The following is a 71,200-nucleotide window of genomic DNA, read 5'->3' as shown; positions in this document are numbered from 1 at the left end:
AGCTGGGGTAGATGGTGCTGACTTTGGGTTTGGCAATCTCTCTGCAGCTCCGGTAGCTGATGTGCTAGAGTTGTTTTGCTTGGGACTGAAGCTTGCACTCTTGACAAACTTCTTTGACACTGGAGGAGCAGGTCCAGTTGAAGAAGCAGGCTCATTTGGGCTTGTTTTGGGGGATGTGAAATTATTGGCCTTGCCTCGATATCTTGATGACTGGGATGTATTGATAAAGTTAGTATTCAGTTTTTCAAGGCTTGGCCTCCTTGACCCAGTAGATTTGCGACCTATAAGTGACCGGCCTTTAGGAACAGCCTCTTGCCAGCCTTCATCTGAGTTGTCATCTTGTGCCAGATCATCATGTGTAGCAAATATTATTGATTGCTCAAGTAGATGGGAATCATATTTCTCATTCCTAGGTTCTCCTAATTGTGCTTCAGACTTGTTCTCTTTATCACTTAAATTCTCTGCAACAGGATGACTTGGTAACAAATTTTCATCCTTCTGGTACTCATCAGAGACTGCCTCCCCGTTCTGACCTGGTTTGCCTTTAACCTGTATTCCAAAAGAGATATCAGTCGGATAATTTCTCCAGAAAGGAAAAAAAAAAAAAAAGAGAGAGAGAGAACATAAGAGCCTCTTTTGAAACTATCAGCTGGTTAGGAGTGTATGACCTTCAAACGAGCTTTCCTTTGGGCCTCTCTAGCTTTCATATCAGCATCTGGTGTTATATAATCCAAAAGATCTGATACACTGATCAAAGAAGAAGAAAAGATTGCATGTAATTGTTGATATCACAAGAGAAAATCTACAAAACTATACCTTATGAATCATCTACATGCAACCCTGATTAACCAATGTCAGGGTATAACAACAATGACATGATAAAAACAAGAGGATAAGTCTTCCACAAGCACGACTATGTGTTAAAAATGTCATGATTCAATGACTTTTTTTTATATAAAAGGACAGGAATCTCATTAAACAGGCAACCGGCCCAGTTTGACACAACAACCCCTCAATTTGATTAAACTATGCTTCTGTGATTCATGTACCTTGACAAATGGAGCGCCTAAAAGTCAAAAATATCACATTATAACAAAGATACAATACACAAGTTGCATCTATTATTACCTTAAATGACCTTTGCTGGAGATTGAAGCATCTGGCTTTGGAGTACCATTCCGTGCAGCTTCTTGCTGCTCCAAAGCTTTGGACTCAAAATACTCAAGCCATGCAGCCGCATCCTAGAATAATTGGTATATAAATTAAAACAAAATAAGCATCATCTCATTATATATATACTAAGTATCAGCACATGCTATGCATGTGGTGATGTAAGTTACTGCAAAGAAATAAGCTGTGGGAACCAAGTGTGCGAGTAATGTTTAATTGCTATACAACCTCAATTTTTTAACTTCTTATCTAATGTTAAACGGATAACTGGTTGACAAATAGTGTGGTCTTAAAAATCATACAGATATCTAAACGGATAACTGGTTGACAAATAGTGTGGTCTTAAAAATCATACAGATATCTACAAGTACATAAAAAATAAGGTTCACCAAACAATGAGACTGAGATTACTAAAGCCAATATTACCTGTGTGCGTAGATCCTCTGACCCGAGTTTCGCCTGCAGAATTTGCAAGGTAGTTTGTTCGTGCTGAACACTTAACGAGTATGCCTCCATCAAAGAAAGTGCGATAGCTATGGCATGATAGCTAGCAGCAGTCTAAAGTAAAAACATATGGGTTAAAACATGTACAAAAGCCATCAATACAAATTACTCATGGTGCATATTTGTAAACACAAACAAATGCAAGCAAAGATGTTCATGCACGAAGGACAAGCAGAGTGCCAAACTGCCAATCAATCTCTTGGGTAATGGTTGGTTGAGGAAATTACAGAAGATCAGTTGACGAACAAATGAGAGGTTTCAGATATCTCCAATAGACCAATATATATATATATATATATATATATATATATATATATATATATATATATTTTTTTTTTTTTTTTTTTTTGTTGTTGTTGTTGTGGGGGGGGGGGGTTGGTTGGTTCAAGAAAGATACAGGGTCCCCTCATATCTCTGAGATGTCCCCAATAACCACCAATATCCCTGATTTAATATCCACTCATTTTGGGCCAATCATATTTCTGAAATATCAGAGTACCAGAGCAAAATTACAGATATTCTTGAATATCTGCAGAACTTTTGATGAATTGAGAAGGGAGGAGTTGATGCAAATATAGCCTAATCAATTCTTAACTTCCCTAATTCCTCCAAATCAAAGTCTAGTTAACTTAAATGTCCACTAAACAAAGCTAATTATCATTTGGATGAACAGTGATGAACACACCTTTGGCCTTTCCATCACATTGACCAACACTCACATACTAAACCAGCAAACCAATCATTCAAAAGCATAAAACTTATACCAGCTATCTATGCTTTTTCATGCCACTTTAGTAGTACGAGGGAAAAAAAGCATAATAAATATCATGTTCACTACCATGATTCATTCTATTTATCGATATTAAGACTTGGTATGACTATAGTATGTTAGTAGACGAACGCATCTAATTTTGATTTCATGGGAATGTTTTCTGGATTTGAATGGACTTATCATCTATTGTATGCATCCCAATGACCCAATGTTGACTTTATCTTTAAACTTACGCATAAACTAAGTAGAGACAGAGAGGGATAGAGAGATATCCTGAGGTTTCCATCTATGCAAACATGAAGTACAATTTTTAGAAGCTATTAACAACAGACGACCAATGAATCAGCATGAGGGTAGCAGTCTGATCACGGTTTGAAAAAGAAAAAAAAAATTCCCCATCAAAATAAAATATAACATCAGAACAACAGAATATAGGAGTTAAGTTATTCACAGTATAAATTACTCAGTCTGATGAAGATCCAGACACTATAATTATTTGATGTTGATTGTTACTTCCAATTATATTTGGGCAATTGTGGCCTAATACCCTAGAAACTTTCTAGAATTACCTACCTACATGAACCAACTTGTGTGTGTGTGTGTGTGTGTGGAGAGAGAGAGAGAGAGAGAGAGAGAGAGACCTGTATATGATCAGCTCCAAGTAGCCTTTGATTGCACTTGAGAGCTTCATGGAGGTACCTAAGAGCAACATGGACGTTCCCCAAACCTTCTTCCATCATTGCTACATTGATATAGGTGGCAGCCGTGTTTGGATGAGACGGCCCACATGTTAGGTGCAATAGATACAGCGCACGATTGACGTACCTAGAATGCATTACAAGAAAGTAAGCTATAAATCTTCAGTCATTGCCTCGTTAAATCTGCTTCCTTAAATGCAGGTCCAAAAGTGGCCTCATTTATTCTATCAAGAGTGAGAGAGAGGGCTTCTCTTTGTTTCTTATTGATCCAAGCTAATTTGCCAACTATCAGAGGGCAATAAAAATTAGTTTGAATGCATAATGACATCGTAGTTCTTTCCGTGGCGGTGAAACATCTAACAGTACTAGAGTTCAAGTCTCTCTATCTGCACATTGTTGTTATTGTCTCTATTAAATGCATAGTATTAGTAACCTTGAAGAAAAGTATCTAGTACGTTGTATAAACCCTCATTTTATGTGACTGTAAAATATTGCCTTGTCCTTTTTTCCGGTGAAATTAATGTTTTCTGCAGTCTAACTCGATTTCTGATTTTTACCTTTTCCCCTTATAGGGGACTAAACCTGAAACTTAGAGAAAACAAAACCTGATATGAAGTTCATAAGAAGTATCTATTGCTTGTACCAAAAAAGAATAATGAATTTTTCATTGCCATATTGCAGGCCACATTATTGATTTCTTAGACTAAACCAGGTCCTACAGTGATCAAATGGACTACATTGTATGTCATTATCTTGATCATGATTGAAGGAGTATAAGCTTACTCATGCTGGGTTACGTAGGATTTTGTAGTAATTATGTTATCAATATCCCCTTGACTGGTTGAAGTGTACAGCTTAACTGTTTCATGATGTACTAAACTCACCATTTGGGCCAGCCCAGGTGTGCTTCAGTCAAAACTGGCAAAGTAAAACTACATCTAACCCCAACAGTTACAAAAATTCAAATTTTTATCCCATTTTGTGTAACAAATCTCAGCATATATTTGTACTTTCACTGATTGTTGTCCGAATAAAAACCTTTTAATTGACTCCATATATTCAAAATTTAACACCATCGTGATGTCAACCAAATATTATAATGTAATTTTCCTGAAATTTTCTAATTTTCTTTTAGTTCATCTGGTTTTTCAAGGTCTTTAACATGATTATGTGATTAACGGAACCAGGTAGTCACCAGGTATTGTAACTAAAAATTGAGTCATGTACAAAGTAAAATGAGCAAATTAACTCATGTATCAACTATATATACACACAAAACACACACACACACAGATATATATATATATATATATATATATATATATATATATATATATATATAGGGAGAGAGAGAGAGAGAGAGAAGCATACTTCAAGGCCAACTCTGTATGTTGAAGTCGGTAGTAGAACACAGCTAAATCCCCGTAACTTTTCATTGTATCAGGATGATCAAGTCCAAGCTCTCTCTCATTAATATCCAATGCTTTTTGCTGATAGATGGTTGCCTGTATACAGTAAACAAGTATAGGTTATGTGAAATGATGGTAGCACAAATCACAAGTCAAAGTCAATCCGGATGGCAACTTTTGTCTAAATTCATGAAAGGGTATTCAATTCATGCACTTCGTAGAAGGAGCCATCGGGACACTGCACATAGTAGGGTTGATTAAATGTACTCAAAACGAGTCATAAAAAATTCTAAAACTTGAGACAGATCTATTTTGTATTCAATGAGTATCTAGTAACTTCTTTTCAAAAGAAGAAGGTTTTGACATTTGAAACTTGAAAGAATATTAAAGCATATACCTGATTAAAATCCCCAGTGTGATACAGTACTACAGCGAGAAGACTATATGCTCCAGCAGTCATTCGATGATAAGGCCCACATACTGATACAAGTTTTGACAACGCCTACCAAATTTATGTGAAAGTTGGATCAATTAATAATCATGATATGATTTTTTGTTTTGTTTTGGCTAATAAAAAAAATATCTAAGAAACATAAGAGATTGCATACCTTAGTGCCATAATTAACAGCATCCTCCAGTTTACCTTTATCCAAGGAAGTCTTGGAAGATTCCAGAAGTGTACGTCCATCAGCAGATGAACATGCAACATGCTGTCAATAGAAAGTATCGACAGCTTAATAACAAATTACAATCTAAGGGACTGTTGTCCACTTTCAAACTTTCTGAAGTGATATTATATATAGCGTAGATATATTTACCTTGTACACAGGGACCATGCTTACTATATCTGATTTCCTAAAAGGAGACGAAGTGTCCATATCATAGTCCCTTGGCACAAGCTCAAGGCCAACCTGATAAAGCATAACTTTGGTTTAAACATTGAATAGGTAGTGAATTCAGTTAAGAATAAGACATCAAGTAGTACTACTATAAAGGGTCTACTCATCATATATAAAGAAGAAAACTTGGGTTTTGGTAAACTTACAAAAAAAAAAAAAAAACCAAAATTTGCCCCACCTCAACTATGTTAGCTAATATATAAACTCAAATATATGAAGGGCAAAACAGTAAACAGCATATCAAAAAATAAAATAAAACTATATGAAGGCTCCTCACCAACTTGCCCACTTGTTCTTTTATATTTTTTTAACGTTTATTTTATTTCATTTATATTCTAACATTATATATGTCTAGTTTCAATGATAATATATTAAACTGGAGAGGCAAATGATGCGGACAAACTAAAAGGCAAGAGCATCACTCGCATGTGCATAGCATGTGCAGGAAGGCTAGTATTACCTTATGGCACAATCCACGAAGAATGGCAAACTTTCTTAAGTCCTCAACGCTTTCATGTTTCCATTGCCATCCAAACCTCTTCAAAAGGAATGTTTCCACCCACTTCCATTTTAACGTATCCTCACAAGTAATGTCTCCATCCACATTTTCAGGTGATCGGGTTCCTAGCAGAATATTTAGACATGCTGCTATGGATGCAGCCAAGTCTGCGACATTATCAACTGCTGCTACAACAGCTTGCAGTATGTGTTTGTATGCTCGCACAACCATCTCATGGATACAGAGTGATTGTACATGAGGGAGCTTATCTGCAAGTTCAACCTAGTATAACAGAGGAAATGTAGAAAATTAAGAATGTGCTTGTATACAATTTCAACCCATCTGCATATCATCTTTAAAACTCAAATACGAATGGAAAAAGAATGTAGGAGGCTAAAGTGGTGTATCAACACAGTTCGATTGTCACAAATGGCTAAAGCGGAGGAGAAATGTCTGACCGAAGAATATCAATATAAACAAGTATCTGGTATTTGACTACAAGATTCTATCATCTGGTCTGATCAGATGCTTGCTTTTTCCCTTGTGCTTGTTTTAGTGATATTATTGATATGGTTTTATCCCTTTCATCGTATCGGAGGTTAAAAAACACATCCTTTCTTCACTTTAAAGAACGGTTAATTACTTAGATACTTCCAAATTATCAAAATAGGATCAGTAGAAACAATAAAAAAACGTAGAAGATGATGAAAAAAAAATTAAAAGAGAAATTACCACGCGTCCCAGGGAACACATTTGCAAACCCCTTGTATGCATAAAATCTGTCAATGTCCTTCCATCAACTGGTGAAAGTTCAAGGGAGCCAAAATCTGCCACCTAAGACAACAACCAAAGATAGTAAGAGGATGATATGTGAAGCAAAAGAAGAGAATACAAAATGTGAGGACAGGGAGCATAGACCTTCTGCAATTAGGAACTAACCAGTTTTGGAAGTGCAGTATCAGCGTAATACTTGTGTGCCATTTCAATCAACTCATCAGGTGACTGCCAATATAAACAGTCAGTCAAATATGCAAGATGAAGGCTACATCAGATCAGGCAACACAGGAAATTCAAATTGCACTCGAACATTAAAATGTGATGACATGAGCTAGCTACCCAGGTCTAAACAACTGTATAAGTAAAACTGAGATATGACTATCAATAAGCAGCTGAGAAACCTTAAGGTGGAGACCGGTATCTGATTCTTTGAGCCGCGAATAGGATGCATCAGGAAGTAGCCTTCTCCAATTTATTTCCTTTTCGGCATCTCGCTTTTCTAACTCCTCCTGACTGGTGGTGACTGAATTCTTATTAAGATCAAGGTTGTTACCCCCAAGAACTTCCTTGCCCTGTTCAGTTTTACTGCTCCTGATATCCATTTTCTTCTTTATTTCCTTTAGCAGTCCACCTTGCTTTCCGAGGCCCTTAACAGCCGGTTCTATCTTAGCTTCTTCATTTTTCTTAGGCTCATTTTTCGCTGAAACCTGATTTTGCAAATGTTGCACCCAACATGCTCCTAGCTCCCATCTGATCGACTTGGTGTGATTAGATGGCCCACCCTGCAACCTTAATAAACTTTCTTCGAGTACTTTCCTTACTAAGGACCTAGCAGAACGTAAATTTTCAAAATCTGTACTCTGGCTTCGTTGAACCGTAGTTGATGACTGAAGGAGGGATGACTGTTGCAATAGCATTCTCAGGCTGAAATGTAAATTTTACAGGGGAAATGTATCGGTATTAGTACTTTGTGGTTTATTGTGCACAAAGAAAGGCTGCCCCACCCCACCGAAAAGAAAAGAGCAGGAAACAAAGAAGAAAAAATTGGGTCGGCATACCAGATACATGAACTGACCTGTTAACATTCAAGGCATTTGCACCTCCTTCAGGCTGGTCCTCAATTTCAATGTCCTGAGGAACAGGTTTCCCCACCCAATTCACCTCAGCTAAAACTTTCACAACAGCAGTAAATCCACAATGCCTAACAACCACAACACCTAGTGTAGAAGTATCCTGCAGGACAAAAAAAAATGATTTCAGATGTTTAGTAACCACTCCGAGATCTTATAGAACTATAGAATGACTATCATTAATTCAGTAAACTCACATGAACAGTTGCACTCTCATCAGCTGTTATGCCTTTCAGTAGGTTTCTCTGAGCAACTTCTTCTTGTGGCATTCCTAGAACTCGACTACCATCATTCTTGCAATCCACCTTTACACTTGCATCAGGTGCATCTCTAACGATCTTAATGATTAAATCTCCAATTTTTTCCTCATGATGAAGTGAAAGAGTGGAATCATTTAGGCAAGACTGATGAGTGTCAATTAGGCTCTTAATAGCTGCAACAGCTTTAAGAACTGAGACGTCGACAAATAAACTGTGAAGCAGAAAGGCCTTTCGATCTCGAACTTGCCTCTCCTCTGCTGTTGCACAAGGCATTGCTGCAAGAATGGCAAACTCTTTCGCCCATGGCCTGTTATCGTGTTTACCGTCTCTTCCCTGCCCACCCCCATTTCCTCCCCAATTTTCATCTTCTAGAGGAAGTGGCGGGAAAACAGACGGGTTCTCAGCAACAACCGGAGGGACAACCCATGTGTTTGCCCGAAAACCATAAGGAAGGTTCCCAAACTGAAATAATCAACAAAAACGCTTTTGGTAAAACTGCCTTGCCTTAATTCATACTAAAGTCTTACTAAATAAGGTGAAAAGTAAAACACCTACTTTATTGTGCTCGGTGAAAGCCTTCATGACAGCATTGTATGCCTGCATGATTGCAATGCAAGCAAAACTTAAAACTTAAAACTTACAGCCAACAGTTAACAGCAGCAAATGAGCTCTAATTCAAAACAAAAATGTGAAAACATACAGCATCGAATGGCCGGCTTATCTGTTGAAGCAAAGCAACCAAAGAGTGAGTAATAAGAGGACGTTTTCCAGCAGGGTAGAACCCTTTTCTGGATGCTACTATAGTCGTCGGCTTCCCACTACAAACCCGAACCTGCAATCACCAATTTAACCCCAAATGCCTATTATGCTCAGCTCAATTTAACTCATAATTCAATAGTTTTAGTTCAAATTTCAAACGAAAACATCAAAAATCACTTGCATCAATTTGAAACAGGTCCTCCTCTGCCTTGTCCTCAAGGAACGGACGGCTAGATCTTCTAACGTCTGCAACACCACCGCAAAATCACCACCGTTAAAATGCCTCAAACAATGAGCACAATGGAACTAGAGAGAGAGAGAGAGAGATGGTTACTTACAGTGGAGTGGAGGAGTGAGGTGAGACAAGGAGAAGAAGTCGTAAAACTGGCCGAGCCTCGGCGGAGGATACATTGCCGACTCGCCGCCTTTCTCGCCGGCGATCGGAATCGGACTCGAAACTTTGGTCTTCGGAACGGCATTGTGCTCGTCGCCCTCGTCTAAACCGGACTCTTTAGAACTCGACCGAACCGTCTCCGGAACCGAGGCGGAACCGGGGGTTCTGGGTGAAGAAGACGACGACCCAAACGACGTCGTGCAGGCGACGATGTCAACCAGTCTTCGAATGTGAGCCACGGCTTGCTCTTCCGTGTAGTCCTCTGTAGAGGAAAAAATATATATATAAAATCAAAACCGAAAAAGAAAAAGAAAAAGGTGGAATGATCGGGTACCTTCGACGATGGTGAGGTGGCAGGGTTTGAGAGAGAGGATGTCCACAGTATCTTTCAGTCTGGGTCCTCGCACCTGATTGCGACTCAGAATAAAAGATTATAAGGTAGTGGAAGTACACTCATGAAATGATGTTGGGATCGGGTGAGGGGCCCACGTGGAAAAAGAACGAAGCGCATACCTCGTGTGATAGGGAGAAATTGGTCAAATGACATGTATCTACGTGGACCCCCAACAGCTTTCTCACATCTAAGATCCTGTCCGTAGAGATACCCTATATAGCATATTAGCATTTTACCAAATCAGTAAATAAAATTTATCTCCAATTACTAGGGGTTGCAGAAATACAGACGGTAAAATTTTTTGCCTCTGTTGAAAATTTAGTTAAATCTGAAGCCACTTTTTTTTTTTTTTTTTTTTGAGAATAAACCTGAAGCCACATATTGCGCATTTTATATCATCGGCCATTTATATTGTACATTGACATTAAAATCACATGTGAATGTTTTGTAACCAAAAAAAAAAAAAAATTCACATGTGAATGGTTAATGGTATGTTCAAAAGAATTATATGTCTTCTATGTAACTAATTGCACGTGCTCATGTAAATACAAATTAGATGTGGATTCTATTTTGGTATAATTTCATAAAATGGAGTGAAATTCACATTTCTCATTTTATAATTCACACTATATGTTTATTTTTTGGCTTAATAGCCAATTTGTTACTCTAGGTTTCACCTTGATGTCAATTTGCTTCCCTAAGTTTTATTTCAGTCAATTTGCTGCCCTAAGTTTTCACAATTAGCCAATTTGCTACTGTAAGTATTATTTCTGCCAATTTGCTACCTTATGTTTTCAAAATTAGCCAACTTACTACATTTTCGTCATATTAATTTGTTCATTTCTTCGTCCACACATGGATTAATTTTAAAAATTTCAGGTGGCAAATGGCTAATTTTGAAAATTTAGGAAAGTAAATTGGTTAATCTTGAAAGCTTAGAGCAGCAAATTTGATGAAAGGGTAGCAAATTGACTAAAATAAAATGTAGGATAGCAAATTGGTTAATTTTAAAAACTTAGGGTAGCAAATTGGCTGAAATTAAGGTAGCAAATTGACACTAAGGCCAAACTTAGGGTAGCAATTTGACAATTATGCCTTACATTTTTAGTAACTTAAATTTGTAACAAAAGAGACCAAAAGGGAAAGAATGAGTGTAGATTGTAAAATGGGGAGTGTGGATTTCACTCCCATTTCACAAAAGAGACCAAAATTGTGAATATTGAGTTAATTTAATAAAACTATAACATAAAATCATATCAGTCTAATGATATTTCTTCACATATGTAGATGAGATCTTAAGTTCAACTCCCCTTATAAATATTTGAAAAAAATAAGGACCAATTCACGGTATTATTCATATATAACACAATTATTCAAAGTTAAAAAATAAAATAAAAAATAAAAAAGACATATCAGTGATATTGTTATCACTCTAGATTTGTTCTTTAGAACATTTTCGTTGGTAGGAGATTTCAAACTTTTAATTTTTTTTTTTTTAGGTACAAGTTAAAACTTTAAATTTAGAAGCAGAAGAACAAACTAGAAAATTAAGCTATTTCAAGAGGAATGCATTGATAATAGCTGAAGAGAGATTGCTGATGTGTTAATGCATATGGAATCTATTTCAAGATGGTAGAGGAATGCAATGATAATGCATTGATAAGGCTTAGCCACATAAATGTTAAGAGTGAATTATAGCATGCTGGATTGAGGATATCTTTTGTTGGCACAACATTGTATCCCAATGTGCCTCAAAATTTTAATAATGTGGCGGCAGTGGTTGGTACTTATAGCACAATGGGGTAATATGAAATTTTAAATATAAATAAACATTTATAGATAGTATTGCAGGGCTTATTATTTTATTAACCATGACTAAATTTTTTTTTTTTTTTTTTTTTATGTTTATGACTCTCAAGTATTAAGAAAATTCTTTAAAGTTTAATTATTCAAGAAGAATGAAAATGTCAGTACATAAAAAAAAAAGTAAAAAGAAAAAAATGTTAACAATAATATCATTATATTCAAAAAATAAAAACTTAACATCATCACTACAATAATATTTGTTGTCTTTCAACGAAGTGGAAATGAGTCTAAAGAGAAATTTATTTTATTTTGAGTATACAATAACTAGTAGACGACTATACAACTGAAATTCAGTACATGAGAAAAAATTTATGTTAATATACCAATTGATTATGACCATAAAGAGATTTGTAAAATCACCAAATATGTTTACATTTGTATCAACAACTGAGATTATATATGTGTATCTCTATCATTAGATTAGCACATAACATAGATTTTCTACAAAAACCTACTCAATTCATACCTTGAGGGTCACTTGCGAGTCATCTGGTGTTTCAATGGTAATCTCGATTACGGTAGGCAAAACTGTAATCATTAATTGATGGAAGTTAAGTAAACATAAATAAAGATGAGGCTAAACTGTAATCATTAATTGATGGAAGTTAAGTAAACATAAATAAAGATGAGGCTAACTAATTTACAAGGAAGTAAACGAAGAAACTTACACTTGAAGAAATAAATACTATAACCAGTGTAATGCTCATATAGTCATGTGTATGGCTATCTAATTTTACCTGAATTTCCTTTTTCTTTCTTGTCAAAATTTGACCTCAATTATCGACTAATTAACATCGCATTGTTCATTTACTTTTTGCTTTTTTGTTTTCTTTCAAAAGATAAGGAGGAGATAATATAAACAATATCTCTTCAACTTATCATTGTCCTTCAAATCATCAAATGGCCACCAATATTACGAAGTGATGTTAGACCAAAACTGAGCAAACAAAGAGAAATGAAAAACAGAGTAGCAAACCATGTAGTACATAATTCAAATGAAGAGAAGAGAAGACAATCAAAGAAATGGAAAAACAGAGTAGCAAAACCATGTATATAATTCAAATGAAGAGAAGAGAAGAAATCAAAAAAATGAAAAATAAGAATGAGATGAATATATATATATGGAATATATTACAGGAGTAGTAGTTTGAGAGATGAAAATGAATGAATGAACGAACCTTTCTCTTCTTTCTTCTTCTTGTCTCCCTTGGATTTGTGTGGCTTGGCTTTCCCTGTTTTGGGAGCCATTGTGCACCAAAGCTATTGAGCTGGTTTTATAGGCTCTAAGCTAAGCTCTCTCTTCCTTGGAACTAATTCTAACTGTCTTTATTGAACGATGATACTTATGACTTCCAAAATTGAATGTATCGAATAAACAACTACTTCTCTTCCACAACTTGAAAAAATCTCCGTCCGCCACACTACTCGTCTTAAACTAATTAAAACACTTCAAGATGACAGAGCTAGAGACAGAAACCCAGGAGCTAAATTAAGCAGAAGAATATACAAATGCCAATGGTTGGAACCAGCAAGCTATCTTTTCCATGTTTTTTTTCTTTTTTTCTTTATTAAACTAACGAAGGATTTGGATTTGGATTTGGGTTAGAGAGAGTGGGATTCGAGGAGATGGGAAATGAAGCGGGATTTCAGTTTTACATGGCAGAATTGATAGGAGGAGTGAGTTGAAGTAGGGAAGCTTGGTATTGGGATATTAATTCCTGAGCACAAGTGATAGAGAGCTGGGGACAGACATAGAGAGAGAGAGTGTGTGTGAGAATGAATGAGTGAGAGAAAGAAAGAGATATAATAAGTTTGTTTTGGAGAGGGAGATTTGGAGGTGGATAGGATAAGGTAAGCCAAGCAATGCAATGCCTTATACACACGCTCAAACACAAAAGAGAGAATGTAAGGCTAGCGATTCCGGGCCTCTCATTTTTTTCAGCCCCTTGCTAGCGTAGCTTCCTCGATTAAGATTTTTACACCTCATCTGCTTCCTCACCTCCATCTCTTACTGTTAGTCTTTTCGTTTGATTTCTAGTACGTTACGTCGTCGAAAAGAATAATAGAAGCAAATTCAAAGGCCCAAGCTTCCCTAGGTTTGACGATTCCTCGGGATTAAATTTCACAGATGCACTATAGATATTTACGCAGCTAGAATTGGATTGTACTTTCATTCTGGTTTATCATAGATATTTACACAGCTAGAATTGGATTTTACTTTTTTCACTAGGAATATGCTTTTTGATTTTCTGCAACACTAGTGTGAAACATGTTAAACAGCGACAAGTGTGGTCCGTGGCCCATCATTGTACCAATACTGCTCTAACTTAACCACCCGGTAGGTGTTGGGTTTTAACACAAAATGTCTTAGAACATTGGGTGAGAGTCATCCATTTATAAGTTATATTTTCTTTTGTCACTTTTTTAATGTGGGATATTTCCTCTTCAACAAAATAAGATCGAAACTGGGACAGAGCAGGGAATGTGAAGTAGGCTGTGCTAAGGAAACTTCTATAATAAATATTTGTATGTTATACACACATTTACACATGTGACAACAAATTTGTTGTCATTATGGTAACATAAGTCATATTTTGTGTAATCTTAGTCATATTAATGGTAAGGAAAAATTTTAAGAACTATACATGACATATATGTCGTTCTAAAGTTCGGCGTATTTGGTTTTAAATAATTAACTTCGGTACATGAAGTTGCAATCCTGACCCACTTTTAATACATGGCATCAATAACACCGATAAACATATGCAATTATTCAATTTTCAAATGGTAATTTTGAGTTTTCATCTCTCTCTCTCTCTCTCTCTCTCTCTCTCTCTCTCTCTCTCTCTCTCTCTCTCTCTCTCTCTCTCTCTCTCTCTCTCTCTCTCTCTCTCTCTCAGATACGGACACCCAAATCTGGGTACCCTTCTCCTTCTTCTTCCTCCTTCTTCTCCTTCCTTCTTCTTCTACCCTTCTCCTTCCTTCTTCTACCCTTCTCCTTCTTCTTCCTTCTTCTCCTTCTTTCTTCTTCCTTCTTCCTCCCTCCCCGATTTGATTTGGACACCCAAATCTGATTTTCTTCTCCTCCTCCTTATTCTTCTTCCTTCTTCTTCTTCTTCTTCTTCTTCTTCTTCTTCTTCTTCCCTCTCTGATATCAAGTTTTGATTTGGACACCCAAATCTAATTTTCTTCTCCTCCTCCTTCTTCTTTTTCTTTCTCCCTCCCTCCCCAATATCAAGGTTTGATTTGGACACCCAAATCTGGTTTTCTTATCCTCCTCCTTCTTCTTCCTTCTCCTTCCTCTTCTTCTGCATTTTTTTTTTGTTAATCTATGAAAAGACGGATTTTCCTTTACAAATTTGACCAAAATCACACTGACTAACGGGGGCCGTAACGGCATACACCGATTTTGGGTCGGGATTGCAACTTCATGTATCGAAGTTAATTCTTTGAAACCAAATACACCAAACTTTGGAACGGCCTATATGTCATGTACCGAAGTTACAAGGTTTTGAACAAATTCATTGTCAATATTGTAATTTTGGTTTAATTATATGTAAATAGTGTAAAACAATGTGGTAATTTTGTTCTCAATTTTGTAATTTTATTTACTATAAATTGTAATTTTTGTTCAAGTAGATATAAAATGAGTGTATGATAAACATCATAGTACCATAACTTGTCCTGCTAAGCTAAACTTATCTTAGTAAATAATTTTCATTTAAGAGAAATTGGTCAAATCTCGATTATCTTATTTGTTTCTTGTGAGATCTTAGAAAATTAGTTTCCCTATTTTTGAAAGGAAAAATAATTTCAAGCTATTTTTATTTGAATTTCTATTATTTTTAATTTCTTTATAGCTTTCAAAAATTATTTAAAGTTTTTAGTTTATCAAATTTTATCTTTTGAACCTGTAAGATTAAACGTCGTTATGAGTTCGTAAGAATTTTCAGAGGATTTTTTTGGACACGGGTTATTTTTAATGATTTTTGGAAGTTGGTATTATCTAAAAGTTTGATTAAAAATAAAATTATGAGGCGGCTTGATCTGGACTGTTGATTTCAAACACCACTAGATCTGGACCGTTGATTTCGATTATTAATCAACCCGAGGATATCAAAACCCTCAGACTCGACCCGGTGTTTGACCAGTTTTCTTCCGACGGTGACCTGACATTTTCTCCATCATCCGGTCACCTCCAGGAGGAGCACCTGCACTATTCGACTCGTCTAGGTGGCGTGATACGGAGCCTGGTCATCTCTTCACTGAACAGCCATCGACAACGATAGGAGGAAGCCCTATTTTCGATTATAGGGTTTGCCGACGGATTTTCGATTCCGGCCAATTTGCGGCGTCTCACAGATGGAAAAAGCTTCCTCTCGACCTTGCCGACCTATCCATGGTGTTGGTTTGTCCAGATGATAAGGCAAGAGAAAGAATCGAAGTCGGGAGCTTCGGTACCTCCGGCGGGTTTTCTAAGTTTTCCGGCGACTCAAATAGTGAACAGCGATAAGTAAGGTATCAGAATTGATCTCCTCATCGAGGTCTACCTCTCTATATACTTGAATTTCAGTTTGGTTGAGATTTGAAGAAAGTGAGGTTTGAGCAGTGGTTGGCCACCGTGAAATTATTGTTCGCTGTAGCGGTTTGCTATTCTTTGGTCAATTTCCTACCATAATTCAATCATCTGAACTTAAATTGATATTTAGTTATGCTTCAATTATAGAACTTGTGAATTTTGGATTTTTAGTTGGGCACAACCATTGTGTTCATGGTGGAATGTGGTGGCATTTGTCTGCTTTAACTATTTTCTAATAGCCTTGATCATGCTTGCGTTTTTCGTAGCTTAATTGAAATTGATGATTCGTTGCAAGGTTTATGATTAAACGTAAAGGTAGATTCAGAATTGATTTGAGAATGCATAGAGGAATTAAGTAACGAACGTTTGGGTGTCTAGAGTAATTCTGGAGGTTTGAATCGAATGAAGTTATGAATTGATTTAGTTTTTGAAGACGGAACATTCAGAGTTTGGATTGGTGTTTGGAGCAGATTTGGGATACAATGATAGAATTGATCGAACCTATGTGATATTAATTTGGGAAAGTATTGAAGAATTGGGAATGAAGATTTGGGTGTCTAGAGTACGGGGAAGAAAGGATTGGATGCTAGCAAGTATAAGAGGTTAAGTTTTAGTAAAGAGAGAGTGAGAGTATCGTACCCAAGGGATTGAGTAACTCTACCCTAGCTAGATCACCGTGAAAAGAAACCTAGAAAAAGCATGTAAGTCTACCTTTTTACAAGTTCACAACCTTAGCTCTTTGGAAGCTAGAGATCATAAGGATGGTATTAACAATTATGGTAGCGAACGGCTTGATTGATTTTAATTTTTACGCAAACAAATTAAAGTACACAAAAATAAAGTAAGCAAATAAAAATAGAGACTTTAATGTAAGAGAGAGATAGAGGCTTAGACATCACACCTAGCCTTGCTCAACACACAATGTAACCCAAAATTAATGTAACAACATGCTTTGATAAATTTCCCCTTAGTGCTTTGATGAAGCTACCAAGAAACCAACTACGTACTCATGCAATTTAACAATCTCTTCCAAAGCAAAGCTAAATTACACAACCTTTATACCATTCAAATCTTCCGGATCATAAATGGCCTATGGTGCCATGAGCCTAAATTCTTCCGGAACCTAAACTCACAATATCATGCTTTAATTTTTAGGTAAGAAATTCAAGCAACTTAGTTCTTCCCTTAGGAATAAGCTAAGCCACTACCTATTTAGCTACACATGCTCAGGGAATCAAGAGTTTATCAAGTTCATGTATGTGGTGACCCGAGAGGGGGTCCCACAGCGCCGCGACTCCGAGCCAATGAGGAATCAACATGTCACGAATGGCATCTCGATAGCTCATCAACCCGAAACCGCAAGGCCTTTTGAGTTTAGGTTGTTGGTTTACAAAACACTTTCTTGGACAAATCATTCTAGCAACCTAACAACACATTTTCAAAAGCGGAATTCGAAATGGGCTAAGAGTTTTGGGCTTGCGATCGGAGCCCAATTTGGAAAATAAAATTGATCTCTAAGTAACGACAAGTATGGGAGACGCGCCCCAGGGTTACGGGTCTCCCGGAATTTTTGTAAACGAGTAGGAAATAAATAAAAAGTAAATAAACTAGCTACTACAAAATCCGATTAAGGACCAAAACCTTCTTTTGATAAAACTAAAGAGAAATGCGCCAAACCGAGCCATATGCCTCATTCGTACGCTCCCCGACCACATGCTCGAAACCTGCACACTATAGTAGGGGTGAGCTTTCGTCCTCGCATGCCCAGTAGGGGCCGACCCAACCATGCTAGGTTTGAAAAATAATATACTTGAAAATATTACTACATAATATTGTGCACGTTTATCGAAAAATGCTTTAAGAAAAGTGGCAACCACAAACATTTGTTTTCTTTCATAAAACATGTGCAGTATGCTTCACACACTTGGAGCTCCGAGATACTTACCTGCCGGCTAAAGTAAAATAAATCAGTGACCGACCTGGTTCGTCCTGAGTATGAGAACCGGCCAACTACTCTGTAGTACTTCCGACTACAAGTAGCAAAAGTGTCCATTTCCTGGCTCTGAGTCTCCTATGACTGGTTCATTGTCTATACTTATCTTTCCTCGACAAACATAGGAGCACAGCCCCCTCCGGAGGTTCACGGTTATCGACACCGTGGGATCCCTAGGAATCTACGCATCTAGGTCCCATTCACTTTCAGGTCACAAGTACACACATACAAGGGTACAGTATCTCAACATGCAAGTCTAGCCTCGGTTTTCACAATTTGCAATTATCAGTTCTGAAAACACATGTATCACGAGGCATCGACTAATGAACAACCAAAAACGTACTTGCAGGCAACATAATATTATACTAGAGCATTCCACATATAACGAAAAGCCTCTAACAAGGAAGGGACAGCTCACCCTACCTGGATATGGAGTGCTCGTCCACATTCGGGTTCGTTTTCGACTTTCGATCATTTGTCCAAATCCAAGTGCACACGCTCGAATCCTTTGACAAAAACTAAATCCGATAAGTACTCAATTCATAACTCATTTTCTTAATTTTTTTTTATGAGTTACCAATTTAACTTGAATCGATATTTAATGGTAACCATTCCCGAACAATTCACTTAACGTAGTTACAACAAAGAAAGGAAACCAAGCTTTCTCTGTATGTCTAACATAAACAACTTTCATAGAACGTCACCATGAATGACACGCCAACGATGTCATCACTGACGTTAACCTCGTAGTCATCAACGATCTTGGCTGTCAAACCTCATGCACACTTATTCGTAGCTTAGCGGATACTGTTTACTCCATGAACAAACAATTGTGACAGCTCGTCCAAATGACGTTGAACCAAGCACACAATTCAGTAGACGTGATGTCACACAGTAAAATCAAAATTACTAGGTATCTACTACATGTCATGAGACACCAATCAATAGGTCGCTTGGCATTAACCGAACAAACCGTCCAAGGCTCAAGGCGTCAAGTTGTAACAATACCTTTCGAATAGGTTCAACGAAATTCTAAGATCGCCGATCGAAATTGGCTCCTCGGAATTTGTAAAGTTCGTAGCATTTCCATTAACGGTCTCGACCTTGAACTATCATTTTCACCCTACGAACTCGTTTGATGTCAAAACTCAGAAATTAAATCATAAGCGCTCCTTCAATTTTTTTGGTCAAGCCAAAACAGTTGAATCGGTTACAAGCACCTTATTTTCTTGTGTCCTCGTCCGACAACAAGAAAAAGTAATTTCTATATATTTTCCACTAACGTAATCCTTTGCTTTCGAAGTGGGTGTCCTGAGTAAATTCGAAGGTGAACTAACATTCTTCCAACCACCAGTTTTACATAAAAAGGATAACCAAAGATAAAAGAAAACCACAACGAGATTATCATTTCAAGTTTCCCAGAAGTTGGAAAATAATTTCGAATGAGTTGACGACTAAAATTTTGGGATATGCAATTTCAACCAAATCCCTAGGTTCAAATCTAGAAATGCTGACTGAGACCGTCGTCAAAATTTCAGAAATTTAAAAGCAGTAGAGGTCGGATAAAACTAAATTTCGAGTAGTTGCGGAGACAAAATAGTAAAATTCTTGGAATTTCAATTTTTGCTTGAAAACAGACTAGGGAAATTTTCAACTTTCCTAATTTTTGAACAAGACTTGTTGCCAAGAACCTTTTGGTAGGTAAAGAAATAATTTCAAAGGCTTTTCACTGGAACAGGAAAATAGTTTGAGTTTGTTTTCAAAGTCTAGGCTGGAGAATTTTTTATTTTTTTTTTATTATTTTTTTTTTTAATTTTATTTGAAGAACCCAAAATGTTCGAGCTTTGTAAAACAGAACACTTTAGTAACGAAAACCCGATTGTTTAAGGTGTAGTCTCTTGACTTATGAGGAAAACATTTTGAGTAATGCAAGAGACGAAAATCAACTTTTGTAGTAAGAGGCAAGAATGTAAAATGGTTAAAGTAAACTCCTGGTGTGGAAGAAATGTTACGAATACTTTGTCTCAAAGGTGAACGCATGGGGTAAATGCATAATTTGTCCCCTCGATTTTCAAACTTTTACTCGTATTCGTGTTTTACCTTGTTATGATAGCGAAGCCACAACATGTACTTCTACATGGCACACTGATCGCCTTTCTCCACACCCCTGTGGGATAAGGCATTAAATCAACTTTCGAATTTTCAAATACTCCTTGAAGTAAAGAAAACTGGCTGCTAAAGTTATAATACTTTAAGGATCTTTTCTTGACCACTCTTAGAAACGTTGCTAGTGATCCTACTAAATACCAGTATAAGGTCGTGACCTTATGAACTCAAAGCATACTAACATTTCCAAGTACGTTGCTGGTTCCGCAATCATTTATTTTCCCAACAATTTCTCTGATTATAGGGAACATAATTTCTCAACTCTATGCAGACCAATGGCAACTCAAGAATAGTTTATGTGACTCCACTGGTCTTTCCTCAATTTCTTGTGCTTCCCCACAAAGTAATCTTGTCAGCACAACAATACAACATTAGATTCTCCCGAAGCAACAAAGCTTCATATCGTTTCACCAATTAACAACAAGATTGGGGAGATGCCAAGCTCAAGCAATAATCAATTTCATGTTTGTGTAGCCCTTACAAGTTTCCCTATCAATCCACCACTTGGGAAACACTTGAGTGGTGTCTACCTTACTCGAAAATCACACCTTCTTTCCGTAGAGCATCGATGGGGAACCGCTGCAGTCGGGCCATCACTCGGAAGAAAGAAGAGGAAATCGAGCGAAAATACGAACACCACTGATCCAAATGATTATATAGGGGTCATGATCTCACTTTTTCCTCAATTTTTCACTTTGCTCCATACAACACTCTATTTTTTTTTTTTCAATACGTGCAACAATATATGTAGTACAACAACTTTAATCCATCAATAAAATTTACGTTATAACACTAGCATGGGGGTACACAAATATTCCTTTGAACTTCATCTTTAACCTACTTTTCCGAGTACCAACTCACCCAATATAACCTCGTTAACTCCTTAATGCTCAATCCCCTAATAATTTACCCAACACTTTATCCAATTTCATACTTACTACCTTTGGAGCGTTTGTGGTCGAGTGGCATCATGACGGCTTTGGCAATTTAAAATTTAAACCAAACTTTAAAGCACCATAAGGAAACAAACAAAATTCTTTTTCAAGGAACCTCAAATGTATCATTACTTTTAAAATCCACTGGAAATTCTTTGAACGACTCGGAAGTAGCTTCAATGAAAAATATTTGCAAGTGAAATAAGGCAATAGGATATCCTCCGGGAAGAATAAAATAAAGGAAGGACGTCGAAAACATATTTTTTTTTTTTTACCAACATACTTTAAAATGTCCAAGAAATTCGAGCGTTTTGCCCAACCAAATTCGACACTTAAAAAAATTATGAGAAGGGTTGCTAGTTTTGCAAAAACGATTTCGAAAGTATTTCGGAACCTAGAGCTCTGATACCACTTTACTGTGGTGACCCGAGAGGGGGTCCCACAGCGCCGCGACTCCGAGCCAATGAGGAATCAACATGTCACGAATGGCATCTCGATAGCTCATCAACCCGAAACCGCAAGGCCTTTTGAGTTTAGGTTGTTGGTTTACAAAACACTTTCTTGGACAAATCATTCTAGCAACCTAACAACACATTTTCAAAAGCGGAATTCGAAATGGGCTAAGAGTTTTGGGCTTGCGATCGGAGCCCAATTTGGAAAATAAAATTGATCTCTAAGTAACGACAAGTATGGGAGACGCGCCCCAGGGTTACGGGTCTCCCGGAATTTTTGTAAACGAGTAGGAAATAAATAAAAAGTAAATAAACTAGCTACTACAAAATCCGATTAAGGACCAAAACCTTCTTTTGATAAAACTAAAGAGAAATGCGCCAAACCGAGCCATATGCCTCATTCGTACGCTCCCCGACCACATGCTCGAAACCTGCACACTATAGTAGGGGTGAGCTTTCGTCCTCGCATGCCCAGTAGGGGCCGACCCAACCATGCTAGGTTTGAAAAATAATATACTTGAAAATATTACTACATAATATTGTGCACGTTTATCGAAAAATGCTTTAAGAAAAGTGGCAACCACAAACATTTGTTTTCTTTCATAAAACATGTGCAGTATGCTTCACACACTTGGAGCTCCGAGATACTTACCTGCCGGCTAAAGTAAAATAAATCAGTGACCGACCTGGTTCGTCCTGAGTATGAGAACCGGCCAACTACTCTGTAGTACTTCCGACTACAAGTAGCAAAAGTGTCCATTTCCTGGCTCTGAGTCTCCTATGACTGGTTCATTGTCTATACTTATCTTTCCTCGACAAACATAGGAGCACAGCCCCCTCCGGAGGTTCACGGTTATCGACACCGTGGGATCCCTAGGAATCTACGCATCTAGGTCCCATTCACTTTCAGGTCACAAGTACACACATACAAGGGTACAGTATCTCAACATGCAAGTCTAGCCTCGGTTTTCACAATTTGCAATTATCAGTTCTGAAAACACATGTATCACGAGGCATCGACTAATGAACAACCAAAAACGTACTTGCAGGCAACATAATATTATACTAGAGCATTCCACATATAACGAAAAGCCTCTAACAAGGAAGGGACAGCTCACCCTACCTGGATATGGAGTGCTCGTCCACATTCGGGTTCGTTTTCGACTTTCGATCATTTGTCCAAATCCAAGTGCACACGCTCGAATCCTTTGACAAAAACTAAATCCGATAAGTACTCAATTCATAACTCATTTTCTTAATTTTTTTTTATGAGTTACCAATTTAACTTGAATCGATATTTAATGGTAACCATTCCCGAACAATTCACTTAACGTAGTAAACTCATTCGGGAGATGGTGATCACACTTCTTTACATGTTAAAATTTCGGTCAACCATTTTGACCTCAATTTATTTAGCTTCTAAACCTTAAGCAATTAAATAATAATTACCATTCCCGAATGATTTCACCTTTCAAACTCCTTTCGGGATATGGTGATTATACTTATTCTCTTAATATATTCCAAGTCAACCGGTTTGACCTTTCTTACTTAATCGTTAAATAATAGCAAATAAATAGTAATTACCATTCCCGAATGATTTCATTCTTACGATAACTTCGGGATATGGAAACACTAGAATACTCCGATTTTTAACCTTATTTCATGAACATTAATCCAATATCCTAATTTGGCTCAAACAAATAAAATCCGCCATTTTCATTACCCAACTCCACTCAACATTTTCTTTCACAACAACGATTTAACTTGCAATTTATAACTTCTTTAAAGAGCTCACTGATTTAGTCATTCACCTTATAACAATGACATTTTCAACATAACTGATCACTCAAATACCATAACCAAATCTATATCACGCATTCTCAATAAAACCATATTTCACATACTTCGTAAAACCATAGCTTCGATCAGTACAATCAGTTCGTGTCCAAACAGATCCAAAAATACAGTCCCTTACCATTCTTCTTTTCCAGACTAGCAGTCGATTTAACATGGCTGTACTTCACCACCATCAACCATTCGAACCTTTAGCAGAAAAACAATACAATCAACATTCAATATCCGACTAATTTCGCAACCAAGACAGAGTTCGGGAATCCTTACCAATCTCCAATATTAGTTGGGCTGAACCAACAGTTTCTCCCTCCTCCAAAATCTCCAAAATGCAGATTCCACAATCCTCACAGGTTTCAAATTAAGGAATAGAGTTAGGGTTTTCAATCTAGATCAAACCAGAAGCCCATACTAACAAGAAGGGATAAAAATCCAGCTTACCAGACGAAGGGGAGTAAGCTGGTAGCCCTCACGGTGGCGCTGGGTGGCTCACACGCTGTCGCCGGCGCGTGTAACGCGTGTGGTGGCTGGTCAGAGTCAGAAGTTGGGACTAAGGGGTTAAGGCGATTCGTGCAACCCTAAGCTTTTTCGAGGTGGTGGCTTCGTTCAATCGTGGTCGGAGGTGGTATCCCTGGTTTTGCAGAAGTCCAGATCGCCGGCGAGGGTGCGTACGGTGTTCTCCAGCTTCGGGTCAGCGACGAGGCTTTGGGGTGATGCTTAACAGCCTACCCCGAGCTCGTAGGTGGCGGCGGTGTGTTGGAATGATGGCCGGAAATCGACGAGGCTCGAGGAACAGTGGCATCGCGGTCATGGGTCGGCGAGTGTAGAGGCTGCCGGCGATGCATGTTGGTGCTGAGGCTCGGGCTTGGGTCGGATTTGGATGTAGGTTCGATTGGTGGTGGCGGTGACCTGAGGTGGTGGCCGGAAATGGTGGTTTTCGGCACCGGCAGTGGGAAGACGAGAAAGAGAGAGGTCGGGGAGAGAGAGAGCAACGCGGCTGGGAGGGGAGAGAGAGAGCAACGCGGCTGGGAGAGGAGAGAGGAGAGTTGTGAGGTCTTTAGGGTTTTCTAACCCTTTTACTCTTAGTTCGTGTGAAAAGTCCATCATACCCTCGCGTCAAATTACCAATTTATCCTAGCTGTTTGCTTTAAGGTTTTTGGGCTCGTAACTTCTATTTTATTCGTTTTTCGTCTGAAACTTCCTAAGTTATTTCTCGACTTCGTCCGAGGCCCAAAACTCGATTTCGTTAAAATTAAAAATTCAAATCTTCACTACAACTCAATTCGCCTTCCTTTCAAATTTGCTTCGACGATCTTTTGCTTCAATGAACTTTAGTAACCTTCTAGGCCCAAAATGAAGAACTCTGGCCCAAACTTAAATCGTAAGGCCCAAATCGAAGTCTTGACACCGAATTGATCTCCAGGGTCAATTTCTTCACTTAAATCACCTGGCGAAAAATCTTATTGGCGAAGAAATTACCTTCAAAAATTAAACAAAATTTTCGGGGGCCCACAATGTATCCGATTCATTAATTTCCTAAAACATGCTTCTATGTAATAAATCTATAAACACACTTAAGATACATGAAAGTATAGTAGCCAATAGATTCAAAACATGCATAAACATTAAAGAACATAGGAATTACATTGTTTTGTGCACAAGTTTGGCAAGGGCTAAGACCTAGCCCCAAATTCAACTACTCATAACTCATATTTACATAACTACAAGCCATAAACATCATAAATAACAAATAAAAGAGAGCAAAGAGTGGAGAACAAGTGATCCACGGGTTTGACTCTTTTTGGAGTCAAACCAAAAGCACAAGATGTCTCCCTTGCCTCCTAGATGCTATATGAGAAGAAAAATGCTTCAAAGTATAGGGATTTCGGTTTCTAGAACCCAAATCACTATACTAATCCACAAAGACTCAAGAACAAGAGTTAAATGTGTGAGAAACAAGAGAAGTGATTGATCAAAGTGTGTAGAAACTTCGGTCGGATTCTCCTTCCTTGCCTAGCTTGGATTCTCCTAGCTAGAGAAGGAAAATGTGCTAAAGTTGATTTTTTAGGGCATTTCCAAGTTCATCCATCATTTCCTAGCATGATAAGAAAAACATAATAAATATATATATTTAAACACAAAGGTTAAGTAAAAGTGCAAGATTAGGGGAATAATTACTACGTAATTATGGACCTAACAGTTGCTTATGTTTATGAGACTCGAAAAGGATTACAGAAGACAAGAACGAGATGTAATTTCTCTTTATTTGAGTATTTTTATTTCAGATATTTCATTTTCGATGATTTCTGAAAAAGGTATTTTGTGTTGTTTTTAATTTCGATTTTGAAATTCTATGCTCACACCTCAAATTCAGTGATAGGTACCAAATCTCACCTCCACCTGGTTCAGGGCATCACATTTCTTTACATTGTTTATGTATACAAAAACTAAAAATATAGCACCATAATTCTAAAATCGACAAATGCCTATTATATATATATCCTAGAATCCTTTAAAATAGAAAAAAAATTACCCGTAAGTATTATTTTCTCCGTAAATTTTCCCTAAAAGTTTTTCCCTATTACTACTTTTCTTTACGAGTGTAATGTAAGCCCAATTTGTGCCCCACAAGTATGATATTATTATTTCATGTGTTTTATAATTTCTTTAAGGGACCATTTTACCCTCACAAGGGTTGAGATTTTCTTTTTTGGCCGAGGTTTTTTTAAGTTTTCTTGAGGACTATAATACCTTTTAAGCAGTTGAGAGATTTTATTTTTCGTTATTTGTTAACAAAACAAAGGTACTTTAGAATAGGGCCAATAACATATAATGCCATTTACCTCATATGGAGGCATCCAAAAGAAAAAAAAAAACCTTGCAGCACCCTTTCTCTCGTTCTCACCTAGGGTTAGGGTTTCAACAAGCTTTCTTCAGTAGACTTCTCTGATTATGTCCATTGATGCAATGGCAGTAAAACTTGCTTCCTCCCTTGCCATAGCAGAGGGGAAGAGGCTTGTGGATTTGCTACCATCTCAAGGGAAGGGGTTGAGACAACTGGAGGTTTTCATAGTAGGGAAATTGCTCATTGCACAAGAATACAAGTAACGATTTTCTAAGGGGATGTTTCGCAACGCCTGTAAGATAAATAGTAAGTATAAGATTAAGAAGGCCGATGGAGATCGAGTTCTCTTTTAGTTCTCCGATCTAGCTTATCGCTCTTGGGTTTGGAAAGGCGCTCCATGGAGTATAAAGCACCATTAGCATTGACTGAGTACAACGGGGTCAGCCTTGTGGAGAACGTCCAGTTTAGGGTTTCTTCATATTGGATTACTCTGCAAGGAATACCACCGGCTTTTAGGTCGAACATGATCATGAGGTTGATTGGAAGCACTTTGGGTGAGTTCAAGGAGATGTATAGGTCGGCGTTTCGTTCTGGGGTGCTACGAATTCGGGTTTAAATCGAACTAGTGTGCCCTTTGCTTTTTAAGCGTCAATTCTGGGTTGAGGATAACGTTGAGTTCCTGATCATATTCAAATATGATAGGCTTTATGGTCATTGTGCAACTTGTGGCTTAGTGAGAATGGTGACGCATGCTGGCCTGGATGCTTGGGACTGATGTTGGAGGTGGTACGTCCTGTACCTAGATTTACTAGTCATTTGGATGGTCAACGATCAAAATTCTTACTTTTACTATTATTTCGAACATTGAGGGGGAATTCCAAAGTTGACTTTTTCTTTAGTTTACTAAGAAGCTTCCTTTAAAAAAAATGTAGAGCACGGTAAACTGAGTCCGTGGACATGCAACACGTTAAAATCGGAATTCATGTGAGTAAGTTATGGTCTACAAAACTTGGATTTTTATGTTGGAGTTTTCAAAGACTTTCATAAGCGCGGTATGGTATTTTCTCAATCGTATTTATATAAAGTAGAACCCCATAGCCCTAAGGGGGGGGGGACCCTTTCTTCTTCAGGCTGTACCCAAAAGGGAGATGTGACCTGGTTTTGAATTGGCCCCAGTCGAAACCCGACTGATCCATTGTCCTCCAGCCACCCGAGACATTGCCACGTACTGGTCAGGAATTGACCTCTAGCATTTTCTCTATTGATCCACGTCCTTCCCTAGCTAAACAAAAATTCAAGCGAGTATCAAGGCAGTGAAATCTATTCGGATGCATGAAAAATGACCTTATCGGAACACTCTACTCAGGGCACCTTTGGTGGTGATTCCAATTGGGCTTTGTAGCCTTTTTACAGATGATAAAAATCCCCAAGCCTCTTACATCGAATCATCATGAGTAGAGAGTTAGATCGATGTAAAGTTTTCGGCCAATCCCAGCCAAGTCGACCTTTGGCACAGGTATGAAAGTTGATCTTTGGGTTATGATGTTCATTTTGGTATAAGCCTTACATCCTAATTTGATAGTCTGATAGGTGGCGCGTGGGCCCCACGCTCCACCACTTTTGGTCTTCTATTTTATTCCATTGTGTAGAGCAGGATATTACGAGCATGTGGATACAGTTTGTTAGAAATACGTCGAAATTTGGGATCGATAGCAATTTCCTATGTTTTAGAAATTCAATACAAATTTATGTTAATCTAACCGTTAGATTGCTGCGATTTTTCATTTGGTTGTTACAATTATTAAGTTGACAAAACACTTGAAGTTTAAGCTGATTCTGATGCGATTTCATATCTTCAGGATTTTTGATAAATGATTAAATTAGGGTTTCGAGGTTTCGTTTGAATTTGTAATTAGCTAACTATTATCATATTCTGATGAGAGTGTCGGATTTGAATGTTGATTATGGTTTGCAATTTCTTTAGATGTGATCTCATATTTAGTTGGTGATTTTTTATTAATATTTCAAATATGTTTATTTGTAATATATGATTTTCGACGATTATTACAGATTTAAACTTGACGATGATTTGGGTTATATGCTTGGGATTGAATTTGGATTATGATTTAAGGATTTTTGGTCATTGTGTGATTATGGATAATATAATTATTGGTTGGGGCATTTTATGTCTGTGAATTTGATAATGATTCGATGGTTGTGTTATGTTGTTCGAGACACTAAGAGAGAGGGAATGGACTAGTGGTCTTAATTCATGGCACCAGAAGAGAGGGGATGAACTGATGGCCATTATTGTTATTCTAGTGGCCAATGTTGTTGATTTGACACCAAGAGAGAGGGGATGATCTGGTAGCGGATATTGTTGCTGTTATTGCGGCAGCAGGAGTGAGGGGATGAGCTAGTGGTTGTCATGGTTGTTGATTTGAGTTATGTATATTGTGATTGTATGATTTGAATACGATTTGAACTATATGAATTGATAAATGCCTTAGGATGATGAGAATTATGTTCGTGAAATTATTGTTTGATACATGTTAGTTAATATTTTACTGAAATATTTGATTGGTAGAATTGTTGGAATATTGTTTTAAATTATTTGTGGAGCTAGTTGTGTTCATGGGGAACAGGCAAGCTCCAGGAGTTTGAGGTTGGATTCATGCTATTAGAAGGGTATAGTTGTTTTGCAGGTTTGTGTAGTCAATTTTTGGGGGGTTTTTTTACTTCAACAGTGTCTGAACTCTTCGAGGACTTTTAAAATGATACCTGAACTTTCAAAGTGATCAAAATGATACCTGGACTCTAATTTTCTTGTCAACGGAATACCTACGTCAGAATTCCGTTACGGGTCCGTTAATTTTATCACGTGAGTCGCACGTGTGTCAGTAAAACAGAGCAAAATGACTTATTTGCCCTCAATTTGTTTTGTTTGGTCTGACCAAGACTTTCTATGGAGCATGCTTTGACATAGAAATCCACTACCCAGATCGTTGAACAACATCGGATTATACCCAGATTGAGTTGCCAAAATCCACTACCCAGATCGAAGTCTTGACTCTCGATCAATTTCAGATTTTCAGATCACAAATCCTCTCTCTCTCTCTCCAAGCTGGATATGTTGGGAAGCAAAGAATGAAGCTTTATATCTTTATGATTATGACACGAAGGCAACGAAAAATGGCAACAAGAATCAAATAAATTATAACCCAATTTCCTTCTCTCGCTCTATTCCCAGAAAATCTGCGCAATTTCCTACATTTTGGGTTTTATACAATGCTATACAACATGAAGCAACCCCCAACCTCCACAGCCCAGTAATGGCAGCACCCTCGGATTTTATCTCCTTAAAACCGGGCGGCGAAGAGAGTTCCTGCCCACTCATCGAATCGTCCGGTGACGGAGCACTGTCCGGCGTCTCAGCCCAGCCGGAAACTGGCGTCCCGGGCCTGGATGTGACTGCCGGGGTGCTCCCAAAAATCTCTTTGGGCAACAAAACCTTGGAAACTCCGAAAATGGCCACCGGCTTTTGATCGAACACCGTCTGGGTCACCGAGGCCTCGATGATTCCGGTGTTGATTGAAGTCTCCAATCGAAGTCTTACAATTGATCTGTTTCCTCAATCTAGGGGTGGATTCGGTACTAAACCGATCCATTTGATGATGGAATATGTTGTTAGAAGATCTGATGTTGATTTGATGGGGATTGGGGAGGAAAAAAAAAAGAAAAAAAGATGAAGCTGAATTGCAGAACTGCAGAATTAAACGCAGCAGAAGAAGAAGAAGAAGAAGAAGAAAGGTTGAAGACCAGGAGAGAGATTTTGTTTTGTGTTTAATCTATCACCTAAGAATAGTATAAATATAAAGTTTGTAGAGGCTATAACACCGGCAGCTCGTGCTCCAGTGGTGGGGAGTAGGGCTGTTGTGAAAAAGGTTGGGTGTTCGAATCCCATGTGTTGGAAGGTTTTATATATTTTGTTTAATTATTCGGTATCGCCTAAAAAGAGTATAAATATAAAGTTTGGAGGTATTATATCGAGGTCAGTTCGTGCTCGAGTGGTGCGGTGTTAAGGAGTTGTGAGAGAGGTTGGGGGTTCGAATGAGTCTTCCAAGGTTTATATATTTTGTATATTCGGTATCTCTTAAAAAGACTATAAATATAAAGTTTGGAAGCATTATATCGTGGACAGTTCGTGCTCCAGTGGTGGGGAGTTGAGTTGTTGTGAGTGAGGTTGGGGGGGGGGTTCGAATCTCATGCCCTCCAAAGTGGGAATTGAGTTTTTGATCGATTTTAGGGGAAATTGGGATAAAAAGTCTGTTTTGCCCTCACTTTTTTGATCACGTGCGCCTCACATGCCTCCAGATAACGGACCCGTAACGGAATTCTGACGTAGGTATTCCGTTGACAAGAAAATTAGAGTCCAGGTATCATTTTGATCACTTTGAAAGTTCAGGTATCATTTTAAAAGTCCTCGAAGAGTTCAGACACTGTTGAAGTAAAAAACCCATTTTTGGGGGAAGTTCTGCCAAATTCTTGGTAGAATTTCTTCTAAAGTGGGTCTCATAGGGCCACTTCAGATTTCAAGGTGAAATCTGAGGCAGGTCCTGTGAGGATGAGACAATGTCTGCATGCGGAGCACATAGGTTCGCCTTGATTGATGATGGGTAGTGGACCAGGGTTAACAACAACTAGGATTTTGGTCAATGCCAAACCCTAGTCTTCAAGGCTCAACTACCTCGTTCTATTCCCAATCAATTCTATTCTTCCTCTCCAATCTACTACAGAAACTAAGGAGGTGTCTTACAATCTGGGAGCTAGCTGAAAAAATTAGTGTAATCAAGCCTGTGACATGTAAACACAATAAGAGAGATGATGATGATATTACTATTTCTTCAATAAAATTGAGAATGAGTTTGGCTGTGGGGAAGACAAATCTGGATGTAGAAAATATGGGGTTAGTGCCTGCAAATTCTGATGATAGTGTACAAGCAAAGAGAAATAGAGGCAAGCTAGTGGGTAATGTTAACAAACTACTCCATGGTACTGCCGGGAAAAGCAAGGGTCTGAAACCAAAAGACATAACTGAGAAGAAGAAAAAAAATGAGCAAGAAGACTAATCTGATGGTAAGATTGCAAGCAGCTGAAGAAGATACAAGTTCTGACCCTAAGGATCAAGTAGCTTGTTATTTTGTAATTTATTTTTTTGAGTAGGTGAAAATCCTTGTTTAGTAGGAATGGCTTTTAGGAGGTTTATAAGATATTTCTAGTTTTTATTTGTACCACAAATGCATGTTAGCAAGTAAGAACTAGAGATGAATGATTTTTTTTCCTCAGAGCGAGGTTATTTTTGTTGAATTAGGCCCACTTAAAAGCTAGCATCCCTTTAAACTATAATGAGTACCATTGGCTTAGATAGGTTTCTCAAGATTTTTTTGCCAGATTTCTTGTTTAAGCACATCTAGACTCTACCTTGTTCCAGCTATTGTTTTTAATGATATCAATATTTCCATTCAAATATATATATATATATATATATAGACACACACACACACACACATATTCACATCTTAACCGTTCAGTTTTTAGGTCCTAATGTATAGATCATCTCTGCAAAATTGCAGCCAAATTGATGATCGTTAAGACATTCAAAACTGTAATTTACATTAATGAACACGAACGGTTTCGGTTTGACATATTCGGTTCGTTCATTGGTTTAATCGAGTTCGATACCTTAACGATCATCAGTTTGGCTGAAAATTTGCAGAAGTGATCTATACATTAGGACCTAAAAACTGAACGGTTAAGATGTGAATATGTGATCGAAAAGTGGTCAAAAACTGAAATTCCGTTCATAAGGCTAAGGTAAGGATATCCTTACCTGAGAATGACTGTATACATACATACATACATACATACTGTCACGCCCCTGATTTTTAACACAAATAAAAATCGATATATAATCTCATAATTATACATGCGTGATGGTTCGGGCATCAATCCACAATACCTAGAAACTTTTCTCTTTAACCCAAGTACATATTGATGCCCTGAAACCCACTATGTCAATATTGACCCGCTTCACAGAGTCATATATTACATAAGCTTACGAATTTAAATTGTCATCACAAAATAAAACGTAAATGCTCCTCAGAGCTTACTACATAGCGGAAGTCATAACAATGGCAAAACCAACAAAATTTGCTTCCTACCTGTTCTGCTGCCAACAAGCTACCTCAGCTTCAGCCACGATTACCCTGACCTGCAGAATTAACCCCTATAATATTGAATAGTGCACCGGGTTGTCACACAACAAACCCGGTAAGCTTATGAAAGCTCGTATGAGTAACTCATGAACATCAATCAACAACTCACACAAATCAGCTTAAGGAAACAATGCAACCATGATTCATTCTAACATTCCATATCATTTCCACCAAAGGGGCAACTTAAGTCACCGCTGTGACAATGTTCTATTTGCTAACTCAACCATCAATAAGCAAATCAAGTCTCATCTAGACAATAAAAGAAAGAATACCCTCGGAACTCTCTTTTAACTACATACTTATGAGTCTCCAGCAACCTCGACCGTTACCCCTATAAGCTATAATGGCAGGCAGACTAGAGCTCTAACTGAAGTCGTAACCACTCGTCCGGCCTAAGTCGTGATTACCGATTTCCTGCCTTGGTCACCATCTGCGACCAGTCACCATCTGTGACATGTGATTTTTAGACCCCGTCTGGTCTTAGAATCAACGTTAAGGTCACCATCTGCAACCTGTCACCATCTGTGACATATGATTTTCAAACCCCGTCTGGTCTTAAAATCAAACGTTAAGGTCACAATCTACGACCTGTCACCATTTGTGACATATGATTTTCAGACCCTCGTCTGGTCTTAAAATCAAACGTTAAGTAAGTCGCACCCGATCTAAAAACGTTACCAACATCTAGTTTTGGCTTTCCCCATCCCTGCTCACCATCTGTGACTCTTGGTACAAGGACCAATAAATTTAAAATAAGTCACGCTTGACTCAAAAATGTAACATCAAACTCAATACTTTTCAAACAATAGAAAACATCTTTTTCCACAATATTGTTTCCCGAAAAGTTGCATTCAGCAATAACATGAACACAATCATGCATATTATTCCGTCACACTTCACTCACAAGAATATATATATTTCACGTAAATATATATATGTAGTCATTCGCTCAGGAATGTCTACTAATACCAACTATAGTTTGCAGTTAAACAAATAACGCCAAAACAATAATGATAACTCCGTTCGTAAATGAACGTTGTGAGATTACTCACCTCGAACTCCCGCTGCGTCTTCAATATAGAACAAAACAGCCAAACCGAAAAATAGCCGTCCAATAATACTTCGTCAAGTACCTAAGGAAGTACAGCCTTGATTCAGTCAACGAATCACAATTAAATAAAGTTCGAATCCCCAAATCGAACTAAAGTATCAAAGTAACTCTAATTGAGGCGAAACCACTTCCGAGACCTCCCAAAGTCTCCGGAATACTTCAACGATCGATGTGTCCAAACCACAGGTCAATCGGATGCTCGAATCGTCACGGATCGAATAAATCGACCGGTATGAAACCGTAAAAATCATAACAAATTCATACGAACTCCAAAATTTGTGTAGTATATATCGAAACGCTCGTATCAACGAGTAGAAGATATATAATACCAGAAACAGTCCCTTACATGGTCGGAACGCCGCCAGAACGCCTCCACAGGCGGTGGCGCACCGCTGCCGGCCAAAACTCAATATTTCACAAAACTCCCAACATCAAAGTTGTTCATCTCAACATGCTTATCAATTTTCATAACTAGCATGAAGTCAAAATCGAAGCATAAAAGGTCGAAAACTACCTCGCAAGCCGTGGATTACTGTTTAATCCGAGTTGAACCAAGTTTCACGTAAATCGACCCAAACAACCACCACAGATCGATCCAGGAGGCTTCTACGAACTCACAACAGGAAGCATGAAGCCGTGGCATCGCTGGAGCTGTGTTTTTTGGCTAGGTCCGAATACCCCAAATTTCGCCGCTTTGCTGCGCCGTCACCGCTGAGAATCGCCTCTAGAGGACACCACAGGGAGGAGCGGACGGCGGAGACGAGCTGATCTGGAGAGTTTCACCGCCAGAGCTAGCCGGAAAATTCGGATCGGGTCAGTCGAATTTCTTTGATACCAAAGGTATCAGTCGAGAGAAAAGAGATAGGAAGAGAGTTTCCGGAAAAGGAAACTTGGAATTATGAAATGATTTTCGGATTTTCCCTATTTATACTAAAACATAAACTTTTTCCGAAAGCCATAACTTCCTCATCGAACTCCGATTGACGCGTTCCGCATGTCCACGAACTCATATCGACGCGCTCTACAACTTTCGTGAAGGAAGTTTTCGGAGAATCCCAACGTATAAAAAGTCAACCTTTTCACCCCCCTAAAACTATAATTTTCGAATAATTAATTCGTCCGAAACATTTCCGCTCCGTCCACGAGCCATGAAACCGTCCTATAACCACAATTTAGATTCCGAAAAATCCTCAGAAAATAATAACGAATTTCCGAGGTACTACACATACATACACACACACACACACACACACATATATATATATATATATATATATATATGGCCACTTTTATTAGCTTTATTATTCTCCAGGCCACCTAATCTTTCTATATATATATATATATATATATATATATATATATATATATATATATATATACGGAGCGGTTCCAAAGAGGACGTCCGCACTGTTGTTAAAGTGTGGACGTCGACGCTGCAGCTCGGCTCGGGGCGCGACGGAGCGGCGGAGCTTGCCGGACTGACGCCAGGGGTTGGACGGACGGGTCTGCAGTCGGTGGAGTCGCCGGCGACGTGGTTGCAGCCTTGCCCAGAAACCTGCAGTTGTAGGTGAGCTCGCTGCCCAGAAACCTGCAACTCTGACCTCCTCCGACCTCGAACGCTGCCTAGAACCGTCCACCAAGCCTCCGGCCTCCGTCCGCCAAGCCCCGAGCCGCCGTCGCCGCCTGGAACACCGCCGCTGCGTCGCCGTCCGCAATTTAGCAAAGTGCGGACGTCCGCTTCAGAACCCGCCTGTATATATATATATATATATATATGCAACTCCGACCTCGAACGCTGCCCAAAACCGTCCACCAAGCCTCCGGCCTCCGTCCGCCAAGCCCCGAGCCGCCGTCGCCGCCTGGAACACCGCCGCTGCGTCGCCGTCATCAATTTAGCAAAGTGCGGACGTCCGCTTCAGAACCCGCCTGTATATATATATATATATACATATATTAGCTTTATTATTCTCCAGGCCACCTAATCTTTCTATCCCTAATAAAGCCACTAAAATATAAGAAATATCAATATTTACAAAAAAATTTCCGCATTTTTAATTTTTATTATTTACGAATATTTACATACATTGAAACGCTATGTCAACGAACAAAAAAATTATTGTCAAATAACCAACTAGCTATTGTTGATGAATCACAAAGCTACTGCCATTTTTCAGAAAAATTATTGTCATTCGTCGACACTTAGTGATAACAGTGATAAAAATATATGATGAACTAGTTAATAATATAAGTCTTAAAAACACTATTATAAATACTTTGCTATAACCAGTTCTATGAATCGTTTGACAATAGCTTTTCGAAAGATGTCAATAGCTCTTCAAAATATTATTATAAATGACAGTAGTTTTTTTTTAGAATGACAGTTAAATTTTAGTTTGTCGGTTATAGCTTTTCACTGTGGGGCAGTAGTTTTTTGAATGATGGTAGTGAGTTTTCCATGCATGACAGTAATTTTCATGAAGAATGACAGTAACTTTTCAGTTCATTGACAATAGCTTTTAGCTTTTTCGTACATCACTAATAGCTTTCAATTAATGACAATAACTATTTGGATTTAGTGGCATTTTCTGTAATATCCCAGAAATTCATTATTATTTTCTGAGGATTTTCCGGAATTAATTCAGTGGTTATTGGTACGAGTACTAGGCCTGGGCACGGTCCCAGCCCGACATGACATTTCCAAGGCCCGAGACCGAGCCCGAATTGAACGGGCCGGGCTCAAATCACATTTTTCAGTCTTCGGGACCGGGAAGGCCCGGACCGTGAATGAACCGGCCGGTCCTTCCGGTTTTTCAGGCCCAAAAGTCCAGTTTGGCTTAGCTTCATCTTCTCCACAATTTCATCATGTTTCTGATTTTCTGGGTTTAGAGCACAGTCTAACGCATCATAAAATCACAAACTAAGCTACAAAACGAATAAAATAGCATCCAATCTTCAAAGTTTCTTCAAATTTACAAACAAATGAAGTTTCATAGTTTAAATTCAAACCCTTTAAACTGGCTGGAATGACGGAAACCCACCACCATCTCACTCCCACAAACCGAAGCTGCGTTTTCCATTTAGGAATTAGGGTTCTGAGGTTTCGTTCTTCGAAAAAGAGGCTTGGGGTTAAGGATAGGATTGGGAAATCAAATATTTGACGAAGTCAGGGAAGGGATTGAACGAGATTGAAGAATGGGTTTGACGAACTGATTGGAATCTGGGTTTGACGGAAGGATTGAAGGCTGGGTTCAACAAATTGATTGAAACCTGGATTTGACGGAGGGATTGAAGGCTGGGTTCCCAACAAACTGATTGAAATCTGGGTTCAACAAAGGGATTGAAGGCTGGGTTCGACCGATTGAAATCTGGATGGGTATGGAAGTAGGCGGGCATGTCATCTATCCTAGATTGTGCTTTGGATTGGGATTTTGGAACAGAGGCTAGGTCTGCTGGGATTGGAAATTTGGGGTTAGAGAAATTTAGGGTTCTTCGTTCTTGTTCTTCGAAGAATAGAGAGAAGATGAGTTAAGTGATCAAGTGGTCAAGACGTTGGATGAAGAGTTGAAAAGTAGACTGATGAAGAGTTGAAGACTTTGGATGATCTATTAAGACTTTGGGTTTGTATTTACAGCCTATAAGAGAAAGACATGTGGCATAATGACCTATATAACCTATTCGGGCTTTTATTCGGGCTTTGACACTTGTGTACTCTCAGGCCCGGGACCGGCCCGTTTTATTTTTAAACGGTCCGGGCCTTAAATTTTTGCGTTTTTTCTCTCCAAAGCCCGGCCCGAACCGAGCGGTCCGGACCTGTCCGATCCGGGTTTTCGGGTTAAAGTGTCCAGCCCTAACGAGTACGTGGTTCAGGAATGGAGTGAAATTATTTCGGACGAATAATTGTTCAGGAAGCGTTGTTTTAGGGGGTCACGAAAGTTTGACTTTTTATAGGTTGGGTTTCTCCAAAAACTTCCTTCATAAAAGTCGTAGAGCACGTCGATACGAGTTCGTGGATATATGGAACGTAGAAATCAGAGTTCGTATGAAGAAGTTATGGCCGTCAGAAAAAGTTTCCATTTTAGTATAAATTGGATTTTTCCTGAAATTATTTCATAAATTCCAATTTTCCTTTTTTGGAATTTCTTCTCTCCCTTTTCTCTCTCGGCTAATACCTTCAGTATCCAAGAAAACTAACTGACCCGACCTGTACCCGGCCGTAGGGGTGGACAAAAAACCGAAATGAGGTAGAAAACCGACCGAACCGGACCGGTTTTTCCGGTTCGGTAACCGAACCGATTACAATGTGACTGGAAATTGACAGAACCGGACCGAACCGGAATTGAACCGGGTCGGATTCGGTGTTAAGTGTTGAACCGACCGGTCAAAACCGGACCGAACCGATATTTAAATAAATATATTATATATATATATTTTATATATTTGTCTTCAGATCGTTGGTGGAACACCAAAACGTGTGTAGACCTGCCCACACGCGATCACACTTGTGTAAACCCTAAGACACCTCTGCCTCCTCATTTGACTCATTTCGAGTTTTCGACCCTCAGTCCCTCACTGCGCCTCTCTCTCACTCTCAGTCCGCCTCAACCTCGACCGCCTCCCTCTCACTCTCAGTCCGGCCTCAACCTCGCCCTCAACCCTCCCTCTCTTCCAGATCAGGTCGGCCTCGACGTCTCCACCTGTCTGTCGTCAGCTCGCCCTCCACGGCTCCACCTCTCTCTCGGGAGATCTCGCCCTCAACTCTCCCTCTCTTCCAGATCGGGTTGGCCTCTCTCTTCAGTTTTCAGTTTTCATTTTAATTATTAAATTTTGTGTTTTGATTTTAGGGACTTGGGTTCTGATTATTTCGAAAGTTTGATCATATCTCTGTGTTTTCACTTGTTTACAAGATTTGATCCATTTAACATGCACTCGGAGATGTAGTTTACCTGGAGATGTTAATTTAGTTCATTTTCCAAAAATATCAACTGTAGTAGTGTTTATGTTACTTTGTTATGAGTAAAACGATCTGTTTATGTGATACCATGTAAGGACTTTGATTTGGAACTGACTTCGTGTTGATTTGGAACTGACTGGCTTCGTGTTTTTTTTTTTTTTTTTTTTTAAACTGTTGATGCAGAGGATGGATGAATCACTTGAGGTTCAACCACTGCTCATCGGGACTGAGGTCACTGGGAGCAGCATTGGCACTACTGCCGCTGATACCCCTATATCTAGTGCCATGGTTCCCCCTGCACTTCCACCTCCTGCTGGCACTGCTACCCCTTCTTCGGAAGTACCTCAGTTGCAGTCTGGTACGAAGAGGAAGAACACAAGTGTGGTATGGGAGCACTTCTCGCAGCTGATGAATCCTGATGGTTCAAAGATGGCGAAGCCGAAGGCCAAATGCAACTACTGTCCGCAGACTTACTTATGCCACTCGAAGTTCAACGGCACGAGTACGATGAAAAATCATATGCTATATCAGTGTAAGAAGTGTCCTCTTTACATTCCCGCTAAAAAACAGAAAAATTTAGTGTTTGATTCGATAGATAATGGGGGGAAGTTAATTGCGAGATCTTTTGATAACGATGTGGCAAGGCTAGCTTGTGCTAGGATGGTAATTAGGGATGAACTACCATTTAGCTTTGTTGAAGGACAGGGATTCATTGATTTCATGAAGAGTTGTCAGCCACAGTTTAAGCTGCTGTCCCGTAGGTCAATTGCTAGAGATATTTTGGATCTCTATCAATTGGAGAAGACTAGGATCAAAAATATTTTAGCCACTTATGGTCAGAGAGTATCCCTCACCACTGATACTTGGACCTCAATTCAAAATATCAACTATATGGTACTCACAGCTCACTTTATTGATGATGAATGGGTTTTGCACAAAAGAATCCTTAATTTTTGTGTGATACCAAACCATAGGGGCAAAACAATAGGGCAGCTAGTTGAGACTTGTTTAATTGGGTGGGGAATAGAGAAAGTTTTCTGTATTGTCGTCGATAATGCTTCACCTAATCAAGTGGCTTTAGATTACATGAGAGAAAAGATAGGAAATTGGAAAGAGTTGGTCTTGAGGGGGCAGTTTTTACATATGAGGTGCTGCTGCCACATCCTTAACTTAATTGTTAAGGATGGAATGGAGGAGCTGGATTCCTCAATTGATTCGATTCGGAACTGCGTGAAGTACATTAGGTCAAGTCCAGCTAGGTTGGAAAAGTTCCGAAAGTGTGCAGCTCAAGAAAAAGTTGACCACAAGGGTGGGATAGTGCCTTTAGATGTGTGCACTAGATGGAACTCAACTTATTTCATGTTAGACATAGCAGTAAAGTACCGGAAAGCTTTTCTAAGGTTGGAGGATGAGGATTCACAGTTTGAATCCTATTTCAATGAGAGGGTTGGTGGGAAGAAAAGAGATGGACCTCCAATTGGTCTTGATTGGGAGAAGGCTGCAAGGCTGGTCAAATTTTTGAAGATATTTTATGATGCAACTCTCAAGTTTAGTGGGACACTTATTGTCACCGCAAACCAGCCATTGCTTTGGATGTGCACCATCATCGGAGAGTTGGACAAATGTATTCAAGGTAAATTACTTCATTTATTTCTGTTTTTTAATTGTTAAATTTTCTGTTTGTATAAAGTAGCATAACTAATTGCACGATTTTAGTTTTACAAGGTGATGATCCATTGCTTGTGAGCATTGGGATTTCAATGAAGAAGAAGTTTGACAAATATTGGGGGAGGCTTGAAGAGCTTAACAAAATCCTTTTGATAGCTGTGGTGTTGGATCCAAGGTACGGTTTTTATTTTGGTACTTGATATATTGCTGGACATGGAATATTTTTCCAGTTTTACACTGTTTTATGTTTTGTAGGTACAAGCTGCTGTACATGGAATATTTTTTCCCAAAACTGCAGCAAGACAAGTCCTTGGTGGGTTCGATGGTGAATGAAGTAAAGAGCATGTTTCTGCAGCTCTTCGTTGAGTATGCTGAAAATGATCCAGAGGCGGCACAAGCGTCTATCTCTGCAACTCAGCCAAAGTTTGATGCTGAAACTGCAATATTGGTTGAACACGACAGCTATGCTGCAAGCATGAATGAGTTCATGAAGCTTAGGCAGGAAAAAGATGTCGTTGAAATCAGGAATGAAGTTGATAAGTACCTGCTGGAGCCATCGGAGGACCCTTCAAACCCAAGCTTCCAAGTGTTGGATTGGTGGAAGGAGAATTGTGCTAGATTTCCCATTCTATCGCAAATTGCAAGAGATGTTATGGCTGTACCTGCATCAACAGTAGCTAGTGAAAGCGCCTTCAGTCTTGGAAAAAGGATTCTTGATCCATTTAGAGCAAGTTTGACCCCTAAAATGGTTGAGGCACTTGTTTGCTCAAGTGATTGGTTAAGGGCTACAAGTAAGCCACTGTTCAAGGAGCCCATTAGGGTTGAAATGGAGCAGTACGCCGAGCTTGAAAAGATGGAAGCAGGTAAATTACTTCAGTTTTGTTCTTGTCGTTTTAAAATTTGTGTTCTGTTTGATTGTTGAAAACTTGAAATTTGATATTGTGAATATGATGCAGATTCTGGTATAACAAATATTGGTGATCTACTCGAAGAGACTGTGTGATGGGTGAAAGCAGCTGCCTGTTCCAAACTAAGTTGCTGCATTTTTATTTGATTGGTTTAAAGACTTTTATTTGTTCTTGATGATGGACTTTTATTAGGATTCAAACTGATGGTGGACTTTTCTTAGTATGGTTGATGGAGTTTTATTAGCTTGCTGCACTTTAGTCTTTAGTTAGGTTGATGCACTCTGATATTTTGTCTTGCTGCTGCACTTTTGAAATTTGGATTTTGTTGAAATCTTAGGTGTTCATAAATGGGCCTTTAGAATGCCCCAGAAAAAGTCTTACAAAGCAGGGAAATTAAAATATTAATGAACTGGGCCTCGAAAATGGGTCAAAAACTCTAAATTGGTTTAACCCGAAACCGACCCGACCCGACCCGAATATTCGGCCCAACTGAAGGTTCGGTCCATTACATTCTACAACCGGTTTCGGTCCTGAAAAATCCAAAACCGACAACTATGAATCGGTGTCGGTTTGGGCCTCAAACCGACCCGACCCGACTTATGCCCAGCCCTACCCGGCCGACCCGACCCAGCTTTTTCGGCGACCTCTAGCCCCGAAACCACCACAGACCTCTTCGCCTCCACCGTGCGCTCCTCCCTGTGGCATCCTCTAGCGGCAATTTCCAACCACGGTGGTGCTGTGCAGTCGGACCCGGTCGAAAATCCTAGCTCCGGCGACCCTATGGCTTCAGACCAAGCTTGTTGAGTTCATAGGAGCCTCCCCTGTCAATCCTTGGTGGTTGTTTGGAGCGATTTACGTGGGAATTGGTTCAACATGATGTGAACAGTGATCCTCGGCTTGTGAGCTTGATTTTGGCCGATCTAGGCTGAGTTGGTTCAAAACCCAGGTATTAAAGTTGTTCTATTTGGTGTTCTTGACATTTTGGACGGTTGGATTAAGTTGGTTTTAAGTTTTGGCTGGCGGTGATCGTGGTGGTTGTGTCACCTCCTGTGGCGGCGCTTTGGCGACGTTCCAGCCATGTAAGGGACGGTTTCTTGTGTTATTTATCATCTACTCATCGATACGAGCGTTTTGATATATATTATGTAATTTTTGGAGATCGTATGAATATGTTATGATTTTTACTGTTTCGAACCATTCGATTATTCGATCCGTGTGGATTTGAGCGTTCGATCGACTTATGGTTTTGACATATCGATCGTAGATGTATTCCGGAGACTTTGGGTGGTCTCAGATGAGGTTTTGCCTCGATTGGCGTTACTTTCTGGTTGTAGTTCGATTTGGGGATTCAAACTTTAATCGCTAGCTTTGAAATTAAATGCTTTCGTATCATAAGTAGTATTAAGATGTGACCTTGATGTGATTAGGTACGTGGAAAGTGTGTTGAGTGGATTATGGCGATTAGTGCTTCTCTCGATTTGTGTGTGAAGATGCAGCGGGATTCAGAGGTGAGTAATCTCACAATGTTTATTTACGAACGGAGTTACTTTTATCGTTTTGAGAGTTATTTATTTAACTGCAAACTATAGTTGGTATTAGTAGGCATTCCTGAGTGAATGACTATATATATATATATATATATATATATATATATTTACGTGAAATATATATGTATTTGTGGATTTTGTTGATTGATGAAAACAATATGCATGATTATGCTCATTTATTGTTTTGTGGTGTGGCTTTTCGGAAAACAAATGATTGTGGAAATGTTGATTTCAATTGTTTTGAAAAGCATTGAGAATGGTGTAACATTTTGAGTCCTGTGCGGCTTCTTTAAATGTTTTACTCTGAGGGACCGAGAGGCCCGAGAATTTAATGTCACAAGTTGACTTTTGGCAGTATATCGAGTAATCATGTCTTTGGCCGGACGAGTGGTTACTATTCAATTAGAACTCTAGTCTGTCTGCCAGTGTATCTCATGGGGTAACGGAGCGAGGTTATTTCTAACTCATGAGTATGTGTTTAAGGAATCAAAGAGTGAGTTGCTTTCCTTATTTACGATTTGAAATAAATCAAGGTGTGATTTGCTTTCTTTATTTCGTGTTGACAAAAATCAAGGTGTGAGTTGCTTTCTCTTATTTACGATTTGAAAGAAATCAAGGTGTGAGTTGCTTTCTTTATTTCGTGTTGACAGAAATCAAGGTGTGAGTTGCTTTCTTTTATTTACGATTTGAAAGAAATCAAAGCGTGAGTTGTTCTCCTTTATTTCGTGTTTTAAGGAATCAAAGTGTGAGTTGTTTTCCTTATCATTTGGGTGAATTGATTCCTTGAGTTGCATTACCATGACTTTGGATATCGTGATTTGGAAATCCGCCTTTGAGCGTCAAATATGATTCAAACATTACTTGAAGGGTTTTGTTTTGGACTATAATCATGGATTTGAATGCTAAATTGAGACATGAGTATATAGATTCCTTTATGAGTAGTCTTGTTGATGCATGCTATTGAAATAAGTGGAATTGATAGTTGATGCTGTGAAATATGCTTATTGATTGATAGGTTGAGAGGACTTAAGCATGTTGTTTCTGTTGCTGGTTTTTGAGTTACTCATATAAGCTTGCAAAAGCTTACCGGGTTTGTGTTTGCAAGCCGGTGCACTATTCCATAGTGTAGGGGTTTATCCTGCAGGTTAGGGTGAGCGTGGTTGAAGCCGTAGATTTTCCTTGCTGTTGCAGTGGTATGTTTATTACCCAATTGTGCTACGCACTTATTAGTCTTCCGCTGTGTAATGAGTGTAGTGTGTGCAGTTACTTATTGAATTGATATTTCAGTTTAATTTGTAAATTTTGATAAATGTAATATGTGACTCTAAAGAACGAGTCTGTATTTACATTGTGGGTTCGGGACATCGTTGGTTGCCTTTGTTTAAGGAAAATTTCTCAGCTAATTAGTATTGGTGTCCGAACCATCACGTCCGGTGCTCTGTATTTGATGTAATTGTATTATTATTGTGTTTGAAATTCGGGGCATGACATTTTCATTCATTAATAATGAAAAAATAAAATGCGGAGGTAATTTCATAAATATTAATATTAAATTAGTAGCTTATGAAAGTTGCTATTTATTAACTTCTATAAGTAGCAACTTAATTGTGCAACTTTTAAAATAAGTTTTTTTTTTTTTTAATTTTTAATTTCACTAAACACTTTTTGCAACTTAATTTATAAGTTAAGTAGCTTTTTGCATAACATAAGCTGTACCAAACTGAGCCTTAGTTTTGGCTTGATATTTATAACGGACAATACTTGGCTGACCAGCCCCAGTCAGCCAAGTATTGTCCATTTATAACTGATGAGGCTGACACCCCATTATCCTTACTGATTTAGGTTACGTAGCTTTTTGAGCAGCATAAACTGTACCAAATTGAGCCTTAGTTTTGACCTGACATTTATAACCGATGAGGCCGACACCCCATTATCCTAACTTCTGATTTAAGATGGACTCCATTTCAAGTGAAACATCCAAATTATCTATAATCTAAAGGGCGTCTACTGTTCATTCGCGTTTCACTGTTCATTCGAGCCCGAAGTAAATGACGCTTCTGCCCTTCCTTTTTTTTAAAATTACGGGTTGCCATGTTTGCATCGTTTGATTGTGTTCTTATGCTTTGGTGTTTTTATACTTTCAGACTCATGTTGTTGAGCAGAAGAGACTGAAAAGGCCAAGAATATCTATCAGATTCTAGATCTATCTAATCACTGTTCTGGCAATCTACCTTCGTACCATTCGTAGTCTGGGTATATAACCCATAACATCGGCTCACGAGTGGCTTCGGGAACTCTCCATTTACGTCGACTCCAGCTCCTCCACTATTTGCGATCTCCGATCAACGTCAACCTCCATAGAAACTGAGTTGGTATCATCAATCAATCACTTTCTTTTGGCTTTTTCTCTTTAAAACATGCATCTGATAAACTGTGGGTCTCTTATTTCAATTGAATTTAAGCTTGAATAGGATTTGTAAACCCAGAAACACATATTTTCGATTAGAAAGAAAAATTCGAATCCGGTTTACAAATTGAAATTCGGTATCCCGTTTGCTTTTAATTACAGGATGCCATCATTCTATAATCTTCTGTACGTTTCCTTCTATAATCTATTCCCTCAATTACGGGCTGCTTAATGAGAAGTTCGATTTGCTGGTCTTAACCCGGTAGACGACATCCAAGTCTGAGACCTCGATGATCGATTGGACCGGTTTCAAGTACCGTTCGAAAGCCTTCTTTATCATTACAGCCTTGACATTGGCCCTCAGTCTTTGTTTTGTCTCTCGCTCTCCCTCTGCTTCGCACAGGTAGGTTCTCCATCGAATTGGACAGAGTGATAAAGAAAGTGAGAGATTGCTGGCACCCATAGAGAAAGTGATATTTGAGAAATTGGGCTCATTTGGTCAAATTGGAATATCCGATTGAGCTGGCATCCTTTTGATCAAATCGGGGGATTCGTTTGAGCAATCCGAGATCTTTGATGGATTGAGCTCCAGATAAGCTTCTTATTTGGTTGATTGGTTTTGAATTTCAGTGCATGCAGTTTTGGGTGGTGCAAATGAATTTGGGATGTTCAATTTTGTTTAGATTAGCCCTGTTTTCTTCATACTTATGCAGATAGTTTTAAAAATTCCAGGTTTGGCCGAAAATCTCCCAACTGCTGGTATCTATTGGGTCTCCAGTTGATGTGGTATACATTCTGATACCTATTAGCCTTAATAATAACTTAATAAAGTTTGTTGCTTCTATTTATGATCATAAGGAGGTAAATATGTGTAGCAGTTTAAATTTCAACCATAGTGATTTGCGTACGCATTAGATAAGATATTGGAACCTCATAGATGTTATTGACACACTCCCTTTTCTTTTTGTTATTCGTCAGCATATATTGTGACTGTGGCTTTTAATGATAAATTTAAACCCAGTTCGTCTCTCTGTCCAAGTTTATGTAGAGTTTGGTTTTCTGTTTCTTTTAAGTTTTGTTTTGGGTCTTTTTGTTGCAGCAAATCTGATATAAGGAGCATAAAGGTGAGGCTAGGGGCAATTAAGAAGAAGAGGAACGCTGTACTGAATACATGCTGCTGATCTTCTCAAGATTGTCCTTGATATTAATGTATATAGAAGGGTAAGTTATATGGTTCATTAGATTTTTTGCCCAAAAGAGCTTTTATATCTTGGTTTTTGATTATTGAACACCTATCTGTAACTAGCTTTATGATGTGTGAATTTCATCATTGTTTTGTTTGGCCTTTTCAGTTCTCACCCAAAATATAAAGAAGCTCATTTTTGTGCTGCTGTAGGTGGAGCTGGGAGTAGCACAGCAGGTCGAAAAGGCATGGCTGATGCTCTAGCAGATATGAAAAAAGGTATTTATTTTTTCCATAGACCCTTTCATTGAAAATTATAGTAATCTAAGTAGAAAGAAAAAATTTAAAACCATTTTTTCTGTGTCCCAGATCAGCTTCAAAATATATATGCTAAAAGTGTGAACAAGGGTTGTATGCTCTTTTTTGAATGAGCCTGAGCATCCTAATATCTAATCATAGTAATCTGGTGATTCTAAAGTAGCTTCTTTGAAAATGTAGTTTAAAAGTTCTGTCATCTCAATGGTTTATTAGTTTTTTGATATTCACTTCTGATCATATTACTTAGTGACCTTTTCTTTTGTTTGTTATATATAGATGGTGCTTCACCTTCTGAAGGCCATCCTACAGTTAACCTAAAGAACAAACCTACTAAAGATGTCCACAAACATCCAGACACATCAAAACCAGCGTGGCTTTTGGCTTTGGAAGTAGTGACAAGAACCAATTAATGCAGTTATACTACCCGCAGCAAAGCGCGGGCTCTCAAAGTGTAATCATTTTTGCTTTCTAATTTCATTGCCTATTAGTTTGTTAGTTTTGGTCCAGTAACACTTAAACCAGAACATCACTTCTTTACAAAATGATGCATTAACATTCAGCTTCACAATTGACATTAGGTTTGAACTGAAGCTGAAGCTTCAGCCTTTGGTGTCGAGGTCCATCACTGGGGGGGGGGGGGGGGGAGTTGCCATCGGAGGCTTGATCGTGGATACCAAGGTGTTCTGCTGGCCTAGAAAGGTATTTTGATATGGATTTCTGTATTCTGTGTAGATTTGGATACTTCTCAGCTTTGCTGATTGAAATTTTTCAGTGTTGGAGTTTTGGTGAGTGGATAGTTGGTTCTTTGGCATTTTTCTTTCTCTATCTGATTTCCCTAAACAAAATGTAGTGTTTTCTGCAGTGCACCTAGCTTTGCTGATTCAAGGACATGAGTAGGAAAAGGAGCTTTTCTTCAGCTTCAGAAGGTACTCTTTTAACTTGAAAGTTTGTTGCTTCTTTCTGTTTCAGGATTTTACTGATATCTTAGATTTTATTGGGTGTGGAACTGTTAATGCTTTAGTAATTGCATGGACGGTCTTCATTCTTATTGTTTTTCAACTTTGATTTTATGCTTGGTTTTAGTTTTAGTTTTAGTTTCTGCGTCAAATTTGTTGCTTTTCTTTATCCCTTTTTCTTTGATTTGCCAAATGCTGATCGATATTCACACTTTTTGTTACATTGTTCATGTCAAACCATATCTTTGTCATATTTTTGTTTTCATGGTTTTTTTATTTTATTTTATTTTTTATTTTTTTTATATTTTCTTTGGTATTTAAAATGAGTAAACTTTTGAGTTACGTCTACGTTTTTGCGATTTGCAGGCCTTTGTTTGGATTTGGCGATACTTTAGTTTTAATTTTGTAAGTTTGTAGTTCCCATACCCTATATAATTAGCCTCTCACTTCTGTTAAACTTCTGATTCTCAACAACCATCTTAGGGTGCTCTTACAAATCAAAGCAAAGATGAAATACAAAGATAGATATATTTTTGGTCTGTTTGTTCCAAATTGAGTCAAATTATCTCTATCAGGCTAGGATTAGTAGAAGATTTGGTTTGTTAGATTTTCCGATTAAGAAAGCCTTGAAATTTTAATTTCCAGTAAATAAGCAAATAACTTTGTGGGATTCCATTGCAGAACATATTGAACTAGGTTGTTTGCATAATGCTAATATTTATTATCCCATGGTGTACCTTGAGTCTTGATTACAGCCATCCAAGATGTTTCTTTTGTGTGATTGTGTGTGGTGTAAGTCTAATGTTTCATTTACCAGCTTTAAAATATGCAAGAAAGTGGTCGTATTTGAATTATTATATAATGAAACCTCAGGCACCAGGTGATTGTGTTTGTTTTTATTAATGTTCTCATGGTGAGCTATTTCGCTTATAGATATTGGATTGGGGTGAGAACAATATTGCCATTGCTGCTACAACTACTGCTCCTGGGGCGTTGTTTCAGCAAGTTGTTGTTGTTTGGCATAAGCTTGACCATCCAGATATTTCGAAGGTAAAAGTTATATCTATTGAATTTTCATATCAGAATGTATGATGCAATGTCATATAACAGCACACACCCTTTCAGTTTCTAACACATAAATGTGATGCATTTTTCATATGACTAAACCTGTTTCTGGCTGTTCTAATGTTGGCCTTTTAGAGTAGTTCCCAAAAGTTTTTCCAAGCTAAGATGAAATACTGTAGTTTCTCCATATATTAAAAAAATTTCAGTTCAAACTTTTAACTGTTTATATTTCACAGTTTGTTGGAGCTTCAATGGGAAGTTCGAATCTTAAAATCATTGCCAAAGGCACATCAAGTGGTGGTCAGTCATAAGTCACCTCCCTGCAGTTCCAGAGATTAACTTCAATTTTGCAATTTGTAAATATACGTCTGGTTTAAACATCACTTTTGTAATTTGTACGGTTATAACATTTTCAATTTACGTTTTTAGCTTATGATTGTGGCTGTTTTACATACGACATTTGAGAAAACAGAAAAAAGCAAACCTGCAGCGTTGATATCCTTTGTAAACTCGAAAACGTTTTTAGAGGCAAGAAACTCTTATTCTATCACTTTGATCAAGAATCAACTCATTTTCATTCATATTTTTTATTATTATAAATTGTTAGCAACAACAAATCCCGCGGCAAAGCGCGGGGGTCATTGCTAGTGGATTCGAAAAGGCAATAAAATATCGATACCAAATTACTGCTATGGTGCACCCAAACAATTTCAGTAGAAAACCCACCCAAAACCCAAATTAAATTGCTAATGTGGTAGAAATAAAGGAGGTCTCCTACCCCAATGTCATAGACTCATAGTACTGGTGCCAAGCTCTCAAAGTGATGATAAGCAGCTAGTTGTCTACTAGAAAGTCAACTGAACCATATGAATGTTTGGCATAACTGGTACACATTCATCTTAAGGCACTCTTACATTAATTGTTAGAGGTGATCCAGCTCTCTTATTATCTCGTGTTCATAGTTAAAATGAGAGTAAAAATGGTTATGCTGCGATCAAATCCGAAGATTGTGTTTGTTGAAACACACCATGAATACGTACATTTGAACCATTCGGCAATTTACTCAAAATGGGAATGCTGCACATGTGCTTGAAGCTAGCAAATGTTCGGCAATCAATAGATCAAAGGCATAGCATACATGTCTTTTGTGGAACTTACACGTCGTGTTCTGTTTTTGTCATTCTGCCAAATGCTAATGCATTGATCCAGCTTGTCAAGTACTGCATGATTTGATTCAGTAATGAGTAGTACTGGTAGTCATGTGAAGTAATTGCACATAATGAGAAAGCTTCTACAGGTTTTTGCATCTTGTATAATTCTGCTCGAGTGAATACACCAATGCCTCAAGCACCCATGTGAAACCACCAAAGAGGTATTGGCCAAGTTTAGATTGAGATGCACATGTACAGCTTCCCGGCCTATAGTAAAATAGGAAAACAGTAGATAACAGAAATGTCATTGATCATGGTTACAATTCCAGGAGAAATTAAGCTCTATACCTAAAGAGGAGTAGGGGAGTAAGAGACCAAATTCCAATCCCTTTGGCTGTAGTAATCATGTTTATCGCCTCAGAGGATAGCAGCAATTATGAACAAAGATCTCAAGTAAAAGAACTATTCGACATCATCGATTCATCATTCTATCATGGTCAGTATCAATATTTCACAGAAAGATCCCGAGCTTTCTAATCAGTCAATACTTGATTCACCATCAAAGATTGCTCATCTCTCACTCTAGCTAGAGGGTCATAGATAAGACTGAAAGTTTCTAATCCTCTCCTGTTATCAAACCAGTAACTGTATTAACCACCTAACTGCCTAAGAGAAACTATCCCAACCTTTGTGGTAGCCTTGCAAGACTAGAAAGAGGAACACGAGGGATCTCCTCCTGATGCGTGTTTAAGTGATCAGGAATGCCTATTCCATATAATATGGCTAGCAAGGTTAGAAATGTTAACCTAGCTTGATCTCTTCAGACTCAGAGTCCCCTATTTCCTTTGGAATTGTCAGTTTAATCTTAACATGAAAGTGATCACCACAAACTGTATTTACCATTTATATGTAGGTGTTTATTCTGATGTTTGTAACAAGTGCACGCACTACTTTTGTGTTCAAGCAAAAACCATTACCAATCTTCACCTCATGCAGACAAATATTGCAAGAGGCAGCTTAAAACCTTAAATCCACAAATATATTTTCAGCATGAGAACACAGTTCGTCTTACAATTAAAAGTACCCAAGAGCCCACCTCAGTGAATTCAATCCTCCTGTTCTTTGGAGATAGAAAATATGAGGAACAAACAGAATGGAACAACTAGAAATGCAGCAACCTTTAGCAAGTCCTCAATCTCTTTTGAGATCACTCCAATCCTTGACCAGTCTCCACTATACCTGCACATTACTCCTGCTACATTATCCATATAAAAAAGTTACCACATTTTGATCAACAAATTTAGCATGCTTAATTACCCTGCATCGATGAATCCTAATCCCAGCACAGCCACCACAGACCTAGCAAGAATTGTATTCGAAACCCTCAATGGGGGGAAGACGAATTTTCCTCCTTGAGTACTTGGATTTTCAGGTTGCAAATCTCTCCTTTTAGCTAATATGGTTCCGAATTCTCTGCCATTTTTCTTCACAAACAGATAGGGGGAGAGCTTGTTAAAGATGGCGCTTTTTTCTGCCACAAACATTTTTCCTCTTCCGCCTCTATCCTTCCCGAGCCTCCTTATCTTCTTCCTTTGACCACAATGACTCACAACTCAAGGGTACCATTGTAATTATCCAAAGACATTCCGTATAGTACGCGAAAAATATATTTATATATTATTTGAATATTTCATTAAATAATTCATTAAAAAATTGGAAAAATCGTCCAAACAGTGTCTAAACTTTTCCAGACTATTAATTTTCATACCTATACTTTGAAAAACATCAAAATGGTACCTGACGATTTAAGCCCGACCCAATTTATGTACCTAGCAACAGTAAAGCCGTCAACTCCGTTAAATTTTGAGGGGTAAAATTGGTACTTCCGATTTTTTTTTTTTTTTTTTTTGGAGTTGACCTCCTTCTTCCAGCTGCCTTCGAATTCTTTTCTCTCTCTTTCTCTGATTGATTGATTCGCTTCACAATAGTGCTCTTTTCTCCATCTTCCCTTCAATTCTAGATGTGAAGATGGGTCTTGGTGTTGAAGAACAACCTCCTTGCTCTCGCTTTCACCTTCTTCATCTTCGTCATCTATCTCTTCGCTCTCGGCTCAATCACCTACAGCGTCTATGGCCGCCGGGTCAAGTTCATAGCAACTGTCCAATCCGTCAAGGTTTCGTTCTGGCCAGTATTGGGTACTGCTCTTGCTTTCCAGATCGTGTTTTTAATGGTTGTTCTTGTTGCTGGGATGTTCTTGTTCTTGGTGGTTAGAGGTCTTTGGTGGTGTTTTTCGGGGCATTGACTAGGATTCTGGGGTTCTGCAGCTCGGTTTCGGAGCTGGGTTTGGATGGGGCCACTAATGGGCGGAAGAATTGGAAGAGTTTGGCATTTACTCCTTCAGCTCCTGCTTTGGTTGTGTAGGTGGTGGATGCGTTGAAGCAAAATTACAAGTTCTATGGAGCTTGGCACCACCGTAAATGGGTACTGAGCAAGGGGCATTGTTCTTTAGACCATGAACTGGGTACTGAGCAAGGGTCAAACTCAACACAAGCCCAGATTTTATAGAACCTAATTAGCAAAATCAAATCGAACTTTTCAACCTCCTAGCTCTAATAACTTATAAACCTCCTACAAATTTTTTTTATTTTTTTATTATCACTTTTCTGGGTTTGGAATTTTGAATGATGTGGAAACATTTGGTTGTTGTGATTTTCAGTTTATGAGCATGAAGAGAGGAAGAAGAAGATAAGAAAGGAGGAAGATTCTGATGCTTCTTGGTACAACTTGGATTTTGTAAACTTTTTGGGTATGGTTAGATCAATGAAGAGTTTTGGGTTTTTGTTGAAGAATCCAATTGTCAAGGATTTGTTATTGTTGTTGGTTTATGGTGTTGAAATTGTGGCTGGGAATCTGGAATGAAGAAGGAGGAGAGAGAGAGAGAGACGAGAAGGAAGATGACAGAATGGTCAAAGAAAAAGTGTTTTTAAACTAAATGATATATATAATTTTTGTTTGCCACATACTAATACCATGCAAGTATTCTGGTGGTTGGGGCTTTCATTCCCATATGTGCTGGGATGGGTTCGAGTCTCCCCAACCTCAAAGTTGGGGGTTTATTTTGGATTTTCATTGTTTTAAAATTGATTTACTGTATCAAAATACATGAAGTACCGTTTTTACCCCTCAAAATTTAACGGAGTTGACGGCTTTACTGTTGCTAGGTACATAAGTTGGGTCGGGCTTAAATCGTCAGGTACCATTTTGATGTTTTTCAAAGTATAGGTATGAAAATTAATAGTCTGAAAAAGTTCAGACACTGTTTGGACAATTTTCCCTAAAAAATTTGATAAAATATTTTTAATAACTAATTTGTTAATTTTATAATTTAAACGTCAATTTATATTTTCTTTGTTCTATAATATGTGCAAAATGCTAAAATACAAAAAAAAAGAAAAAGAAATTTTACATATATAATATTTTTTTATTTTAAAAGTATAAAAAATTTAACTAATTCTTATGAAAAATACAAAATATGAAAATATTTTTTGAAAATGTCTACACACGGTTCACCAAATGGGTGTGAGAATAGTGGAGACCTAAAGCCTTTTCTAAAACCCATTTCCCTCCTTCCTAAAACCCTTTTCTAATCGAAGCCTCTTGGAGAGCAAAGCCCTGTAAAACCCTAGAGCTGAGCTTCGCAATGGCAATAGGCACAGCACTCTCAGAGCCTCCCAAAATCTACAGATTCCCACAATCCAAGTACATAGACTCCGTCCGGTGGCTGCCTCCTATCTCAGCCTTGGACCGCTTTGCCGTGATCGCGGTTTTCGACTCGGATTCGGACTCTTCCTCCATACAAATCCACTCTTTCACCCAAGACCCATCACCAAATCTAACCCCCGACTCGCAATGGGACTCACCCTCGCGAGTTTCCTCTCTCACGGCGTCTCAATTCAAGCACAAGTCCCTCGTGGCCGCCGCAGCGTTTTCGGGTTCCCTTCACGTCTTGTTCACCGATGCAGTGGACCCTTCGTCGTTTGAATCGGAGCTTTCGTTGCCCGAAAAGGCATTGCATGATGGCCCCATTGCTTGTGTGGATGTGATGGATAGTGGGCTTGAGTGTGTCACTGTTGGGGAAGATGGGAGGGTCAATCTAGTCAGTTTGGGGGAGTCTGAGCTCAGCTATAGGAGGATTTTCGATAGCAGTGGGTTGGTTTCGTTTACTTCGGCGAAATGGGCATCGCCGAGTGAGTTTGCTACTGGAGGATTTGGGTTTAGTCTGCAGTGGTGGGATCAGAGAAAGCCTGGTGGGGCGGTTTCTCAGTTCAAGGGTGACTGGTGAGCATTTGTTTGCTTCAGTTGTTGTTGTTTTGAGTTAGATTTTACGCTTCGGTTGATGGTAAACTTTTTTTTGTGACTTTTCTCATCAAGCAATCAGGAATTAGATCAACTATGTTCGTGTGTTGGAACTTGGAAGTTCTGCATTTTCTAAATGTAGTTTAGTGCAGGACTTTCTGACGAGTTCATTTTCGTTTATGTGCTGAAGCCTAATGTCTGATCAAATACATAAATATTAAACATTCACATGCCTAAAATGGTGCCTTATTAGCTTAGAAATACAGAATGGTAGATCTCAGGAAGTGTAACTTTTTTGGCCATGAACGTGTCGCTTTGAAGTTGGAATATGTATCTTCTTACACAACTAGGTAAATATGTGCTTAAAACATAGAAAGTATTGACACCATACGATACAAAGACTTGTATCTTGTAGTTGTTTTCATGGAAATTGAATAATCTGACTTTGGTCAACTATACTTCGATTGTGATTGAATCTGGTTTGTGTGTTTGGTTTTTTCTCTTCTCCTTTTATTTTGCGTTTTTGTAAATGATTTTACTATTCGTTTTTAGTAAATATTAGAAACATAATGACTTTCCATACCATAAGGGCGATTTATGTTTTAGAGCTTTTTTGCTTGCTGGAAATGTTGCAGGAATCAAAGAAAAGGTTCCGGGATCGTACATTCCATTGATATTCATCCATCAAGAAAGCACACTTGTCTGGTAATGTGGATATGCTGTTCTTCAATACTTCCATTTGACATTAAATTGGTTGAGCTTTAGAACTCACCGTATGTTATGTATGTTGTTTCCAGATCAATAAGAGTCAAGAGTATGAGTTTTATTGTTTTAGTCTATTTTGTTCTATTTGACAAACATTTGTTTATTGCTCATGAATTTGGCTTCTATTAGTGTTTTTAGTCACCTCTCCCTTCCCAATCTCTTTGTTTCGCAAATTGCATTTCTCACCATAAAAGTCTGGTGATGTAGTGTGTTTTGGATGGTTTAGTGTTCGAATATCCTTTGCTGTTCCTGAGCCACAACAGTTGAAGTAAAGGATAATGCCCAATGTTGAAGTAACTTAGAATATATATTCTCCAATAGACTGAGGGATTGGTGCACTGAACATGAGTTGGTAATCTCCATTTAATATTATATCTGCAGAACATGTTGCCTACATATGCTGCTGCGAGTTTGTATAGTGAGAGTTGATTGTTCTGCAATTGGGTCAGCTTAGTATTACACTTGCTTCAGTTTGATTATTATTACATTGCCAAAAAAAAAAAGTATCATAATTAATTTAAGTTGAATTAATGTCTATTTTCATGGTTGAATTATGATGATGTCTTATTTTAGTGGTAGACTTGCTTCACAATTATACTGTCTTAAATCTTGTTTGTACATAATGCTATGCTATGTAAATAAAATGCCGGCCTTCTGCAACGTCAAAAGAACCTGAGAGAGCTTTATCACTGTGACTTAAATGAGATTTTAGTTTGCTTGAACTTATGATGTCTTGCAACTTTCTTGTACTTACAGGCAGGAGGCTCTTTAGGTACTGTATTTGCCTGGGATCTTAGGTGGCCACAACAGCCTCTTTTACTCTCTGGGGTTGGGTCAGGTGAAGCAAGCTGCTCACCATGTGAAAGTGAGGTTTGGGAGGTTCAGTATGACCCCTATGTAAAGTCTTCGAACGTAGGAAATGTTTCTTCACGTATTTTACCTACTATGATCTGTTCTGAGGATGGAATTATTGCTGTTGTTGAACAGGGTATGATGTTTTCTGCTATTTCTTTGACCAACTGTCACGTCTGATAGCTTCTTTCTTACGCTAATTTGCTGACTGTTTGTACAAGTGGAAGTGAGACTTACAAAGAGTTACAAATTTTCAAACCTGTATAGGTGAGGAACCCATTGAGCTCTCAGCAGAACCTTGTGCAATCAACAGTTTTGACATAGACCAGCAATATCCTTCTGTGAGTAGAAATTGACCAGATTTTTGTTTGTGCTCTGTGAACTTTCTGTGACTTGTTGCGACTCTTTTAGTATGCCTAATATGTTAAGAGTCGTGTTGCTTACTAGTTCCACATTTGGCTGCACAGGATGTGATATACAGCCTGGAGTGGGAATCTATAGCCATCTTGACAAGGCCATGATATCAAGAAATGGAAATGAAGATTCAGAGTTCAATTTGGAATCTAGTTCTATTTTTTGGAGCTAGCAATTAAAAAATGGAACCCTGCCAAACCACTTGGTGCTGAAGTTAAAACTAATGTACAAACCAAGTTACTAATAAAGTTTCTGCTGTAGTACGTAGGATAATCGCTGCACAAGTGTGTGGAGTACTGTTTATAGTCTGCTAAAATATCGATCAGAGATTCAGTGTTAATGTACCCAATCCCATGTAATTGGGACAAGCTTTGTTGGTGTAGTGGTGCTTCAAAGGTTCTTGAGAGCATACATTTTCACCATTACTGCAGCAGTGTAAGGCTGCAAGATTAGATCCAGGCTCTACAGTGCTCCATAGACACTGGTCGATAGTTTATATGCATCTCAATTATGTTTTTGAAAATATGGAGTTTCGGTTAAATTTTTGAAATAGCAGAAATAATTCCTTTCTGTTTAAGGATATCTCTATTTGTGTTTGGCCCAAACTCTAGGTTACTTGACCTAGTGGTAATAGGGTTAAATTAGAAGGATCTAGATTTCTATTCAATGTACGATTACTTTCCTTGTATGATTGAGATTCTATATATTGTAATCCTTTATATAAAGAGCCCCTATTATCAATGAGAATACACAGCGATTTCCTCTCAAATATCGTTTCCCTAAAACACGTTATCAGCACGAAGCCTTAATCCTGAAATCCTAAAATCCTAGCCTTCAAATCCTAGCAACTACCGACCCCCATATTGAAGCTCTCAATCTCAGGAGCCCGGAACCGCCAGCGTTGTCACCGGAACCGGCCGGAAGAGCACCGAACCGGCCCCCTGAAAAAATAAAGAATCTATGCCCGGTTCACCACCTTCCATACTGCCATCTACCATAATATTTGGCCACCACCTGCATCCTGACTGCAGAATCCGTGAACCGGTGTAAGACCTCCAAAAACCGGCTGGAAAGCAACCGGACCGGCCTAAAGAAGTCTGCATGCCCTTGAACCGTCGGGCACCCCTGAATCAATCTATTTGGCCACCACCTGCATCCTGACTGCAGAATCCGTGAACCGGTGTAAGACCTCCAAAAACCGGCTGGAAAGCAACCGGACCGGCCTAAAGAAGTCTGCATGCCCTTGAACCGTCGGGCACCCCTGAATCAATCTATAACACCTGCATGTCGTCCTCCACTTAGCCCAGCCCAGTGCAACTATCATCCACAGAGGCCCACACGTTTTGAGTCAAAGCAGCAAAGAAAGAAAAAGAAGGGAGCGGGCCCCAGACGACAAGAAAGAAAAAAAAAAAAAGGGAGTAAGCCCACGTGAGCTAGCAGAAGAAGAAAGGAAGAAGAAGAAAAAGGGGAAGCGGCACCATTGCCAGAAGAATAAAAGAATAAAAGGAAGAAGAAGAAAAAGGGCACGCGGCCCACCTGCCAGAAGAAGAAGAAAAAAAAAAAAACCTGCGACCCGCTGACAGAAAAGAAGAAAGAAAAGAAAAGAAAAAAAATGAAAGAGGCCTGCGGCCCATTGAGAGAAGAAGAAGTCAAGGCCCACCAGAAGAAGAAGCAGCCCACCAGCCAACTCCGGCCACCGGCGACTTTTTCCGACTAAATTCCGGCAATTTTCTGCAATTTTCTACACTTTTCAAGGTATGTTTTAAAGGTTCTTTTAGTTTCCGTTTTTGAAGTTTTTATTGTTTTTCTCTTCATTTTCTCGGGGACTTGCAACCTCCCTTTCTTCTACCCCTTTTTCTTTATCATAGGGGAGACCAAATTAAGCCGAACTATGGGGGTTCGTGCTCACTCCAAGCTTGGAGCTTGTTGAGATCTCCAAACTTAGAGTTTGTAGAGAATTTATAATCGACCACTTATGTCATTGTTTCGATCTAATCCAACCCCTATTGGAATCGAATTTCTTGGAAGCGACTACGCTCAGAAATTTTATATGTTTTCGTGGTAGTTTTTTCCGCTCCGAAACCAACCCTTTTTCTTGTTCTCTTTCAGGATGAGTAACCTGAACAAATTGGACTTTGCTCCATTGGGAACAACTGGCTCTGAATATCACAGGTGGGTTCGTGATGTCCGCCAGCATCTCAAGGTCGATGGAATCCTAGATACGATTCTCGAGCCTAGCCAGGACGTGCTAATTGTTGAGCAAGCTCAAGCTTTGGAAGCAAATAGAGCAGCCTTAGAGGCAAATAAGGCCAAAGCCATCATCCTAATGACTCGTCATATGGATGATTCGATTCAGTACGAGTGTATGAATGAAGAAGACCCCAGAAGGCTGTGGGTCTCACTCAAAGAAAGATTTGGCAACGTCCGTAACTCCCTGCTTCCTGACCTAGAAGTGAGATGGCATAGCCTCCGCCTCTGTGATTTCAAGTCAGTTCTTGACTATAACTCGGAAGCACTTTGCATTAAATCCTTAATGGAATTCTGTGGTAAAGAGATCACAGATGCGATGTTGATTGAGAAGATTCTCTCTACTTTCCCCGTCTCTGCATTGATGGTTGCTAAGAACTATCGAATCGATGTTACTGCAGGACGGATCACAAGGTTTCATGAGCTCATTGGAGCTATGAATGTCGCTGAAAAGCATGACAACATCCTTGTGAAGAACTATAATTCGAGATCCGTGGAAATAGAGCATATTCTGGAGTCCAATTATAGTCGCGCCCCTAAGAGAAGGTGCCAAGAGCAAAACCCTAACCTTAGGGATACTTCTGGACGTTCTGGTCCATATAATCGCTCTACTTGGGAAGGTAACCGCCAATATAGGCGAACACGGAACTGAAGAGGTCAACGTGGAAAGAGAGAGGGAGGCAACGCCTCTGGCCATGTTGGTGGCGCCACCAACACTAAGAGCCATCTAAATGACGCTTTCAAAGCGCCTCAATCAATGGAGTTTGAGCAAAGAGATGTATGTTCTCGATGTGGAGTGTCTGATCATTGGGCACACATTTGTAGAGCTCGTGAAGAAATTGTCACCGCCTACAAAGCATATTGTGAAGCAAGAGAAGCTCACTATGTGGAACAAGAAGATCAAGAAGATGATCTAGAGTAAAGGGTTGATGACTACAAATTTGGCTGGGATCAATAGATCGCCAATTCTGTTTAAGTCTTTATTTTCCAAGAGATGTAATAGGCAATTGCCACACTATGTAGTAAATGCCATTGGTTTAGTTTTTCTTCACATAGGCTCATCCAAAATGAGTGTGATGTCTAGGAAGGTTTTGAGATAAGTGGTACTTAAGCGAGCTTTGCTCCACCGACATCTCTCTACTCCCCTGGTCATATTTATTTTGGAGTTACCGAAAGAAGTCAAACGACTACCTTTGTTTTGCATTAGCTAGCATTTGGATTAGATTCTCCTAATGGTTAAGAGACAATGATATATTCCGTTGGCTTATGAATAAAATTTCGAGTTCTTTTCTTTATGACTCCATTTTTTATTTTGAGCATATGACCTTTGTGACTACGATGGCTGGGCCATCAATATTAATTCAAGGACATGGAATAGCCCAAGTTCCACTTGCCAAATGGCACCTTAATTATTGTCACAGAAACTCTCTACGCTCTTAGGGCAAATTGCCCTATGAATAGCCAACGGATCCCATGCGAAAACGCATGTAGAGAACGAAAATGAGTCCCTTTGCAATGCCTCTAATGATTGCGAACAAAGACGCATCTTAGAGAAATTTATGTGTCTCTCTAATGGACTTTATGTCACTATTCGAGCTATTAAATCCAATAAAGTTATGAGAGCAGATCTCTTGGATTTAGACACATATTGGCTTTGTCACGACAGGATAGATCATCCTAGTCATGATATGATGATCCGTCAACAAAAGACTTTACATGGACATCTTTTCTATCAAGCGAAATGAAGCATGAATCAAAAGTTGATTCAAGGATTAAGTGTGACCGACGCTGCTGCCTAGGGCACCGCCTCCGTCCACCACCAGCCTAGGGCTGGCGTAGTCCTCATCCATGACGCCATGGATGGCGTCCATCATGGTGATGGCGCCCCAGGTGATGCTGCAATCACCAACTTTCTTCAAATAGCGTTTCAGACGCTCAGGCCTAACCAAAATTCTCATTGGTTGCTTCTAAAGCCTCTCGCTCGTTTTACAAAAGCCGTTCCTAAGGAAAATTAGGACTGAGACCGTCCTATGCAAAGGATATGAAAATACTCATTATGTTCTTACATAGAATCCGTGGACTAGTTCAACCAACTTGCGGACGTTTAAATATCTCATGATGTTGGTTGACACGCAAACACGCTGTTCACGTGTTGTGCCATTGTCCACTTGTGAATGCTGTTTATGCTACACTCCTAGCAAATATCATATGACAACGGGCTCACTCCCCGGATCATTCTAATTCCGTCAATTGAACTTGACGATACTAGAGAGTTTACATCGAAGACTTTCGATGGTTATTGTATTGGGACTGATGTTGGTCATCATATTCCCATGAACACACCCAAACTGTCTCGCGGAAACGACTACGATGGTAGTCCGGACATTGGTAATGCACATTAATCTCCTCATATCCGCTTGGGGTGATGTAATATCGCATGCAGCTATGCTAATTCGTCTACGATCCACCGCCACTCAATCTACCTCTGCGTTACAGCTAGTGACTGGGTACAAGTATCGTACTTACGCATATTTGAGTGTGCCATTTATGTGCCAATTACACTGCCACAGCGCTCTATGATGGGTTCTCACAGACGAATGGGCAACTATGTTGGATTTGAGACTCCAACAATCGTCCGCCACTTAATGCCCTTGCAAGGCGATCTCCTTACCGCTAGCTTTGCGGATGTCACTTTGATGAGACTGTCTTCCCGTCGTTAGGGGGAGATAAGAACACAGATGTTCAGCAGGAACGACAGGAATTGTCATGGTCTGTCCCCACTATGTCTCATCTTGATCCCCATTAAAGTGACGAGATCACACAAATATGCTGCAAACATGCCTGCAAGGATGGATGTCCCTACGAGAGGACGTAGCGCCACCCTACACGGAGGTAGGCATGGCGCCAACGCCAATGAGAGTGGCACTCTGGCGTTATAGGCCATGGCCCCAGCTAGGATGTGTGGGAGGCCCGTGGGTTCGAAGGATACTTCGGCACATTCCAATCCTTTGATCATCGACACTCAAAATCCGTCTCATGAGTATCTTCCGGGTTATGGTTATCGTTGGGGGACGCCTCAACGTCAAAACCTATTCCTGAGAATATAGAGCTCTATGAAACTTACACTAGTGTACATGAGACGTGGGATAGAAACTCTATCATAATTGATGATATAGTTGCGCATTTCGTTGCGCATGAGTTTGTTGAGTCAGATGATATCGAACCACGCTTCGTTGATGAATGAATGCCAATGTAGAGAGATTTGGCCTAAATGGAAAGATGCGATCCAGGTTAAGTTGAATTCTCTAACGAAGAGGAAGGTTTTCAAGCTAGTGATGCCAACACCTCCTAACATAAAACCTATTGACTAATGAGACTACAATGAGACATATTCTCTCGTAATGGATGTCATTTGCACTCCACTACCTTGTCAGTTTAGTAGTTTCCGAATAACTGAACATGCAGCTTACAAATGTGGTGACTACGTATCTATATGGGGATCTAGATATGAAATATACATGAAGGTTCCTGGTGAACTTCATTTACCCAAGTCAAGTGGCTCTAGACCACGGAGCGCGTTTACAATAAGGTTGAAACGCTCACTAAAGTGACTACTTGATTGGGAAGGGATATGCCCACGCGTTTCCATAACAAGTTTCGGATTCTATCACTGTTCATGTTGGACATGATCTTCATTAGAAGCCCTTAAAGAGTTAAGGGAAACCGCTGAACACTTGAAATCCGAGTTTGAGATGAAGGATTTTGGGAGAACACGATTATGTCTCGGTTTGGAACTTGAGCATCGTGTTGATAGATGCTTAGGCATTTTGACAATGTCAAACCTTCAAGCACCCCCATGATCGTCCGTAGTCTTGATCCTGAAAAATGATCCTCTTCGTCTGAAGAATGATGGCGAAGATGTGCTAGAGGCGGAAGTTCCCTACATAAGTACAATAGGCGCATTGTTGTACTTAGCTAAATGCACAAGACTGGACATCTCGTTTACAATGAACTTGTTAGCTAGATATAGCTCTGCGCCAAAGCGACGCCATTGGATTGGTGTAAAAGATATCTTTCGATACTTGATATGTATGATTGATATGAGCTTGTTCTATCCCTACAAAAAGATGATGGATTCGGACCCATCACACACCAGGAATGCCGCCAACACTGGTCTGCGTCCACTATCCCCATCCCAAAACGACATGTGTTTTGGAAGGTTTTGCTGATGTTGGGTATCTCTCAGACCCATACAAAGGTCATTCCCAAACTGGTTAAGTGTTCACCATGGGTAAAGACCGTGATATCTTGGAGGTCTACAGAATAGACCCTAGTCGCTATATCTGCGAACAATGCAGAGATCATTGCTCTTCACGAAGTGGTTCGTGAATGTATATGGATTGGATCCATAATTATGCATGTTTGAACAATTGTGGTTTGAAGTCTACCACAGATGAGCCTACGAGCATTTAGGATAATGCTGCTTGTTTTGAACAAATGAGGAAAAGCTACATCAAAAGCGATAACACCAAGCATAATCAGCAACAACAGACTCTCGTCGATATCAAAGTGAACTAGGTTCAATCTGAGGACAGTGTGGCAGACTTGCTCACTAAGTCATTGCCTAAATTCCACTTTCGAGAAACATGTTGGTAGCATCGTTTGCGGAAATTATCCGAACACCCATGACCGTAGTCATCAGGAGGATATGCAGACATCAGGGGGAGGTGTCTACATGTAAGGTCTCGAAACGTGAAGGGTGTGTTGTGTTCTTTTTCCCCTTCGACCGAGGTTATTTTTGTCCCACTGGGTTTTTGTTACTCGGCAAGGTTTTTAACGAGGCAACGAGAGAAGCACCGCGTTTGGACAACACAAGGGGGAGTGTTTAAGGATATCTCTATTTGTGTTTGGCCCAAACTCTAGGTTACTTGACCTAGTGGTAATAGGGTTAAATTAGAAGGATCTAGATTCCTATTCAATGTATGATTACTTTCCTTGTATGATTGAGATTCTATACATAGTAATCCTCTATATAAAGAGCCCCTATTATCAATGAGAATACACAACGATTTCCTCTCAAATATCGTTTCCCTAAAACACTTTCCTCGTTTTTGGTTTTTTTTTTTGGGAGACTGCTAATTGCTATTAATAATAGGGAGTAGTCTGCAATGAACCAATTGTTTTGTAGACCAACAGATGTCGTCAGGTTTTCTGCTACATTGACCGCGTCAACTCGCATAGGACAGGGAAGATGAAATTGTAAAGTATTAAGTGACCACAGGGGCTTTTAGGAGAGAAGGAGAGAGGCAGCTGCATCGAGGAGGAGATAAGGTTCCAAGACTAAAAGTAGTCTCCGTCGTCCTTCTCTATAAAACATCAAAATTCCCTCTGAACAAAACACCAATCTGAAAACGATATCTCATTTTAGAAGGGCTGTTCTAACTTCATGGAGTAGTGATTGCGAGTTGGAAAGAAAGGCACAATAATTTTGAAATCGAGTTTCAGATCTAGCGAAATAGGACCGAATAAGGCAAATCCTTTAAGAAGTATTTGCTACCAGAAGGAATAGACTCTGGTTTCATCCTCAGTTTCAGGTAATATCTCAGGTCCGATTGTTGTTGTTATTGGTTTTGTATATAGATGGAATATGAAATTGTAGGGAATAAGAAATTGAATCTGCCGATTTTGGGATTGAGCACGGAGTGCCCAGATGTATGATCTGGGAATAAGATATATAACTTGGATTCGATTAATTATGAAATTACTGTAGACATAATGCTTAGTGATGATATTATTGTTTGGTGTCGATGTTTATTGTGAAATTACAAGTTGGTTGAATTGATATAATGGCCTGGCATATTAAAGTATACAATATGATACTATAAGTATGCCATGTATTTGATTTAAGTTGTTGAAAATCAGTTGATGACCGAAACAATATCGCCTTTCCCGGACTCCGAACTTGGTTCAATACTGGGGTCGAATTTAAAGACCTTCATATTTTCGTTTCTTGTTTATTTGTCCATCTCAGTTTGATCCTGTACAGTGAATCGTGTGAGGCCATTGAAGAGGATAAAGGTGCCTTCTTTACTTATAATATTACTCAAAATAGCATACATAAACTATTTGGAGTGTTCATTAGTGAATCCGAAACACTTGTCATATATGTCAAACATTGATTAGAAGTTATTTTATTTATGCTTGTGTTTGGGTCAGTGTTGAATATCTAAACTATTATTTTGAAAAACCCATTATTCATTCTCGTTGGTCAAACTCAATGGTTGCTTGTTTGTGGTTATATAGAGATTATGTGAAATGAATTTGAGCTTCGACGGGTGTGTGGTATGATGTTATATTGTTACAAGTATAAGAACTAGTTAATCTGTAATGAAAAACTATGAAAAAGAATAGGGATGGCTTAAGTTCACTGATTCCTGCTCATTTATGTATATTCAGTTGTTTTGTGTTTATGAGATTGGGACATGTGTTCCCATATAACATTGCCCGTGCCATTATGTCAATTGCATTTTCTGTTGTGATGGTAGTAGTTAAGTTTTAGAACTTAGATTTGTTAGTTGTGAGAAATTTGGTACTTCAATTTTGCATTCCTGATTATGCAGTCTTCCTGGAGTCTGTTGTGGGAGGACATTAAAGCAGTTTTGTATTGTAAAATATCAGATGATAATTCAATCACATATTGGTGTGGTGTTAATGTTGGGCTTGAAACCTTGGTAAACAAGGATTAGTAACTCAACCAGCTTGACATAAGTCACATAACCGATATTGAAATATGTTGATTTTGATTAAACACGAGTAAATTTTCAACCTGCATACTTTGTATACAACTAGTGACTGTGGCAAGAGTATCGCATAAATTTTCAACCCACATATTTTTTAGGACTAATTTTAGTTTACCCCCTGAGGTTTGGGTCCAACATCATGTTAGTCCCTGTGGTTTCAATTTAATCAGTAACACCCCTAAATTTTCTAATTTCATCAACCGTGTCCAATTTCACTTATTCCGCCTAAATTAGACGTTAACTCTGAAAATAGAGCCCACTTTAAGGGCTAAAATAGTCAATTAACCCTTAAAAAATCCCACGACCAAATGGTCAACTCTCTCTTTCCGCTCTTCTTCTTCTTCTTCTTCTTCAACCTGTCGCTCTTTGAAACTCTTTATCAAAACCCAGCCAAAACCCACCTTGAGTTTTCTTCTAATTTCTTAGAAAAAAAATGCAGACCAGAATCGAAATTTGAAAACGTACCATCTCTTGCGAGAGTGAATTGGCGTCGGTGAATTTGCATGGGGTGATGACGATTTTCCTGGAGCTCATCGATCTAGCTGTGGAAGAGATCCCTCTTCGAGTTGACGAACTTATGGAGGGACCCAATCTCAAGCGAAGAAAGATCCTCCATTACCGACGTCGAAGCTTGAATTTACGAATTGGAATATAGAGCATGAATAATTCAAAAGCAAGTGAGTTAATTACTGGGCTTGGAGATAAAGATGGATGACGAAGGATTTGACGGAGTCCGCTTGGTTCCCTTCTATTCCATCAATGTTCGTCTTTTTTTGCCTCAAAAGCTTAATCAATTCAAGCCATACATTAAACATTGAGGTAGTCTGAGTTTGCATAATTTTTTTTTGATTGAGAAAGAAGCACCTAGCTTCTGTCTTTTGTTGTTTGACTTGAATTGAATACAAACTTGTAGCATTTTGACAATCATACTCAGTTATATATATTTTGGTCATTCTTCAAAGCACCTGGACAGAGGCTTTTGTTCTTTATCATTTAGTTACCATATAAAGCAAAGCTGGAGCATGCTTTTGACATGTCTAACAATCATGCTTTTAATTATAGCACTGAATCTGTTCTTTATATGACAGGCCTTGTCGCCTTGATTATATCTCCACCACCAAGCTTTCTCACAACTGAACACATGAACTTGCTCCCCATTGACTTGATTTTGAAGGATACTTGACCACAACAATAATTTGGTGTTCATGTCCTCTGAGGTAAGACAAAGAAAATGGCTTCCTTTCATTCTTCCTGTTGTTTCTTGAGCTTGTAATTCAACAGAACTCGACAACAAGACTACCATTTTTTTGAAGAAGAACCACATTGCTTCAAGCTCTGTAAGTTGTATTGTTGTTTTGTTTTTTTAACAAAGCTTTCATTTCTCAGAAGAATTCAGTTTCTGGGGTGTTGTTGGTTTTTGGGCTAATTCATTGTGAGATTTTTGGATTTCTGTTAAGTACAGAGTTTTAGAGAGAATGAGGGGTTGAAGAAGAAGAAGAAAGGGAACAGAGATAGAGAGAGAGAGAGTTGATCAACCATTTGGTTGTGGGTTTTTTTTTTTAAGGGTGAAATGACCATTTTGACCCTAAAAATGGGCCCCATCATTAAAGTTAACGTTCAATTTGGATGGAGTGAGTGAAATTGGACACGGTTGATGAAATTAGAAAGTTTAGGGGTGTTACTGATTAAATTGAAACTACAGGAACTAACATGATGTTGGACTCAAACCTCAGGGGGGTAAACTGAAATTAGTCATATTTTTTATACAACTAGGGACTGTGGCAATAGTATAACATATACCAATGTTATTTTATAATGTGTGTAGCATATGAGGCCGAACACACCTGAAGAACTGAAATAAATACTTCTGATGACTGAGAATGGAGTCAGGGAGCTGATAAGTGTGACTACGGCACACAATTTGACCGGACTGAAGTGTATGAAATATTTACATGCATTATGTTTTGAGTTAAATTTGGAATCATTAAAATTGTATCTTAACAGTCACATTGTGTGTGTCTAGGATGGCTGTCGCAAGTATCTCAATGCTTACATCAAAATCATCATCGACCTATACAAAGGTAGATGACAAAGTTAGTTAATAAAGAGTTTATAAAATGTGAAACCAGGTTGCAGTAATATTTCAGGAGACAGTTTCTTCCCTTGAAGACTTCATTGGACATGACAATGGAGGGTGAAAATTTGGATTAGTGTGATGTTAGAACCGGAGATTGTCCGGTGAGTCATATAATAAGTCGACGCATGAGGGAATTCAGAGCAATATATACTGGTTAGTCAGAAGATAAACAAATAGATATTGATGCTACGGGTTTTGGGGCTATATACACGTTCAGGTGCAGCGAACTGAAAGTCTATCTATGCCACATGATGTGCAACAACTTCGATGTCGAAAATTCAATGATCAAGATTCACGGGAGACATTTAACGGTCACCCCTAAAGACTTTCGGCATGTAATGAGTATGAGGGATGGTGGGGCTGACGTAGATTTAACAGGAAGCTTGGCTGAACCTGACATCATATAGTGGAAATCATATAGTGGTGTTGATGAGGAAATAACAAGACCGGTTTTGAATCAACGTGGTAGTCAATGCCGGCTGTTTGGGTGAAACCTTTGGCCACGAGACGCGCTTTGTAACGCTCAACTGATCTATCAGCATGATACTTAATTTGGTAAACCCATTTGCATCCGATAGGACGCTTGCCAAGAGGTAAAGGGACAAGAGTCCATGTATTGTTGTCAATAAGAGCCTGCAATTCAGAAGTCATGGTCTGCTGTCATTTTGGGACAGAGGAAGCAATTTTATAAGAGGAGGGTTCCACTGCCTGACTGATATTGACAACATTAGCAAGATGTACAGGTGAATATTTATGGTCTGCAAATTTTGAGGAAGAGGTAAAATGAACGTCAAAATTCTCGTGAAGGAGAAGCAGCCATGCCACAAAGTATTGGTGATATCTGATAGTGGTAAGAGGAGTGACACAGTATCCCCCATGACCCAATTGATAAAGAAGCTATTCAGAGCGCCACGACACCGCCGAATGCAGAGGAAATGGAATAAGTTTAATGCCCGCCAGCATTGTTTGTTTAGATGATATTAGCTAACAGTACCAATTATCAGATTTGGAGGCGTTTAGATCCGGTAAGTATGAATTTTATATGGGAATCTAGTTTGGGCAGCTGTATATACTGATCAGATGCATGCAGGGGATTGATTACATGTATTTGTTTTTCTGGTTGATGGGTCGCCTGATAGAGTTGTGTATGCATATTCATTGGTTATGATATGCACTTCCCAAGTTCAATTCTTGATGGGTCCAAACACTTGTTTAGGATATTGATTTGATGCCTAAAATGCAACTTACGCGCAACAAGGACACGGTCATCAAAGAATTGGGAAATATTTAAACCCGGAAATATCGTACCTCGGGGATCTTGAGCTAACTCAAATCCAATGGTTTATGGGTCACAAATGTCACTTGCTAAACTAAAAGAAAAAAATTGTAAATGGCTAAGTGAAACACCAAGTCTCACACATGCACAGCTTAGGTCTCCCGAAGCCAAAAAGTAGCCAAGAACTCACCAAAATAAATTGGTAGGCTCAAGGCCTTATGGTACTTACAATGAAAAATGAGAGCAAATATTTGGGGGAATTAATTTTTGGTTTTGGAAATTAAAAACTAGAAAATTAAAATTTGCAAAAAAGTAAAGTGCTAGAAATTTAAAGGTTTGGAAAACAATGGACAAAATTTGGGTACTAAAGCATCCACTCTAGCAATCATTTACCGTAACAACACAATTTTTGGCACACAACAAAAGGGAAATGGCGCAATCCCTAACTCTAAGCCGAACTAGGGCCTTAGAGTGATAATGCAAATCCGGACTAGGGCATTCACATTCTCATAGTACGAAAATAATGTAAATCCGGGCTAGGGCATTCACATTCTCATATCACACACATTAAGACCGGACTAGGGCTCCTAACATGCATAAAATGGCATTAAGTCAATTTTTAGAGACTAACAATTTGCTCATGACAACATACTCATTCATAAAATTAAGCCACTAATTAAATGAATTTCATGATGAGGACAAGAACTAGTCATAAAATTGGCTAATTTCTATAACAAATTCCCATCGAAAATTACGCAAATCATGAACAAAAACCATAACACACTTTCATTAAGCACCAAAAATTAATGTCATTACATGGTAAAATTTGCTAGGGCTTCAAGCCCTAGACCCAAATAAGAAACTACTCACAATCCATCAACATACCCACAAAGAAATTCATCAATTACAAGAAATTAATGCAAGAAGAGAGTAAAGAAAAGAGAGAGACCAACACTAATCACAACAACACTAGAGAGTGAGCATGACTAGCTTGGAATTACACTCTCTCTTGTACCTATAAATCCGGAATTATGAAGAATTGATGAACTTTGGGTGAGTGATGATGAAGAATAGTTGAGAGGAGAGAGAGTGACGTTGGGTCTTGGTGGTAGATGGTGGATCTTGATGAGGAGAAGAAATTGGTGAGGAGGAAAATGGTGAGGAGGTTCTTGGTGAGGAGAAGAAATTGGTGAGGAGGTTCTTGGTTGTGTTGCCGAGAGGAAGAGATAGCGAGAGGGTAAGGGGGTGAGGTCGGCTATGTTGGAGAAGAGAGATAATTAAGATGGTGGCTGCTTGGTCTCCAAAGAGAGAGAACAGATTAGGGCCACGTGGCAGCAAGAGAGAGGAAGAGAAGGAAGAAAAAGAAAAAGAAAAAGATAAAGAAATGGACGTGCTGCACATGTTAGATCAGTTGCTGACGTCATCATGACGTCAGCGTGATGTCATATCCAATTTTTTTTTCTTTTCTTTTTAATTCTTTCTTTCCTCTTTCTTCTATTTTTTTTTCTTTTAAATTCATTTCTCTTCTCCGTGCACTTCCGCATATACTATTGGAGTCGGATGCACATGGATTCCGCTCCCTTGATGGCATTGACCACGGTTGACCCGCACCGACTATTTCGTCTTTTTTGTCGGAAATATCCAATTTGCTCCAATTTCGCCACATTTTATCACAATTTCCACAACTCCGCTCATTACCTACAAAATAAATAAAATTGGATTAATTACATTATAATTGGCTCAAGGCTTAGCTTATTTTTAGTGTTTAGAGTGCAATTACGTGCATAGAAATGCGTGTAATCAGATATAGAAGGCAACTATGTTTGAATGAATCCTTAGGTTATTTGTATGAACCTTGGTGCGGCGCGTGACGACACGTCAGCAGTGATCTTGGCCTGAGGTTGAGCTCAGGTGACAACCTGTCTGATGGTGTTCCCGTAGGTAACACCCTTGACCTGGTCCATTGTCGCTAATTATGCGTAGGCAAATGCTTATGTAAGTACACTGCTGAACTCTGTCCCCCAACTTCACTAACTCCCAACCTAGCACCTATATCTTCGAGCTCAGCCAAATCAATAGCATCCCATCCAGCTGATGCAAATATGTCGTTTTGCTCCTTCAAATTGCTGCCCAGGTCTTTATCAGCAGCAAATGCTCTTGCCTCCCTAAGTGTAAATTTTGCTCTCTCATTTGCAGCGGCCTTGAGACATCAAAGCAGGACACTGGTTCAAAGCTGATGTGAGGTGGCCTGCATCACAAATACACTCTCAAATGTATTATGTTTGTAATTGCAATCCAAAAGTTCTGTTTAACATATTATGTGTGGTAAATTGTAATCGTAACCCTTCATTCCACTTAGTCTCATAGTGCATCTGTTATGGATGACGAAGATGCCACAATCAAATCCATTCCTCTGTTTTGGAACATTGTCAAGAACAACATGATCAAACATCCAAAAGTC

At 38.8% G+C, this 71,200-nt stretch overlaps 4 protein-coding genes and 1 long non-coding RNA gene across 15 annotated transcripts in view; 2 read left to right on the top strand and 3 right to left on the bottom strand.

Annotated features, from left to right (window-relative positions):
- The window catches only part of LOC133708398 (protein REDUCED CHLOROPLAST COVERAGE 2), a 15,353-nt gene extending 1,986 nt beyond the window's left edge, over positions 1 to 13,367 (bottom strand). Inside the window, exons 1-23 of one of the 2 annotated variants that reach the window (XM_062133857.1) lie at positions 12,710 to 13,367; positions 11,998 to 12,059; positions 9,785 to 9,877; positions 9,606 to 9,678; positions 9,216 to 9,533; positions 9,059 to 9,123; positions 8,819 to 8,950; positions 8,674 to 8,715; positions 8,056 to 8,580; positions 7,804 to 7,961; positions 7,130 to 7,652; positions 6,891 to 6,953; positions 6,684 to 6,785; positions 5,913 to 6,233; positions 5,372 to 5,464; positions 5,162 to 5,263; positions 4,951 to 5,055; positions 4,516 to 4,649; positions 3,088 to 3,271; positions 1,597 to 1,728; positions 1,129 to 1,241; positions 669 to 747; positions 1 to 549 (exon numbers count right to left, since the gene is read on the bottom strand). The exon at positions 1 to 549 is cut by the window's left edge and continues 1,986 nt beyond it. In XM_062133857.1, coding sequence (XP_061989841.1) covers positions 1 to 549; positions 669 to 747; positions 1,129 to 1,241; positions 1,597 to 1,728; positions 3,088 to 3,271; positions 4,516 to 4,649; positions 4,951 to 5,055; positions 5,162 to 5,263; positions 5,372 to 5,464; positions 5,913 to 6,233; positions 6,684 to 6,785; positions 6,891 to 6,953; positions 7,130 to 7,652; positions 7,804 to 7,961; positions 8,056 to 8,580; positions 8,674 to 8,715; positions 8,819 to 8,950; positions 9,059 to 9,123; positions 9,216 to 9,533; positions 9,606 to 9,678; positions 9,785 to 9,877; positions 11,998 to 12,059; positions 12,710 to 12,779 — 4,038 coding nt within the window. In that variant the 5' untranslated portion in view covers positions 12,780 to 13,367. Of the gene's footprint in view, positions 550 to 668; positions 748 to 1,128; positions 1,242 to 1,596; positions 1,729 to 3,087; positions 3,272 to 4,515; positions 4,650 to 4,950; positions 5,056 to 5,161; positions 5,264 to 5,371; positions 5,465 to 5,912; positions 6,234 to 6,683; positions 6,786 to 6,890; positions 6,954 to 7,129; positions 7,653 to 7,803; positions 7,962 to 8,055; positions 8,581 to 8,673; positions 8,716 to 8,818; positions 8,951 to 9,054; positions 9,124 to 9,215; positions 9,534 to 9,605; positions 9,679 to 9,784; positions 9,878 to 11,997; positions 12,060 to 12,709 lie in introns of those variants that run through there. The other variant, XM_062133858.1, reaches the window with a different exon arrangement.
- A 27,121-nt stretch (positions 13,368 to 40,488) lies between these two features.
- Positions 40,489 to 41,382, bottom strand: LOC133708498 (uncharacterized). The gene is made up of 2 exons (XM_062133961.1): positions 40,902 to 41,382; positions 40,489 to 40,824 (listed from the first exon to the last, which is right to left on the bottom strand). The coding sequence occupies exons 1-2, from the start codon at positions 41,171 to 41,173 to the stop codon at positions 40,590 to 40,592; spliced, it is 507 nt and encodes a 168-aa protein (XP_061989945.1). The 5' UTR covers positions 41,174 to 41,382; the 3' UTR covers positions 40,489 to 40,589.
- A 3,459-nt stretch (positions 41,383 to 44,841) lies between these two features.
- LOC133709224 (uncharacterized) lies at positions 44,842 to 49,174 on the top strand. 10 transcript variants are annotated; one of them, XR_009846170.1, is made up of 10 exons: positions 44,842 to 44,856; positions 44,957 to 45,184; positions 45,382 to 46,005; positions 46,319 to 46,440; positions 46,616 to 46,681; positions 46,997 to 47,171; positions 47,299 to 47,419; positions 47,583 to 47,646; positions 48,610 to 48,726; positions 48,978 to 49,174. It is a non-coding gene; the product is annotated as an uncharacterized LOC133709224 (long non-coding RNA). The 10 variants fall into 10 exon arrangements; XR_009846176.1 differs by lacking the exon at positions 44,842 to 44,856 and adding an exon at positions 48,043 to 48,081 and having other exon boundaries at positions 44,958 to 45,184; XR_009846175.1 differs by lacking the exon at positions 44,842 to 44,856 and having other exon boundaries at positions 44,959 to 45,180; positions 45,382 to 45,405; positions 45,623 to 46,005.
- Positions 49,175 to 50,859: 1,685 nt separating this feature from the next.
- On the bottom strand, positions 50,860 to 51,626 carry LOC133709223 (uncharacterized). The gene is made up of 2 exons (XM_062134885.1): positions 51,210 to 51,626; positions 50,860 to 51,131 (listed from the first exon to the last, which is right to left on the bottom strand). The coding sequence occupies exons 1-2, from the start codon at positions 51,434 to 51,436 to the stop codon at positions 50,999 to 51,001; spliced, it is 360 nt and encodes a 119-aa protein (XP_061990869.1). The 5' UTR covers positions 51,437 to 51,626; the 3' UTR covers positions 50,860 to 50,998.
- Positions 51,627 to 53,487: 1,861 nt separating this feature from the next.
- LOC133712513 (nuclear pore complex protein NUP43) lies at positions 53,488 to 57,048 on the top strand. Its single transcript, XM_062138619.1, has 5 exons — positions 53,488 to 54,230; positions 54,884 to 54,953; positions 55,770 to 56,001; positions 56,133 to 56,206; positions 56,333 to 57,048. Exons 1-5 carry the CDS (start codon positions 53,593 to 53,595, stop codon positions 56,384 to 56,386), a joined length of 1,068 nt encoding a protein of 355 aa, XP_061994603.1. The 5' UTR covers positions 53,488 to 53,592; the 3' UTR covers positions 56,387 to 57,048.
- Positions 57,049 to 71,200: the final 14,152 nt, after the last annotated feature.

This window comes from Rosa rugosa, chromosome 5 (genome assembly GCF_958449725.1).
Source record: "Rosa rugosa chromosome 5, drRosRugo1.1, whole genome shotgun sequence".
Classification (NCBI taxonomy): Eukaryota; Viridiplantae; Streptophyta; class Magnoliopsida; order Rosales; family Rosaceae; genus Rosa; species Rosa rugosa.
Note: the sequence above shows the minus strand (reverse complement) of the source record. Positions and strands in the feature narration are given on the sequence as shown.

Bases quoted from the DNA above. Each gene is read 5' to 3' on its own strand.
- LOC133709223 (XM_062134885.1), bottom strand. From the start codon at position 51,436: ATGTTTGTGGCAGAAAAAAGCGCCATCTTTAACAAGCTCTCCCCCTAT. The intron at 51,132-51,209 runs GTAATTAAGCAT...AGTAATGTGCAG, and splicing joins TTAGGATTCATCGATGCAGG to GTATAGTGGAGACTGGTCAA.
- LOC133712513 (XM_062138619.1), top strand. From the start codon at position 53,593: ATGGCAATAGGCACAGCACTCTCAGAGCCTCCCAAAATCTACAGATTC. The intron at 56,002-56,132 runs GTATGATGTTTT...AAACCTGTATAG, and splicing joins TATTGCTGTTGTTGAACAGG to GTGAGGAACCCATTGAGCTC. The intron at 56,207-56,332 runs GTGAGTAGAAAT...TTGGCTGCACAG, and splicing joins TAGACCAGCAATATCCTTCT to GATGTGATATACAGCCTGGA.
- LOC133708498 (XM_062133961.1), bottom strand. From the start codon at position 41,173: ATGGGCTCCTTGAACAGTGGCTTACTTGTAGCCCTTAACCAATCACTT. The intron at 40,825-40,901 runs GTACTTATCAAC...TCATGCTTGCAG, and splicing joins TCCTCCGATGGCTCCAGCAG to CATAGCTGTCGTGTTCAACC.